Source organism: Nyctereutes procyonoides, unplaced genomic scaffold (genome assembly GCF_905146905.1).
Source record: "Nyctereutes procyonoides isolate TBG_1078 unplaced genomic scaffold, NYPRO_anot_genome, whole genome shotgun sequence".
Classification (NCBI taxonomy): Eukaryota; Metazoa; Chordata; class Mammalia; order Carnivora; family Canidae; genus Nyctereutes; species Nyctereutes procyonoides.
Window position 1 is genome coordinate 16,514,492 of NW_026575082.1, and position 71,067 is coordinate 16,585,558.

Sequence of the window (71,067 nt, forward strand, 5' to 3'; positions counted from 1 at the left end):
CTCTGCCGGTGTCTCTGCCTCTCTCTGTGTGTCTCTCATGAATAAATAAATAAAATCATTAAAAAAAATAATACCATTAGAAACACTTCCTATTTTCAAGGACAATATTCAAATTTCCTAGCTTAAGGTGGTGGCCTCCTGTTTGAAATGCCCTAACCTAACACAAGTTGATGGGGCTCAGTGGGCTGGGACCATCATACCACTAAACTATGCCTTGTTTCTGGAAATACTTGTTTCTGCGAAGTCCACCCGATGAAGGCCAGCTACTGAACAATCAGTATCACATCAAAAGAAATGACTTTCGGGCATCCCTGGTGGCGCAGTGGTTTAGAGTTGCAGGGTGTGATCCTGGAGGCCCCGGATCGAGTCCTACGTCGAGCTCCTTGCGTGTAGCCTGCTTCTCCCTCTGCCTGTGTCTCTGCCTTTCTCTCTCTCTCTCTCTCTCTCTGTGTCTCTCATGAATAAATAAATAAAATCTTAAAAAAAAATGACTTTTTGCTAACAAATACTGGGACGGTTTATTGCATATAGCCAGAGAGGACACAGGTGTCAGGGTTCGCGGGTTCCACCTCTAAGGCCTGTTATGAGGCGGGAGAAAGCTTCTTGCAGGCAGGCACGCGCTCTCGGGTCCCCAGAGGCGGGGAACCCTGGGGGGGGGGGGGACAGGAGACGCTAGCAGGCAGCCCCGCCCCAGGCCCCGCCCCTTCCCGCGGGGCCCCGCCCCCTCCCGCGGGGCCCCGCCCACTGATGCTTCGAGAGTTGCGGCCGCGCGGCGAGCGGAGTCCGGGGGCGGGGCTCACCCTTGCCCTCGGGGGCTCTCGGGCTCCACCAATCAGCGCGCGCCCTGTTGGCCGTCCGCGGCTCCCGCGCCCCTCCCCCTCCCGCCGGCCTCCGCTTCTCAGAATCCAAGATGGCGGGATCCAGGCGGAGGGGTCCCCGGGCCGGGGTTCGGCCTCTTCTCTGCGCCCTGCTGCTGTCGCTTAGTCGCTTCGCCGGGGGCGACGGCACAGGAGGCGGCTTTGCGGCCGCGGCCGCCGCGGGCTCCGCCGCCGCGCAGCCACACCGCCGTTTCGAGTACAAATACAGCTTCAAGGGGCCGCACCTGGTGCAGAGCGACGGGACTGTGCCCTTCTGGGCCCACGCGGGGAGTAAGCCGGGCAGGAGGGCGGGGGGCCGGGGCCGGGTCCCGGGGTCCCCTCCGCTCTGCCCTCCCCCGCTGCGCGCCCGCAGGTCGGCGCGGGCCGCCCCCTCCCCGCCCCCCCCGTCCCCCTGCCCTCCGGTCTCCGATGTCCGTTCTTTCCGTTGGGTCTGGAGGCGTTCAGTTACTTTCCTCCACTTCCAGGCGCTCCCACTCTGGCCTGAGCCGCGTTTCGCCCCAACGCCGCGTCCCCCGGCAGAGACCGGCGGCCCCATCCGCCGCCGCCGTCCCGGGATCCCGCCATCCCCACCCGGGACCTCGCCCGCTGCTCCCGGACCCTCCTCCCGGGGTTGCTGGCCACGGTCAGTGCCGCCCCGAGGGCTCCGGAGATGGCATGTGCTGGTTCCAGGGTAGATTTTATTTATTCATTCATGAGAGACGCAGAGGGAGAAGCAGGCTCCACGCAGGGAGCCCGACGCGGGACTCGATCCCGGGACCCAGGATTGCGCCCTGGGCCCAAGGCTGCGCCAAACCACTGAGCGCCCCCCCCCCTCCCCCCCCGGCCGCCCCTGCTTTCTGGGTAGTTTTAAGACTTGCTGTGTCCGAGGACGCTGTGACGCTCCGGGAACCACACCTGGCATTTGCCTCGCTCAGGGATTTGCTGTGGTCTTCGGTCTTTTCGGTTGTATGGACCCTTGGTGTGATCAGAGCCGCACTTGTCCCTTTACGTAGTAGAGGGGAGATATATATATATATGTTTTTTTTTTGGTATTTCTGCACTTGATACATGGGAATAACATGACATACGCAGCCTTTTAAAAGTCATACTTAGTTGTTTTTTTTTTTTTCTTCAAGTTGAAAGTAATCTCTCTCTGTGTGTTTGTCACTGTGAGTAGATAAGAGCAGCTTTGCTGGATCTTTACACATGTGAAAGAAAACGTCTCTGTACTTTCTAGTGCTGATGTGTCACTGCTGACTAAGGAATCAGCCCTAACACTTGGTGCGCTGTAACCTCTGTTCAGTGGCCATCGGGTGCACCCTTTGAAACAAAAGGGGTGTAAAAGCCTTTATGTGGGGTGAGAAATTCTGGCATTTTGAGTTTCATCTTTATGTGTAATAAAACAGGCGTCTATAGGAGGTTTGCATACATCCGTTTTTTACAACTCCTGGTGCTTGAAACAGAACGTTCCATTTCTAGAAAGTAATCACTGAATAGGAAACACACTTATGAGGGAGGCTCATTTCCCTGAAATTAATGTATAATTTGAAGGTATAAAATTTCAATTTGACTTAATGACCAAGTCATTAAGTATTTGAAGTAGAGTGCAATTATTTCTGTGAGTCAGGAGGCATTTACCATGTGCCAACCACCAAGCATGTATTATTGGGCTTTTTGTTATCAAGGTAACATGGTTCCTACCGCACTAAGCTGCTGCAGATGTACCGAACACAAATTTGGGGCGGGGGGTTGTTTTTTGGTTTGGAATGATGATGACGTTCTCAGTAGTGGTGGTTGGTTTGCTCACTTTTTCACTTCTGCATCTCTGCCCTCCCACGCTTGCTGGGTCTTTCACTCTTACACCACATGCATCAGCCAATTAAGACTGTTAATCAACCACTCAAATTAGCTGCCTTAACTTCTCTAAAGGTAGTTGGTCTAACTAAGCCTGTCTGTTGCAAAAATGTCAAGTCGTGGGAATCCCTAGGTGGCTCAGCCTGCCTTCGCCTCAGGGTGTGATCCTGAGGTCCGGGGATCGCGTCCTGCATCCGGCTCCCTGCATGGAGCCTGCTTCTCCCTCTGCCTGTGTCTCTGCCTCTGTCTGTGTGTCTTTCATGAATAAATAAATAAAATCTTAAAAAAAAAAAGTCAAATAGTTTCCCTGAGTAAATCAAAGTTGGATAACTAGACCAGATTTGAAATAAAGGGATGAGTGTTTTAGCCATGACTTTTTTGCATATTGACTCTGGGAACCCCTGCTATGAATACCCCTTGCTTTCATCATCACGGTAGCTTTTCAGTCTGTTTTCTTAATTCCATTGATCATTTTTTTCCCTTTCCATTTTTCCCTGAGATCCATTATTTAAGGCAGTTTTTAAAATAGAGAAATTTAAGATTTAGTTTAAACATGGATCATTGCATCCATACCCAAATGAAGACCAAATCAATGGTGTTTCTTTTCTTAACTGTCATGTCCTTTTGTACTGTTAGTACACATCCTGGGTTCATAAGGGCACAGAAATGATCAGGGCAATTTGTAACCCTTTGTAGCTCTCAGAGCTTTCACCTTTAGTCTCTGACTTGATCATTTGCAGGCAAGGCAGGTGTTAGCGGTCTTAGAGATGAAAAAACTGCTGCTCAGAAAGGTTAAGGTTCTTGGAAAGCTACATAGCTAGTGTCAGTAAAACAGAATTCACATCCAGGTCTTCTGATTCTGTGTCCGGTACTCTTTCCGTGGTACTTTTGCCCCTACCTTTACGTGCTTGAATGTGAGGGTGAGAGACGGTGATTGACCTTACTAAAGTATCTCAACTTGTCTTTTGTCAGATCATTCTAACTGTAAGGACATAATACAGTTATTCCCCAGAATGGGTGTCAGAACTAGTTAATATCCAAGAGGGTGTGTTAGAATTGTTCAAACTTTGGCCCGGTAGATGCCTTAATACCTAGTCCTATAACTGGACTAGCTAACATTGAAATACTTCTATGCACTTACATGCCTGTGAGGTTATTAGAGAAATGGAGTAAACTTGCCTACAGTCAAGTAGCTAGGAAGTGGTGGAGCTGGGATTTGAACCTAGCTTAGAGATGCAAACCACCATTTTGGAAACCACAGTTCTCTTTGAGAATCTGCTGATGCTAAAGAACTGACCCTCTCTCTAGAAGAATGTATATGTGCACAAAATTTTGCATCTAACTTTTGGGGTGTTTATGGAAGTGATCAAGCCCAGCCCCTTCATTTTACAGGTGAACATATGGTGAACCCAAGACAGTAAGAGAATTATTTGCTCAAAGTCTCACAGCTGAACTGAGACTAGGAATAAGTCTCTTGATTCTTAGTGGTATGTTCTTTTCACACTGTTTGAGCTTTCTAACATCTATAAACCTGTAGAATAGCTTGCAGTTTTTAAAAAATAATACACAAGTTTTTGAGGTACTTGAGAAAGAATATTATGGGAATCAAATAGTTGGTTTGCTTTTTAAGCCATAATTTCCTCCCTCCTGCCCCTTGAATTTTTAGTGTATGATTGCAGCTTTATTTTTTTTTTCAGTTATTTCACTGTTCAAAAGATGGGTGTAGGAGGGCAGTTAGAAAGCTCTAAAATTTTAAAGTTGAAACTGTCAACATGTCATTTTTCCTAACAAAATTATTGTACAGGTTACCAAGTTAAAATTAGATGGCTATAGGTATATGGAACAGCTTGGTGATGGTTTATTGAGTTTTACCTAATTATAACTTAAAGTTCTTTTTCCCTGATTTTTGTTCTAGATGCTATTCCAAGTTCAGATCAGATTCGAATAGCACCATCTTTAAAAAGCCAGAGAGGATCAGTGTGGACAAAAACAAAAGCAGCCTTTGAGAACTGGGAAGTTGAGGTGACGTTTCGGGTGACTGGAAGAGGTCGAATTGGAGCTGATGGCCTGGTATGATAATTTCTTTAACTTAGAAAATGTATGTCAATGCATATGCCACTAGCCTCTAAATGTCCCTTGTTGTCTATTTACAGGCAATTTGGTATACAGAAGATCAAGGCTTGGAGGGTCCTGTGTTTGGATCAGCTGATATGTGGAATGGCGTTGGAATATTTTTTGATTCTTTTGACAATGACGGAAAGGTATATTTGTTGTTGGGACTGTGACCTACTTGACTATATCTGCTAACAGAGTTAGGGTATGAGAAATACAGCTTATTAACACTTTTGACAGGTTAGTAGTTAGAGAAATCACCGAACTATATATTAAGTATGAGGATTAGTCTTTCTATAACCGAGACTTAAGAAATTAAAAGCTCTTTGCTCATGATTTGTCATACACCCAAACCTGAGGTCTCAATGAATCTCCAGCTCTGAGAACTTACCAATGACCTCCCTCCCCAGTGCCCTATATGTGCTTAGTAATTTTGGTGCATGAGCCTGAGTCATTTAGAGGTAGGCAGTGAAACCAGCAGTGTTTAGAATTATAGTTTGTTTTCATAAAAACACCCCTGTGTGTTACTGCTACTAGCTCACATGTTAATACCTTTTTGTATGTTAATCACTCCTTTTGATCCACCAATTTCTCTGATGAAATCTTTAGGAGAGCCTAAAACAGTTCAGAACAAAATGTACTTGCAAACAATTAACTTGTGCTCCTTAGCAGCCTTAGGATTGATGATCTTTGTTTCAGTTAGTAGTTTCTCTGCTGATTGTCAGAGGTCATTATTAAGAGTTTAAAGGAGAACTCGAATAACTCCTCGATGTTGAGGTGCATTAGTCTTCCTGTTACTAAGCTTCCTTGGTCCCACCCTTGTCCCACACAGTGAGCCCTCAAATATGTGTTGTAGTTGATTTTTCACGTAGATCACATCATCAGTCTTGATTGAGGTGTTGAGAGACTGTTTTTGAATGATTTTAAGAGTTTACTAAATTTTTTCTAAATAAATAGAAATCTTTTCATTATTTTAAAATTTTTGAGTCGTGGAATTTTAGAGATATAAAAGGCTTTACAGCACTTCTAGAATGATCTAGAATTGTTTGATCTAAGGACTTTAAAACAAATCATTTTTTTATTTTTAGAAAAATAATCCTGCTATAGTAATTATAGGCAACAATGGACAAATCCATTATGATCATCAAAAGTAAGTGTGTGCTTTTTGTATTATTTGATTTTAGCTTCTTTTTGGAAACGTTGTAAAAATACTGTTGCAAATCTGAGTATTTTCCAGATGAGATATTATTCTTTTTCCTGGGATGTATTTTATAACTTGGTAGAAAGGTCTTATTTTAATATGGTCCTGTTTTAAAGTTCACTTGATAGACCATCTCATATTCAAACATAAAAACGTGTTGTTTTATTTAACCTAAAGTTATGTAATATTTTGAAAGACTTATAAAATGTTCCTGGTTCTCAGTGATGCCATTGTCGTGTTTCTTTCATCTTTATCTTTCAAAAATAAAGTTGAAACTCTTGACCAAATAGCCAAGAAATTTACACCACCTTATTCATCCTTCATGTCGCTTTATTTAAAGATTTTCAATAGGCTACAAGATTTCTAAGTGTTTGGTATATTTATAATGTGAATGAATTGTGTATGTATAGTTTTTATTTTTACGGGTTTGTTTTGGGAGGAATTACCTTTGAGCCAATCAGTGAATTGTAAGAAAAATTACTCATCTGCACTTCTGTTTACTGTTTCCTGCCTTCATAATTTTTAATCATCCTGGTTCATCATGACCATTTGTGGAGCTTTTTAAACTAGAGGTGCCAAGGCTGCCTCCTTGTGAGTCTTCTTCAGTTGTTGTGAGGTGGAATCTAGGCACCTGCATTTTTAAAAGCTCTATACATATTTCATTTCTGCCCTGACATAAAGGACTGTTGCCCTCGTCTCAGGTCGAAGGGTAGAACTTTCCTCTTGCTGTCAGCACTTGGTAACATTGACTTCTGACATTATCCATAGTTCTGACAGGAATCATGGGGAAAACTTGGTGCATTAACTTTGTGTCTTTTGAATAAGTAACCTGAAATATCCCAAGACTTTGTCATCGCTTGGTTTTATTTTATCTTTCTGGACACTGATCATCTTAAATAGTGAGTTTCTAAACATTAAGAAGCATTCTTACGTTTTCTGTTTGTTTTCCCTTTCCTCATACTATAGTGATGGTGCTAATCAAGCTTTAGCAAGTTGCCAGAGGGACTTTCGTAATAAACCCTATCCTGTCCGGGCAAAGATTACATATTACCAGAAGGCACTGACAGTAAGTAACATGCACTTAGAGATGTTCAGGTGAATAGTATTCTAGTGGGACTTCTTGTTTTGAGTCTTTGATAGAAATTAAAGGCATGTAAATTTGGATATTGTTTATGTACTCAGCGTTACCAAGAGAGAACAGAAGTGACTTTAAAGAACTGGCGTACGTGGTCCTGTGTTGTAAAACCTTGCCAGTAGGTTTGCGTTTAGTCAGTACCCATTTAAGCACCCTACTTGCTATGTGCCACACATTATATACATACCCAAACCATCAGGATACAAATCTGAGTAAGACAAAGATCATTTTCTCCAAAGAACTTGAAGTCTAGTGGAGGGGAGACACTTCTGTAACATTACTGTGCTAGGTGGTATACATGCTGTGGCACACATACCACTAAGGAGTCAAGGGGTTAGAATCCTGTAACTGTGGGTGGGAGTGGGGAAGGTCAGGAGCAGTTTCTCAGAGCTGAGCTGCACCTGGAAGGGGAAGTGGAAATTTCTTAGATGGGATGCATATTACAGGAAGAGAAGAGAGGCATGGAGACTTTTTAAAATTTGAGAAAAGCATGTAATTTGAAACGGCTAGAGGGTAGAGGAGACTGTGGGTAGTGGGGTTAAGAGGTTGGGGGTGGCAAGTCACACAGGTCTTGGGTAGTTTATCCTGTAAGGAACCATTTACAGTCTTAAGCAGGAAAGTGAAATGATCTCTTTTGCAGTTTGGGAAGATGACTTGGGCAGCAGTGTTCTTATAATGGTATCTGTGAAAGGAGCCTCCTACACTTAATGGGCCCCACCCAATATTCTGTACTTTAGATGCAGTTTCTCACTTACTCTTTCCAACAGCCCTAGGGGGCAGTCATCCCCATCTTATTCTCAGGGAAATGGAATATGGGACACTTTAAGTTACTTAGTGTCATACTACAAAAGTAACGCAGTCATGATTTGAACCGGGTACTGAGTACCGTCTTCCCTGCAAGAATCCACTTGCAGTCTGAGCTAGGGAAGAGGAGAGGCAATTAGGATGGAGAGACTGTGCTTGAGGGTGGGAGGGTATGTGCAGTGGGGGAGTCAAAAGAGAGTTCCTGGATTTCTGGTCAATTGTACAACTGAGCCAGGAAGCAGTACATTTGTTTGTGTTTGAATTTGAGTGAGAAGTGGGAAGGCAGAGGGTTGGTAATGAGTTTACCTGTAGACACATTGAGTTTAGGGTATTTTTAAAGTGGGTATATCCAGCTAGCAGTTCTATGATTACTAATAATATGAACTTTGCTTATTAAATGTCATCAATACCTGGTTGTATAATACTTATAAATTAAAAATACATGTTTAAATTTTTCTTTCCTCAAAATCATGAGTTAGCCTTGTACTGGCAGACAGTTCTTCGGAAAACTTTATATTGGCTCAGCCTTAAATTCCAAACTAATTTAGAAGTATCAGAATAGAGGAGATGTCCAGTCCATTACAGTTGCCTTGCACTTAGGTTCCACTGTAATTATTACACATCCTATACTGTTTCATGAGTCATCGGGAAGTCACGCTCACCTTCACATGGCAGGACCCAGACACCAGCCACGCGGAGTGCAGACATGCATGTTAGTTCACATGTTTTAGGGGGGCTGCCTACACGACCCAACGCAGTGAACCATACCAACAATATCCAGAACAGTCGTCCTACAAAATGTCCTCCCAAAGGAGTTCCATAGTTGGAAGAGACGTGGCATGGCTATGCAGATTAGCACATTAAAGATTCTAGGAAGTCATGGACATACTTTTGCACATAATACCTGTGACTGTCCATAGAGTTAGTGTTCTGAGGAATACATTTGAGAGAGACTTGGCGGGATACACGACTGATATCATAGTTCTGGCCCTAATATGTTTGCTCAGCCTCCTCTCTTCCTGTAGTACTCTCCCCTTTTCTCTCTGTGTGGCAGAGCGATGCTTATTCTTGAACACACTAGGTCAGATCCCTGTTCCATCAGATTTCCCAAAAATCAGCTCATAATTATCTATCACTCCGAAACTCTGTTTCTTTTTCTTTAATAACATATTTGGCCTAAATAATATATGTTGTCTTGAATTATTAGTTAACTATGATTTGTTTCTTCTCATCAATATGTTCATAAACTTGTCAGTGCAGACATCATATCTGTGTTCCTGACAGTCCCTAATATTGTGCTCATTTTAGTAACAAGAAATGTTTATTGAGTTAGTACCTAAACATTTGTCTTGTCCCAATTGTTTGAACTTCAGAGGGAAAAAACAAAGGGGAGCAAGAAATACTGTAGGTAGAAGAACATAGTCAGAACAAGAGATTTTTAAATACTGCTAGTGTAGTATTTAACAACGGGTTGAAACTATAAGATGAATAAGAGATATTAGGTGAATACTGATGATCTCATGAGAAGTGTTACTGGTACTAATCAGTGGGTGTGTGCTAACTGTACAATCACATACCTAACATTCCTTCAAACTCAGAGCACAGTGAATATATTTTTCCCTCTTTTTTTTTTTTTTTTTTAAGAATTAATGCTAGACAGTAAAGACTCCTATGGATTTTCGGTTTGTTCAGGTTCAAGGAAAAAGTACTGGAATAGTTGAGAATTTTTAGTATTAGAATTAGGATGTGATTAACTTAACACCTTTGTTTTTTATCTCAAAGACAATGTCTTACTCATAGTTGATTCTGATTTGGAACACGGTAGAGGGCAGCCCCCGTGGTGCAGCGGTTTAGCGCCGCCTGCAGCCCAGGGCGTGATCCTGGAGACCCTGAATCGAGTCCTGCATCGGGCTCTCTGCACAGAGCCTGCTTCTCCCTCTGCCTGTGTCTCTGCCTCTCATTCTTTCTCTGTGTCTCTATGAATGAATAAGTAAAATCTTTAAAAAAACAAATGAAACACGGTAGAGCAGAACCATTCATAAATGTTGTAAACTGAAATAGGAGCATTACTGATTGGAGGGAACAGACTATTAATGTTAGCCAACTAATGGAAGGTGGTTTTAAAAAATTGGTAGTGAGGCATCTGGATGGCTCAGTCAGTTAAGCATCTGGTTCTTGATACTGATCAGGTCTTGATCTTAGAGTCGTGAGTTCAAGTCCCACTTGTGCTCCCCTCTGTGTGGGAGCCTACTTTAAAAAAAAAAAAAAAGAATTTGGGACACCTGGGTGGCTCAGCGGTTGAGCTTCTGCCTTTGGCTCAGGTGGTGAGCCTGGAGTCCCGGGATCGAGTCCCACATTGGGCTCCCTGCATGGACCCTGCTTCTCCCTCTGCCTGTGTCTCTGCCTCTTTGTCTCTGTGTCTCTCATGAATAGATAAATAAAATCTAAAAAAAAAAAAAAAAAAGCAAAAAAATTCGTAGGAGTTCACGTTTCTATCCTATGTTACCTGGAGATTTACCCTACATACTGATTGACAGGTATCTTGATCTCTTGCAAAAAATGTGGACAGAGTACTACTATATCACTTTACGTATGTGACTAAATCCTGTCACTCACTGACAAGTGATAGTTGCATCTGGAAGTAATAATGAGTAATAATAGCAAGTGCCTTGCTCTGGTGCCACATCCCTCCTCCTCTTCCACTCTGTCTCAGCCACTCTTACATTGGGTTGCTGGAAGTGAAAGGCTGGGCCACTGCTTGCCTGGATCAGAATAGCTGTGTGCTGGCTTCCTGTGCTACCTTGGGATTCCAGGATTCTTTTAAAGACATTTTGGGTTATTACTTCAAAAATACATTCTGCAGAATAGAAAGTTAGATGCCCTTTCAGTTTTTTTATTTTTTGCCTTTTTGTCAATATGATTTCTGTCACTTCTGCTCGCTCACTCTCTGCTAACACCCCCTCCCCAGTTGAATGAACGTCACTCCTTTCTATGGCAATCTAATTCTCAGCTACCTGTAGTCAAAACTGTAAATTCATGCTATTCATTTGAGCTATAGCACTGGGGTTTCAGAAGGAGTCTGATCCCTCTCCTCGATAAATCATTCAAAGGATATCATTGTGGTTCCCTGAGTCTTCTATTTTGGAAGATTTTCATGGAACATTATCAAAGATTTCTCTTTAAGCCTTTGACACATTGTAGGGTAAAAAACTTTAAAACGAACTATCTTGTATAATGATGTTAATAAATAAGTGAGGTTATTTCATGGACAGGGGATTATGCTTTATAATAGAGAAAACTGATAGCTTTTTGACAGTTGGTTAGTAGACCAAATATAAAGATGAATTAGTCATAAGTTGACTACTTGAAGTTCATTTTACAGTGTCTGTTGTAAAAGCTATAGCTGTGGTATGTCTTTTTAGGTAATGATCAATAATGGCTTCACACCAGATAAAAACGACTATGAATTTTGTGCCAAATTGGAAAATATGGTTATCCCTCCTCAAGGGCATTTTGGAATATCTGCTACAACTGGAGGTCTTGCCGGTAAATCTTGCTATCTTTTAATATTAAAAGTTTGTGAATTGAGTTTCATTGGTAGACTTGTTTACTTTTAACTTTTTAAGACTAGCTGTAACCTTTACATAGTTTGCAGAGCCAATCTTTTAGTATCTTGGATCTGCTAATTTTCTACTGACTTCTGTAGATATGTATACCTTTGGCTGGCGCTGCATACAGCTGTTGGTTGATATTTAAGTCAAGGCTAAAATAGGTTATTTGCCAAGTGATTTAGGATCCTGAAAGTTGTCACAGCACATTTAAATTAATTTGGTAGCCTGAGGAAATATTATTGGGGACTAAAATTTAAACAAGATATAGTTACCATATTTCCCCCATATCTGGTGATAATCTTCTCATTTGACATTAATACCATCTTGTGTTTAAAAATATATATCATCTTGGGATCCCTGGGTGGCTCAGCAGTTTAGCGCCTGCCTTCGGCCCAGGGCGTGATCCTGGAGTCCTGGGATCAAGTCCTACGTCGGGCTCCTAAATGGAGCCTGCTTCTCTCTCCGCCTGGGCCTCTGCCTCTCTCTGTGTGTCTCTCATGAATAAATAAATAAAATCTTTAAAAAATATATTTGTGTGTATAATATATATATATATATATATATATATATATCATCTTGTGTTTATGTGATACGTTGTATAATTTTTTTATTATTTTCAAATATATGATTGTTCCTTATAATATCATAGGGAAGGAGGGACAGGTTAGATTGTATTCACCCTATTTTTAGTTAAGTTTGCCAAATCTTAAAGTACGTTATAAATATTACAAGGCCAGTAATGGCCAGACCAAGGCAAGTCTTGGTTTGGATTTCTGACTCCTGGATTCAGTGCCCTATTATATACGTCTTCATCTGAAGTTATGTAACTTACACACTTAAAGTGTTAAAATTTTCTCTTTCATTTGCTGCATATCTCCATCTCCATAACAGTGGTAGAAAGCATAGAAATTGCCACTTGGAATTAATTGCTCTTGCTTTGCTGACATGACTAGCCAGGATTGATATTTTAGGTCAGCATTATGAGGTTTGATCTGCTAAGTCTGTTTTCAGCTTAAATGGCCTGAAATTAATTTGATTTTTAAAGTAATGATTTTAGATAAAGTAAAATTATTAATATCTGCTGTGTGAGGGAAATAAATATGAATGATGTATAGAGTGGTCATATTATCTACAGTGGAATGCTTTGAGAATAAAAGAAGATGCTATTAGTAATGCCAGCATGACATGGAAAAATCCACACGTCCCAGTAAGCCAGGACGAAGCAGTGTCAAGTTTAGACTAAGTAAAGCAGGCAGTGGTAAGTACTCTAAGAAAGGTTGAAAGAAAGGTGCAGAAATACATGAAGGACAGTATTTTGTCTCGTTTGGCTGGGACACAGCCTGGGAAGGAGTTTTGTGGGGAAATGTGAGAGGCTCTTGGTGTCAGGTTTAAGAGTTTTGGCTTACTTTGACCCCCTGTTTGTTCATTCTCTTATCGCTTATTTATTAAACATCTTATATAGTAAACAGTGTTAAGTATTCTGGTTTAGGATAAAAGAAAGTGAATTTTAGTTTATTTCTGATACAGATCTTTCTGGTGAATTCTTATCTTTAAGCTCATGGAAGCACTATTTGCCTTGAGAGCTAATTTTTGTTATTTTTTATATTAATTATTTTTAAAACAATAGATTTTTCTAACTTCATAACCATAAAAATTATCTCTTACGGAGTTTTTTCTGTTTTTTTTTTTTTTTTTTTTTTTTTTAACTTTGTAGATGACCACGATGTCCTTTCTTTTCTGACTTTCCAGTTGACTGAGCCTGGGAAAGAACCGGTACATATACACTTCTTTTTTTTTCCAGAAGTTTATTTTCAGTTTATTAGCATCTCCTTGTAGCCGAGAACTTGGGCAGCCCAACTTAGGTTTGGGTCTTGTTTCTACCTGTTACTGCTGTATGACCTTGTAAACATTACTTAACCTCTGTACTGCTCCATTTCTTCACTGGTAAGACTGAGACATTGGTACTAGCCACCTCATGGTGTCAGAAGCATTACCTAAGACAATGCACTCCTAGCAGGCATTGGATAAATGGTAGTGGCTAGTATTGTTATTTTGTTATAATTATTTGTAGCAAGAGTAAATTGTTATAATTTAAATAAGAAATAACATTTTTATGTTAACCTTTCTACTAGTGTAGAGTGGCTAAAATGAAGGGGAAGAAAGTATATTGAGGTTTATTTTTTCTTATCTTTGAAATTTTTTAATGATATATTCCTAAATTCCAAAAAAAAGCCTACTGCAGATAAAGAAATTTCAGAAAAAGAAAAAGAAAAGTACCAGGAGGAGTTTGAGCACTTTCAGCAAGAATTGGATAAAAAAAAGGAGGAATTCCAGAAGGGCCATCCTGACCTTCAGTGGCATCCTGGTGAGTTGGAGGAAGCTTTGCTCAGAGCTACACAGGGCTTATGGCACATGCCTTTGTCCCTTCCTTGAGCTCTTGTCTGGCATATCCAAGTAGTTTCCAGAAGCAATATGTGAATGAATCTTCTGCCTTCACAAGGCTTGGAGGTTGATGTTTCTACCAATAAGAGTGTGGCTTTAGGAAAGTATGGGGTGGGAGATCCCAGGTAATATGGATGAACAGTGATCCGCTGAAGCGCAGGCTCTCTTTCAACAGGGATTCTGTGTTTTTATTTACTGCTCTGCCCCCTAACCTAAAAAAAAACACTCAAAACCCAGAAAACTCCAATGCTCACCAGTAGACCAGTAGTTGAGACTCAGTAAATATTTGTGGAATAAAATCATCTAGGGTTTATGTCTTTCCTTTGAATGGCAGACATTACCTTATTAATGTAGAGATAATACTGGAAAAATATCAAAATTCTTGTGAAAGTAATACGAAATGATCTTCTGGCTCTCCTCCTCTTACTGTTTGACACAACTCCAGACTTTAAAATTTACAAATTTTAAAATAATTGGTTTAAGCCAGTGTTGAACTCAAGTGTGCTATGTGTCAAAAATAAAATGAAAAGTCCAAATTGAGTGGCTTATATTATCTGCTTTTATTTAACGTTCCCATCAGCACACATGATCCAAGCTGTATTTAATAAAGCCTATAGCTAGTTTTTGTCCTCTCGGTAGTATATGATCTCCTAAATATTCAATAATATGAAACAGACTTAATGAAGATAAAAATGAAAAATTTAGGGATGCCTGGCTGGCTCAGCAGTTGAGTGTCTGCTTTCACCTCAGGGCGTGATCCCAGGGTCCTGGGACCAAGTCCTACATTGGGCTCCCTGCGAGGAGCCGGCTTCTCCCTCTGCCTGCGTCTCTACCTCTCTCTCTGTGCCTCATGAATGGATAAATTAAATCTTAAAAAAAAAAAAAAAAAAAGGGATCCCTGGGTGGCGCAGCGGTTTGGCGCCTGCCTTTGGTCCAGGGCGCGATCCTGGAGACCCGGGATCGAATCCCACATCAGGCTCCCGGTGCATGGAGCCTGCTTCTCCCTCTGCCTGTGTCTCTGCCTCTCTCTCTCTCTCTCTCTGTGACTATCATAAATAAATAAAAAATAAATTAATTAAAAAAAAAAAGAAAGAAATTTAATTCTTTTCTTGGATTTGTTTTAAATATCACATGATTTGTGAGTATATCCTGAAGCTTATTTATAGAAAGTGTTTGAAATCTTGTTTTTAGCATAGTCAGCTTTAAAAGGAAAATCATATGGTCACAACTTCATTTTTAAATTTATTACATAAATAAAATGCACAGATTTTAAGAGTATAGTTTGATGAATTTTGACAAATGTGTTTCATCATCATTCAAGTCAATACATAGAATATTTTGATCACCCCAAGATGTTTCCTCATGCCTCTTTCAAGTCGGCCTCCCTCCACAGAGGCAACTACTATTCCTGATTTCTAGTAATGCAGATTAGTTTTGTCCTTTTATATAAATAGAATCATATTTGAAAGAAAATTATTTTTAGGTGAAAAAATTCAGAACTAATCTATAATAAGTGTTCAGCCACCAGAGACAGCAAAAAACAAATAGTAATTTTGTCATGATTGAATCAATTATCTGCATGTTTACTATTGGGGAGGTCTTACTACTAGAGTGGATCATATTGGTGATACTCTAATTTTAGCATATGTTGATACTTCAGTCACTTATGAATTTTCAGAAACTACACATGTTGGTGGTTTTGATCATTTTGATTTGCAATTTCCATTTCAGCAGATGAAGTATTTGAGAGTGTAGGAGACCGTGAACTGAGACAAATCTTTGAAGGACAAAATCGTATCCATCTTGAAATCAAGCAGCTGAACCGACAGTTAGATATGATTCTTGATGAGCAGAGAAGATATGTCTCTTCCTTGACAGAAGAGATCTCTAAAAGAGGAGCAGGGATCCCAGGGCATCAGGGACAGGTAAGCTTTACAAATTTGCATGTGTGCCCTAGGTAGCCTCTGATGGAGGGGAAGGAGGAGGGAAGGAAAGAAAGACTACTCTGTCGTCTGTTCCTACAAAACTTGGTTCTTCCATTTTTCCTCCAGGTCACTCAACAAGACCTGGATACCATTGTGAACACTCAGCATGAGATCCTGAGACAAGTAAATGAAGTGAAGTAAGTCTACAGAAGTAAAATCTGTTAGGTGATACATTTATCCAGAATTCCTGATGTCTGTCTGTCTATCTCTCTCTCTCTCTTTTTCTATGCAAGCCCGTTATTATTGTAAGGATTCTGGATAAGGATAAGAATCACTTTTCTAGATTCATTTTATAAATTGGGGAGTGGCAAGTGCAGGAACCTTTGGTATTCAAAAACTGCCAACAGGCCTAAAGTTTTGTTTTGTTTTGTTTTAATTTTTTTTAAATTTTTATTTATGATAGAGAGAGAGAGAGAGAATGGCAGAGACACAGGCAGAGGGAGAAGCAGGCTCCAGGCACCAGGAGCCCGACGTGGGATTCGATCCCAGGTCTCCAGGATCGCGCCCTGGGCCAAAGGCAGGCGCCAAACCGCTGCGCCACCCAGGGATCCCTGGCCTAAAGTTTTGAATTGTGCCAAGCCAGAAGAGAAAAAATGTTTTAGCATCTCTTAAAAAAGTACATTTGTCACGCAGCTACTTGACATCCAGGAGTATTCATACATTTCTAAAATAAAAAGAATATATGTAATAGCTAACAATTCTGTGAAAAATCCTAGAAGAGTAAGGGTAGCATTATAGGACTGTAATTACAAGCATGCCTGATGCAGGAACTTCTTTCTGATGAAACAAAACCATTTTCAAGGAAACATGCTGCGTGACTACCTCTCTTTCATTCGGTCTTGTACTCTGAGACTGAACAAGGAGTTGGAGCAGAGAGGAGGTATTGTGTCCTTGGAACTTTGATAAGTTTCTAAAAAGTATTCACTTAAGCAGATAATTAACAGCTTTCAATGCCTAGAGTAGAGAAACAGCCAAAATGTTACATTTTATAAGCCAGCACTTCAGAGCACTGCACCAACCAATACAGTCCTTGACAAACAAGAATGTCAAAGTGAGTTCTTTAACATTGGAAAATTAAACAGTACTAGGTTAAACAGGAGGTAATAATATCTACATAGAGAGATTAAAGGCAACTCCACTTATAACTGCAAATTTGTACTTCTTTCACTTGTCTGGCATTTTAAAAAATCTTTAAGTTGTAAACTCATGATTAAAATATTTATAATCCTAAATAGTTTAATTCTTTCAGAAATAGACTGGATAATGTAACATTTAAAAATTTTTTTATTTTGATCTAATTTCGGCTTCAGACTTGCAAAAATAGTAGTTTCCATGTATCCCTCACTCATCTTCCCCTAATGTGCAGATCTTACATAAACATAGCACAGTTGTCAGAGCCCAAAAATTAACACCAGTACAGTACTATTTTTTTAAATTCTTTTAAAAGATTTTATTCATGAGAGAGAGAGGCAGAGACGTAGGCAGAAGGAAAAGCAGGCTCTCTGTGGGGAGCCTGATGGTGGATTCGGTTCTAGGACCCTGAGATCATGACCTGAGCCAAAGGCAGCTGCTCAACCACTGAGCCGCCCAGGTGTCCCCCCACTGGTAACAGTATTATTAACTAAACTAATGATCTTATTCAAATTTCGCCCATTTTTCATGCATACCTTTTCTTCCATTCCAGGATCCTATCCAACAACACACATCTCATTTAGCTCTATCTCTTTGGACTTCTACAGTCTGAAATAGTTCATCCTCCCTTGTCTTTCATGACCGTGACAGCTTCTGCATTGAGCAGTTATTTGGTCCATTGTCTCACAATTTGGGTCTGTCTGGTGTTTACTTGTGATTGGATGGAGGTTCTGCATTTTTGACAACAATACAACACTGTATCATGTTCATGACATTGGCCGTGATCACTTGGTTGTGGTGGTTTCTTTGTGCTTTCCCTATTTTAAAGTTACTATCTTTCCCTCGGTGATTAATTATATTTTGGGAAAGATACTTTGAGACCATGTAAATATATAAATATCCTGTTTCAGTTTAAACTTTTGCTTGCTAATTGTAGCATCCATTGATGTCTTGCCTGAAACAAGAATGAGATGTTTCCCAAATGCTGATTTTTTTTTCTATTTTCATCATTCCTTCCCATGTTTTATTGGAATTCTGTAAGGACCAGCTCTCTTCTGCTCCATTTATTTATTTAATCAATTATTTATATCATACGGACTCATGGGTATGTATTCTATGGTCACAGTCCTACCCTATCATTATTTATTGCTCAAATTATTCAGCTCTGGTAATTAAGAACTCCTCCAGATTGGCTTCTGTGTTCTTTGAACAAGTTCCCATCTTTTTTTTTTTTTTAAAGAGTTTATTTATTTATTCATGAGAGACAGAGGAGTGGGGGTGGGCAGAGGGAGAAGCAAGCTCCTTGCAGGGAGCCTGATGCGGACTCGATCCCAGATCTTCAGGATCACGCTCTGGGCCGAAGGCAGTGCTAAACCGCTGAGCCACCCGGGCTGCCCAAGTTCCCATCTTTTTTAAAAGCATTTCTTTACCTTCTGGTGCTACACTGTGTCTTAGTCTCATTTTGTATTTTCTCTGCCCCAGCTCTAGAATCAACCACTTCTCCAGTGAGCCTTGGTTCCTTTTATTGAAGAAAGGTATTTAGAAACCCAAGATCTGGACAGTTGGGTGTGCTCATTACCTCTGCAGTGCTGCTGCTTCTAGGCCCTCTCAGTAGACAGAGAGAGCTAGGGAATATATGAATGTATACTAACCCACAAATATACACATCTTTATTTTTGTACCCATCACTCTACATTTGCATTTAAAAACCCTGAGAGTGGGCAGCCCGGGTGGCGTAGCAGTTTGGCGTCGCCTACAGCCTAGGGTATGATCCTGGAGACCCGGGATCGAGTCTCACATCAGGCTCCCTGCATGGAGCCTGCTTCTCCCTCTGTCTGTGTCTCTGCCTCTCTCTCTCTTTCTATGAATAAATAAATAAAATTAAAAAAAAAAAAAAACCTGAGATATCCAGGCACCTTGGATTCTGATTGGACTCAACTAGGCTGAATGTCATAGAATCTATTTTCACCTTCTTTCCTTATTTAAAAATTCTTCCTCCAGGAGGGAGAAATTTGGTCTTTATTATCTATAATATATTTACTTATTTTAGTGTACACAAAATGTACCCATAAAGTGGTATTAAATTGGTAACTTGTATCCCTGTGAGAAATATATTCACTGATGGATTTATGTAAAGGTCCTTCTGTGTCTAACCGTCCAGTTTGTAATGCAGACACTATTTTCCAATTACTTAGTACGGTTCTCTCCCCACCCTTTTCAGTATGGTTGTGATATGCATTTATAATGGAGTTAGGTTCTTTGTTAGTGTTTGTATTCTTCCTATATCCTGGTTGATTTTAATTGTGTGTTTTTGGGGTATATGAAGGATATGCGAAAATGGTAGTTCTGAGAGACTCTTAAGACGAAATTTGTATGTTCAGTACCCCTCTTCATCACTACCACCTCACTCCCATTTCCCCCCCTTCCTAGCCTTTTCCCACCACCCCCTGTTGGTAACTTATCCCATTAATTTCTAGTTTGTTCTTCCTGTATTTCTCCTGCACATGTGTATTTTCTTAGATTCTCTTCTTTCTTACATGAATGGTAGTATATTCTAGACACTCTTTTGTGCTTTGCCTACTTCACTTAACAGTGGTACTAGAACGTCTTAAGATTCAATTAGTGGTTAGTAAATCCTAGTCATCTGGCTGTTTTATCCATGAAAACACTTACTTAGAGTCGTTAGCACTCCTCATAAACTCCCACCCGTTGAGAACAAATGTCATGCATACCATAAGTTAAGGTAAAAACTGAACTCAGATTTCTGAATTTGTCCTCTAGAGCTTTTTTCCTTCTGGATAGGCTTCAGAAACTGTAAAGAGAGAGGAAATATTTGCCTTTTATGGAGAGAGTGGTGTATGTCTATGGGTTTTCATATACCAAGAATCATAAAATTTTTTTAACAGTATGTAATACAGTACCCTTCAGTTTACAGAAAAAGAAAACAAGGCTCTGACTGTTAAAGGGTCACAATATAAGAGTCAGAATTAGTTTTATTATCTCTTCACTTTGAAATGCTATTTCTAGCATACCAGAACACCTTACCAATTTTTATTTTCATTTTAGACATTTTCAAACATACAAAGAAGTTGAGCATAAAAGCCATCCGTCAGGGATCCCTGGGTGGCGCAGCGGTTTGGCGCCTGCCTTTGGCCCAGGGCGCGATCCTGGAGACCCAGGATCGAATCCCACGTCGGGCTCCCGGTGCATGGAGCCTGCTTCTCCCTCTGCCTGTGTCTCTGCCTCTCTCTCTCTCTCTATGACTATCATAAATAAATAAAAAAAATTAAAAAAAAAAAAAAAAGCCATCCGTCATACCCCATCCCCCAGTTGGAACAGTTGTTAATGACTGGATGTTGTCAGCCTGCGCAGTTCATCCTGAAGTACCCCATCAACCCCTCCAAATTTTAGTGGCAGTCATGGCCATACCCTGAATCCCTCATCTCCTGAGAGAGCGAAGGGTGGCACTCTCACTCTAAAGCCCCATCTCCGTTTGTTTTTGTTTTGTTTTGTTTTCTTTTCTTTTCTTTTAAATTTGTTTCTTTGAGAGAGGCAGAACATAAGCAGGAGGAGGGGCTGAGGGAAAGGGTGAAGCAGGCTCCCTGTTGAACAGGGAGCCCTCTTCTGGGCTTGATACCAGAATCCTGGGATCATGACCTGAGCTGAAGGCAGACATGTAATCAACTGAGCCACCCAGGTGCCCCATAAACTGTAGTTTTATAAATTATTTTCCAATCCTGAATACAATTGAATATTCCTAAATATTAATTTTTTAAAAATCTAACTTATTGGGCTTAAAAGTATATCTAAACTTTTATAGTATATGACTAAAAAAAAATCATTTTTCTAGCAATTCCCTTGTCTAAAGGGATTTTCTGTTTTAGGAATTCCATGAGTGATACTGTCAGACTGGTCAGCGGCATACAGCATCCTGGATCTGCAGGGGGAGTTTATGAGTCAACTCAACACTTCAATGACATCAAAGAGCATCTTCACATTGTGAAGCGGGACATCGATAACTTAGTGCAGCGAAATATGGTAAGCTCTTGCCTTCTACTTTTATAATTACCAGTCTTCCTTAGTTAGAAAAGGAAGAGTACATATTCTACTGAAAATATTTTAATGTTTTACTTAATACTAATGTTTATTTTTAGTATTCAAGGTAGAATTATTCCATATGATTCAAATGTCTTTATGTTCCATGCTTCCTTACTCTGTTGAATAGAATTTTTTAAAAAGTACTTTGCTTTTCCTATCATTGGAGCTGTCACAGTCTCAGACTTCTGTTTTCTAGATTCTTTGTGTAAATTTTCTTTTAAAAAAAAAATGGTTCTTGTTATCAGTAATGCTATCTTTAAACAGCTTAAAAATGGTGAACATCTCTTGACCCTTTGCTGAGACAGACTGATGCTGGATACCTCCTACTTCTCTGGTCTGGGCAATGAGGAAGCCCAGATCTGAGACTGGCTGACTGGTAGCGTCATTCTTTAAGACTCTTCTCTTTTCCAGCAACTTTTCCTTTCTGACTTGAATCACTTTTTTTTTTTTTTTAAGATTTTATTTATTTATTCATGAGAGACAGAGAGAGAGAGAGAGAGGCAGAGACACAGGCAGAGGGAGAAGCAGGCTCCATGCAGGGAGCCCGACGTGGGACTCGATCCCAGGTCTCCAGGATCAGGCCCTGGGCTGAAGGCGGCGCTAAACCACTGAGCCACTAAAAACCAGTGGCTGGTTTTTAAAAAAAAAAAAAAAAAAAAAAAAAAAAAACCACTAAAACTTTTTTTGTTCGTTTGGTTTTGTTTTATTAGGCCTTTTTTTTTTTTTTAAATGTAAGCCCCGTCTATATTTTTAGAGATTGGCCATAAATATTAAAAATAGGTAATGTGTTTTCAAAGTTTAATATGCATAAGAAATAGTATTAGACAATAGACCTGTGGTACTTACAAGTTTTTTCTGTTTTAAGTTTTTCCTTAACTTACTACTGGCTTTCAAAACCTTTATGAAATTTACAAATGTTTGTAGTATTTGCCTCTTCCCCTTCCAGTACAATCTTCTTGAAATGATCAACATTAAAAATTTGATGGGGAACAACTCAGCACAAAAAGGGACTGGAGAAATGAACAGAGTGTTCTTGGGAAAAGCTTGTACGATATATGAGCAGATGCTCAGGCTACTTAAATAATAAGAGAAATGAAAAATAAATAAAACTTTCCTGTGATACCACACCTGTTTGACAAAAAGCCAAAGTCTGACAACATGTTCTGTTGCGAAGACTTGAGGAAAACAGAGTAGCACATTGCTTGAGGGGATACGAAATGGCATAGCCCTTAGGAGATTTGCCTATTTAACCCAGCATTTTCACAGCTATTCTGGCAATAAAACAGGTATGTAGGGGCACCTGGGTGGCTCAGTTGGTTAAGCATCCAGCTCTTGATTTCAGCTCAGGTCATGATCTCAGGGGTGTGAAGTGGAGCCCTATTTTGGGCGCTGTGCTCAGCAGGGAGTCTGCCTGGGGATTCTCTCCCTCTGCTCCTCCCCTGACTGTTGCATGCTCTCTCACTCTTTATCTCAAATAAATCTTAAAAAAAAAAAAAAAAAAAAAGAAAATCCCTAGTATGCTCAAATCTGTTCTTACAGGAGTATTTCGAATAGCTCTAAAAGACTGGGGACATGGGATCCCTGGGTGGCGCAGCGGTTTAGCGCCTGCCTTTGGCCCAGGGCGCGATCCTGGAGACCTGGGATCGAATCCCACATCGGGCTCCCAGTGCATGGAGCCTGCTTCTCCCTCTACCTATGTCTCTGCCTCTCTCTCTCTCTCTGTGACTATCATAAATAAATAAAAATTTAAAAAAAATAAGTAAAAAATAAAAGACTGGGGACAGATTGAAGAAGTGAAAAGTAACAAGATGGCAATTATGAACGAGATTGTACTGATAATTATACTCAATGTAAATTTCCTGTAAATTTGGATCTAGACTAAAGTTCAGATGGTTTCTCACATCTACAGAGTAAGATAGAATTCAAAGAAGTCTAACTTTTACACTTGTACTTTTTATTTCATCCCTGTAAGGAACAACTGAGTAACTGGGTGGGTGGGTGGGTGGGTGGGGTTATAGTTCCTCTGTCCACCGTTTCTTTGCTTTTGTAATATAAGCAGAAACTGTGATGAAATCTTCCCCCTTTTTACAGATAGTAGCATACTGTAAATAGTTGTCTTCCTGCTTTCTTTCACTTACCAGTGTGCCTGTAGTGATGCACAGATGTTCCTTATTCCTCTCACAGCTGTCTGAACCCCATTATGTGACGATCACAGTTTATAATTTCTACTGAGAAGTCAGTCTTATTTTCTTTGTATGTATTTTTTCTCTGCTTTTAAGATTTTTTTTTTCTGATACTGAGCTTCAGCAGTTCGATTATGATATGCTTTGCTTTTGTTTTCTTTGTGCTTCGGGTTTAATATCTTGATTCTATGAGTTTATAGTTGCTGTTAAATTTGGAAAATCTTTAGCCATATTTCTTTCCATTGTCTTGCTAGACTTTTTCTAGTCATGGGTCACCTCTGTTGCTGTGCCTTCAGGTGTATCAATGTTTTGCTCTGCAGTGTCTAATGTGTTGTTCAGCTCCTTCAAAGTATTTTTCTGTGTGTTAATCTCTGGAAAGTCCATGTAGGTCCCTTTTTGATATCTGCCATTTCCTCATCATGTCTATATTTTTCTCTACAGTCGAAGCCCAGATATCAATTTATAGTATGTTTTAATGTCTTTCTTGGGTAATTCCATCATCTGTGTCATTTCTGGGTCTATTTTTACCAATTAATTTTTCTCCTAAGACTGGGCCAAATTTTCTTCTTTGTGTACCTGGTAATTTTTCATTGGTGGCTGAACATTTCTGCCTTTACATTATTGGTTGTTGGGTTTTATTGTATTCCTTTAACTAGCATTCAGCTCTGTTGTGCTCTACAATTAAGTTTTGGGAATTAGTTGGCTTCCTTCAGGGTGTGCTTTTTAAGTTTTGTTAGAATGGGTCTATTAAGGTTTCTCAGTCCCAGCACCATTGATATTTTTGTACCAGATACTTGTGTTTTGTGGGAAGCTATTTTGTGTATTGTTGGCCTCTACCCATTGGAACAAAGAGCCCTTCCCGTGAGCTCTGGGAATTGTTTGGTTTTAGGTGGTTCTTTCCTAGCCTTGTGGACTTTCATACCATACACGTGCAGATTAGATTCAGCCAAAGATTTGAAGGGCTCTTCTGCAAACTTCCAAAGCTTTCTCTGCCATTATCCCTTTTCATGTTGTGTCACACCGCCACCTGGACTTCCCTCAGCTGTAGTCTCTGACTTCTCAGTTCAGCAGGACCACTCAGTTTTCTCTGGGGGCCCTCCCTGGACTGCAGAATCTGCCTCCAGGCATTAAGCTGCATCTGCCATGGGTCCCAGCTTGCCTGACTCCTTTTTCTTGGCTGTCACAGTTGTAGAGGCCTTCACTGCCTGTGACCAATGTTTGATAACAGTTGTTTCATATATCTTGTTTTCTAGTCCTAGGTGGAAGAGCTGTTCCTAATCAGCCCTTCGGAGGTGGAAGCAGAAATTGCTTCTCCTATCCCATGATTTTCGTTAAATATTTATATTAATCCTTCAATAAGCATTTTTTCTTCCTAATTTTCTTTTTTCTTTTTTTTTTTTTTTTTTTAAAGATTAATTGATTTATAGCTGGGCACCCGGATGGCTCGGTCAGTTGAGTGTGGGAACTCTTGGTTTTGACTCAGGTCATGATTTCATGGGTGGTGGGACCCTGAGCTCAGTGCAAAAAGTCTGTGTGGATTCTCTTCCTCTACCCTTTCCCCAGCTCTTGCATGCACACACACACACACCTTCTTTCTCTCTCTCTCTCTCTCTCTCTCTCTCTCTCTCTCTAAGATAAATCTCTTTTTTTAAGATTTATTTCTTTTAGGGATGTCTGAGCAGCTCAGTGGTTGAGCATCTGCCTTTGGCTCAGGGCGTGACCCCAGGTTCGGGGATCGAGTCCCACATCAGGCTCCCTCTGCCTATGTATCTGCTTCTCTCTCTGTCTCTCATGAATAAATAAATAAAATCTTAAAAAAAAAAAAAGATTTCTTTCTTTTAGACAGCATGTGTGAGCAGGAGGAGGGGCAGAGAAAGAAGGAAAAGAATCCCAAGCCGACTCCTCACTGAGTGCAGCCTGCCCCATAGCTCCATCCCACAACCCTGAGATCACGACCTGAGCTGAAACCAAGAATCTGATGCTCACCGACTGAGGCACCCAGGCGCCCCTTTTAATTTCCGTTTTAATTTCTTTTCTGATTCATGGGTTTAAAGTGGTCTTTCTTTGGCCTCCGCGCCACCAAATGATGATCCCATAATTTCTTGCTATCTAGTTCACTGCCTTTGCCTTCAGACGGGTGTTATTTTAGACTGGATTTGTTTCTAGATCTGCTAGTCATCTTCTGCAAGGTGGTTGATCCATATTACCCAGTCTACCTTCCCAGAAGTCCTAATACCTTATATGTTATGTGGAGCTTTCTGTCGTTAAAAGTTTTTTTTATTTTAAATACCTGTTGTCGTTTAGGAAAGAAAGTTTATATGTTAAATAACTTTCCTGAGGTCACTAGCTAGTAAGTGATAGAAGGGAAGAACTTAGATCTTTAATATGTAATCTTCTCTCCTTTATATTTTTGGATACTGCCTTTCTTACCTATATTTTATATATGTCTTAGATATTCGTATTTTTCAAATATGACTTAAGAGTTTTCTTAATGACCATTACCTCTCATCCAGAGTGTTGTTGTCTATTCCCTTAGTTCTGTTTGAGGTTACTTTCTACCAACTATAGCCTGTGTTGCAGTGTCCAGGTTGATGCTGTGAGTGGTACATATATGCACTGAAGAGCGTTGTCCCACAGATATAAACATACTGAGAACAATTAATCCTAGAAACTGTTCTGTCCGGATACCTCGAGTAAATCTTTGTTCCTGGCATGTAATTACTCCCTTAAAGTAGAAGGAATACCCATGGACATAGGGAAAGAAACATTTTTCAGAATACTAATTAGTACTGTTGACTGCTAGGAGTTTGGGGAGGATGAGGGCTAAGAAAAAGCCATTATATTTGTCAGGCAGCTTATGGAGGGCGGGGGTGACCATGTCATTGCCTGAACTAGAAATAATTACTCTAGTACAGCAAGTATAAACTGGGTGTGTCCAGGGAATTCATGGTCTGTGACCATCAAGAACACAAAAAATCATCATCACTGTGCTGAAGATTCAAGCCAGATGGCAGTGCGTTAGTGACTGGATCGTGAAGGCAGAGGCCTTCCAATGTTGACTACTCTTCCCGAAAGTTAGGTGGTAGGGGTTCCCGGCTGGCTCTGTCAGAGCACGCAACTCTTGATCTCGGGGTCATGAGTTTCAGCCCCACATAGGGCATAGAGATTACTTAAAATTAATAAATTGAATAAGCTTTATTTTTTAAAATATTAAGTGGTAAAAGTTAAGGGAGCAGAAATGTTTATGGGACAAAGAAATGAAAATCTTGAGTTTATGTAGTTAACCATGAATTTTATAAAGCTTTTGCATTTATTTCTGTTTCTAAAATACCAATTTGACTAATTATAATAGTTCTTTGCCTTACAGCCATTGAATGAAAGACCAAAATGCCCAGAACTACCACCATTTCCATCATGCTTATCTACGATGCACTTCGTTATATTTGTAATGGTACAAACGGTGTTATTCATTGGTTATATTATGTATAGGTAAGTCTCTAAAATTTGACTCAACGTTTTTCTGTATTTGTTTAATTTTAAATACTCAAAGTTATCTGTGCACCTAACAGAACTTTCAGTACTTGTAAAATTTGGTTTAACACAAAGAAAGTATTATTTGTAGTCTATCTCAGTCACGTGGAGTGCATGTATAGAATATATGCTTATCTTAATGCATTTTATACTTCAAAAGGCAATGTGCATTTCAATTTTAAGGAATCCTATTTCTTTCTGAAGTAAAATATATAGAACTCTCAGTTTTTTTCTTTCTCCTCTTCCTTAGGACTCAGCAAGAAGCAGCTGCCAAAAAATTCTTTTGACCACCATTTTCATATGTGTACATCATGTATGTATGTACAAAATGTCTTTTTGAGGGAATTTAAGTATTTAAATTGCTTCATAGTCTAAATTATTAAATTTTGTATAAAATGACTGTTTAAGCATTGATTTGCATTAAGAATAAACATTAAAGACAACCACATGTAAATTTGTGCATAGTACATAAATCTATTTAAATTTCAGTGAATTTCTGGCCAGTAGAGTATAGCCACTGAAAAGAATATTGATAAGATGGTACATAATAGAAAATAGGGCACCCCCCCCCGATGTGAAACTTACCCCTGTCTCCAGAGTTGGAAATTTCTTTATTTTACATAAATACACACTTTCCCTCCTTCCCCCTAGACTATGTGGTCTAAGAGCTCCCCACCATTTTATTTTATAACCAGAGTCTTTTTAGAGGTCAGGATTAGGATTTCCTACTCCAAGACCCAGTCCTGCAGTTCTTGAATCTAATATAATCTCCTTTGAAATCAAAGAATATTTTGTCTGAGAGCTTTAGGATCTAGAAGATAAGCTTCAGAATGTTGAAGTATCTTTCTGATTATCAATAACACATTCCACTTTTAAAGGAAATTTGGGGAGGACAATTAATAGCTGCTCTTTGCCTGAAAAACCATTTACGTGAAAACGTTTCTCTGTTAATGGTCTCTGTTTGTCTTCCCCCTGCTGATGTGCTCAGTTCAGGACTGCTCACACTCGGGAATGTCTCCATGCCAGCAGTATCAGGTCAATAGTAGGAAAATGATTGGATTTATTTAGGAATTTATTTATAAATTTATTTATTTAGGAATATGGATTTATGTTTGTAATCTAGGGAACTTATTTCTCCCATTTTGTATGGTATATAAATTCAGCTCAGATTGCATGTCCTGAGGATATTTTAAGTTCACGAAAAAATCTGCTATGTTTTGGTTTATGTCACTTTGTACGATCTGGTGTCGACTTGGTGTCCTTTAAATCCAGGAGGCTGCGGTAGAAGCAGTGTTAAGACTCCTGAAGGCAAAATTTAAAAAATAGAATTAATACTTCTGACTTCTTTTTCTTAATGCCCGAAGTAAGGATATCGTGAAACACTTGTTAGGAAGCTTAACCTTGAAATGTCAGACTGGGAAGGGCAGTTGTAGTCTTTGTACATAACTGTTCTAGGCATTACAGAAACAGTCTGTAAAGGACATTTTAAAATGTAAACTTAATGTTTTCACAGCTGATGTAGACCTGGTTTTTTGGTGGCTTGAAAATACTTTTTACCTCTTTTAGCTAAATCGTTAATCTTTCATTTGTCATAGAATACAAAATAAAAAATAATGCTGTTTTATAAAACAGTACCATTTCATTCTTCCAGACTTCATAAATTTGTTCTCAAATGTCATTTACAGATTGGGCTAACTGCCTAAAATCTATACAAAGACTATGAGGAAGCCTGCATTATAGCAGTACCTACTTCGTACTATGTACGCAAACAGTCCTAGCACTACTTTTTCTATTAGCATTTATCCTGGAACGCTGAATGAGAACATTCTAATGGCGACTCACTCTACTTTCAGTCGCTTTAACAGAGAAAATGCTTTTCTGATATTTCTCCTTTGTAGTATTCACCTTTTGAAATTCATGTTCCAGAGACATCATCACAGAATTTGCTCTTAAATCTGTGAAAGAAAAAAAAAAAAAAGAAAAAAGAAAACCTTCAGAAGAATATTGATGTTGTGGGCTGTGAAAGTTGGGAAATCCGGCAAAGTATCCAGAGTTAGAACATCCATGGTCACATGTGCCTGAACGCACCAAGGGAGCACCAGGCGTCTGTGTGCCTGGTGCATTTATCAGGCTGCGGTGCAGGAGGAAGTGTGCTGACCATTACTAATTCAAGTGCAGACAGCTATTAGGAGAGCGCATGAATCTTTCTTTTTTACTTAGTAATTTACTAGAAAATCAGTAAAGCAGTTCACACACAGGCTGTTCATCATATTATTTGAAATTCGGTCTATTTTCCTCAAAGTCATGGACTTTATGTGGCTCATTTCTGAAGAAAAATGTTTGCTCTGTGGGAAAATCAGTCACTGCCAGGATTCTTTCATTTCTGTACTATTTTGTATAATTAAATTTGTTAACTTCTCTCTCACCAGCAAGTATTTTACAGGTGCCTTGGATTAAAACAAAATTGATCTTAAAATTTTAGTGTAAGTCATTGTGCTTGTGATACCACTTTTAAAAAGAAATCCAATTACATAACGGCTAATACTTTTATTTCATGTACCTGTTTGTCTTCTAATTGTTTGAATGTTTTATTCAGCTTGAAACTTTACTAAGAAGCCACAAACGATAAACAATGTTTTGTTATGTATTAAAGGAACATCAGTGTTTCTCAAAGTGTAGTCCATGGACCGTGTGGGTCATGGCGTGCTTGTGAAGCATACAGATTGCAGGGCTCCATTCTAAACCACCTGAATCAAAATTCAGGGGCGGGCTTCAGAGTATCACTTTGCAACAAGCACCGCAGGTAACTCTGAGCACATTAGTGTCTGAGAACCACTAAGATGGGGAGTGGGGAAAAAAATAAGTACTTTGTTTTGTTGGTTTAAAGCTGAGCTGAGAGCATAATATGCCATTTTCATTGCTGATAACATTAGCAAATGTGCAGATTCTTTTATACTTACAATGTTCTTTTTACTAAAATTCTTGATTTATTAACAACCACAAACTAAACCCAGATTGTCGCCTGTAGCTCTTGGTACTTTGGTTGTTGGCTTTTAAACTTACAGAATCATCAGATCATGGTCAAGCCATGTAAACTCCCATCTCACAGTCTGCCTGCTAAAGCTTTTTGCGTTCCTGATTGCGATTTTTGTGACATTTTATCTAGGACAATTGTACTAGGGAAAACAAATTACTTGAATAAGGGATCGCCTGACCCGATGTGTTGCAGAGATACAATCTTTGTAAAGAACTTAAATAACACTTGTGAATATTAAAATGTGATTATCCTTTTCCTTTTCCTTGTCCGTGTGCTTATTAAGCAGGGAGATAGTGAACAAACGATTATGTGGGGGATTTTTTTATTTATAAGAGCTAATGTAAAATCACCACTTGCAACTTTTTAGATCTGTATGTTGCCTGTTTAATATATTTCTTTTAAACTTTAAAAGGGTTTTCTATCCACTGTTAATTTCAATTGGATAACATTTTGTCAAGTGTTTTTTTTCTGATTGTTACTTGATGCTAGCTGGAATTCAAGAAATGACATTGACCTTATTCAAATAAAGAAATATTTTAGTAAATTTACTTCTTCCTTTATTGATCTTGGTTAATAAGTAGTCATTTATTTTCAGGTAGGCCTGGGTTGTGATCCTGACTCCTTTATCATCTGCCATTTGCTTAACACTATGCCCTAGGTGACCCACCACATGCAGCTTCAACATCAACACATGGAATCAGAACAAGAGAAGTAGAAATGAGAATGGGTATAGCTTTTCCTTGCTGGTAATGACAAACACCAACCAATTAAAACTGTCTTTGATGTTTTCACCTTTAAAAAAACCAAATACTGATAAAAGTGTAGTTAAGCTGGAACTCTTAATCATTACTATTGGCAGCTTTAAAAAGTACTTAAATCTTCTTGGCCAGCACTAGTGATTTAACCAAGTACATCCACTTTTGAGAGCCCATGCAGTATTGAAAGGAGGACTTTGGTGTCAGACAAAAATGGGTTTAAATCTTGGCTCTGCCATATACTAAACATCATCTTAAGTTTCCTTACAATATTTATCTCACAGGATTGGTAGCGCTGTAAAAGAGTCTTTTAAGGTGGTTTCAGAAAATGGTAGATCAAGGTAATGGACTCTCTTCTGCTGTAACAAATACTGCATAGAATAAATAAAACCTTTAAGTAAATTAGATGGGTTTGAAAGGCATCAGAGGAAATGACATAATGCCTGATGAGCGAGCCTGCTGGGGGAGGGTGGGGTGGGCGGAAACTAGACTATGCACAGGTAAACCCTCACACTGGTCAGAGGTTATGCAGTTCACTTGGACATTGGAGATGTGCCTTGCCCGCCCTGCCATAATAGAGATTTGGTACATTCAGCTGTGATGAGAAGCCTTTGGAGGGGGTACGCCTGGTTGTCCCATGTCATAAAGCTTGGGATATTTATTTTCCTTTCCTGGAGCACTAAAAGATTCTACACATAGCAGATAGTTTATTGGATGTCTCAAATGGAAAGGCTGTTGTAATAAATTGAGGAATAAAGAGATTTTAAAGACACTCCATTTTCAATGGAATCACCTATTGAGGAGACCATGAGAGATTTGACTTCATGAAAACGGTGGTGGTGGGGGGTGGGGGTAATCAGCTGCCACACCCGCGTGCCTGTAATGCCTGATTACCCCCTCCCCCGCATCCATACGGAAAAGTGTAACTTGAAGGGTTTCACTTTCGGACCAGCACGATTAACATAGGTCAGATCTTCAGCAGATTGTCCTCTTCCTGGGAAATAAAGGTGGTTTTCAATCTCATGAAACACTGCAGTGTTCCCTAAAGGAGGGTCGTGCTGAACTGAGCAAACAACCCCAGGCGGTGGCTTTCACCCTGTCAGCTGAAGGGAGGAAGCCTAGTGGGTTAGAAATGGAGACGGAGCGACAATGGACTGAGCGCATGAAGTTCCAAGCGGTGTGCCAGGAAGAGTGAAAGCGGAGCCGGTGTGAATGTGCGTTCCGGGTTGGAGCACTCCGTTCGGCTCCGATCCCATCCCGAACCTTGGTCTCTCTTCACAGTGAGACCAGTATAGCAACATCTTTAAGTAGGGAATTATTAACCAGGACACAGCCCCGGCCATCTGAGGGCCCCGTTTCCCGAGAGGGCTCGTGCTTCCAGACAGAATCCTAAGCACGGGTTACAAAGAGCCTACATCCCTTTCTGCGCCCACCCGCTCTTGGAGGGCTTTAACTAGAAAGCTACTAACAGATGAAAGTCTCAGCCATACTCAATTCCTCCCTCGACCTGAAGAAAGCCGTTGAGAATCGGCTGCGTGTTGGAAAACGTTGTCCAAAGCTTGATGGGAGCACCCCGGTGAGCCCAGCAGAGCGCTCGGGCAGGGCCCCGGGGGGAAGGGGGCACGAGAAGATGACCCTGTTACACGCGGATGGTTTGGCCCACGTTGTGCTGACCCTCTGGGTTCGAGCACCGAGGGTGGTGCATCCTTCCCAAGCAGAGATGTGCCATTTCGGCGCAGGAGGGGCCAGGGTGATCTTCCAGATGCAGAGCGAAGGCTTGCCCTTCAGACTCGCCTCAGCTGAGTAGTATTTGCGTACATATGGGCCCCAGTAACCACGGAAGCAGTGCAGAATTCAAGCACACCAAAAGGCAAATCCTTGCCTAGGACTTAAGAGCCCAATGAGATAAAATGATGGATCAAAGGATTATTTTTGCCTAATGAAGCATTTTGGGTTTTGAGTCTCACTGGACTCTGTTTTCAACAGGATGTTGTGCTCAGGGCTGGAATTTGGACATTCCGTTACAGGCCTGTAATCAGTCAGCTCTGATTAATTGAACCCAGACTCTTGATGAAGCCCTGCTGCGCTTATGATTTCAAATTTAGAATGGGTAGGGAGAGGAGTAGATAATGTGAGGGATTTTGTTTTTGGGTTTTTGGTTTTTTGGGTTTTTTTTGTTTTTGTTTTTGCCTCTGAAATTAGCTTAGTGTACTAATTCAGAAAGCAGTGGGTTGCATCTGATTGTATGCCTTAGTAATCTGAACCATCTGCCTCCCTATATTAAGGGAGTTCATCTCTTTAATCCAGCTTACGGCCCGCAAACCACTCTTCTCTGTCATCATGCCCTTGAGTAGAAGAGGCCACACAAAGTCCTTTGCTCTTAAATGCTTTGCTGTCGTTGAGGATATTTAGAAATTGATCTTTCTTTCTTTCTTTCTTTCTTTCTTTCTTTCTTTCTTTCTTTCTTTCTTCACATTTTGTCTGAGCTTTGGTTTTATTTTTCTGGGGCCAGAAACCATGGCTTTCTTTGTGAAATCGATGATAAGTAACCAGGTAAAGAATTTGGGATTCGGTGGTGGGTCTGAAGAAAAGAAAGAAGAAGGAGGCACATCTGATCCTGCAGCAGCTCAAGGGATGACTAGAGAGGAGTATGAGGAGTATCAGAAGCAAATGATTGAGGAGAAGTGAGTACACACGATTCCCTTTCCCTCTCCGAGCCAAAAGATATGCATTGTGGCCCTAGCTTCTTGGGCTCCCCGACCTCTTCCGCTTTGCTCTTTAGATGCTGCCCCTGTGCTGTGTGCCCCTGACCTTCGGAGCGTGTGTTCTGCTCCAGGAACCATCTCTCGCCTCAGCAGTTACTATGTCCTGCCTGTGGGGATGGTGGCAAGCCATAATAAACGAATCTATATGTCCTTCTCAAAGCAGCTTAACACTTTTTCCGGTCTAGGTTCATTTTAATTAAGCTCGGTTGAAGTGCTCAGATGAACTAGAGTGAGCCTGTCTCTGCGGTCTTCCCCAAACTCACCCTCCTAGCACGTAGAAAGCTTGCACACCTGCACACCGAAGGCTTTGTACCTGGAAGAGAGCCTTGAAGCGCACACGGTGCAATCTTTCTTCTCTTATGTGTGCGAAAGCCCTAGAAAGCACAACACGAGGATTGTGTCCTAAGATTCGGCTTCTCGAAAACTGTGAATAAGTTTGTGGACTGTTTATTATGGAAATTGTAAAGGTACAGAAAAGTAGAACACCCATATAAACCTATGAATAAGGTCACAGTTAACATTGTGTTGTACTGGCTTACAGGTGATTAGTTGGATAGATAGATAGATGATAGATAGTAGATAGAAGCAGTTTTAAAGTAAATTGCTGACATCATGATACTTCACCCCTAAATACTTCAGCCATGTACCTCCAAAAATTAAGGACATCCTCCTGGCTACATGAGGACATTCTCCTGGCTATATAAAATAAAAATAAAAATAAAACAGTAGTAACATTTTAATTGAACATTATGAAATGTGAGTATCACCAACAATTTTTCACTGCTGCAGACTGCTCTTTAAGTATAATCTGTGTGTAATTTTTTGCATTTTAAGGTAGAATAAGAGTCTTTTAGTAACAATGAAGAATTGAAGCCTCACTCCTGAGCTTAAATGTTCATCTTTTTTTTTTTTTTAATTGTTTAGTAAAAGTATTTCTCTGGGCACCTGGATGGCTTAGTTGGTAGAGCACTTGATTCTTGATCTCGGGGTTGTGAGTTCAAGCCCCTCATTGGGCATGGAGCCTACTTAAAAAAAAAAAAAGATTTCTCATTTAATAAGAGTATTTCTTTTTGCCATCATGGCTCTTTTGCTAATTATCAATTACATAAGAGTTGCTTAAATCCTTTTGCTAAGATGATTATAGGTGAGAGGTTAATGACCTGGAGGAAACGAAGAAAGTACAAAAGCCTACATTTAATGGAAAGTCTGTCTATTGTATTTTTTTCTGAAAGAAACTGTAGCTCATAAGCTACCTAGCATGTATTATACTTGGCTCTGCAGTCAGTTAAAGTCAATTAAAAAAAAAAAAACGCAACTGCAAACACTATGTCGGTGTTAAGATAAAGCTTAGGCAAAAGAAACAGCAATTGCTTGCATATATATAGGCTACTTTTGCCTATGGCATGTAAACAAAGAAACAAAAAGCAAGCATGATGAAGAAACAGAAGCAGAACAATAGCACCAAACATTCTCAGCTCAAGGGAGCCAATAAAAAGAAACTGGCCAGAAATTTAGACTATACATCTGATTGTGTAAAATATCATCCAACTGGTCCAAGCAATAAATCTGGTCACAGATATGGCATCTGTTTGATTAACTAATGTCCTAGTTTTCCCTAAATTCATATCTGGATAGATCAAAGGGCAGAATGCCGAATCGTGTGGTCAATCAGCGGATTGGGTTATTTGCCAACTACTTGGCTGTGTGTGTGGTGTGGTGTGTGTGTGTGAATGTTATCAATTGTTGTAGTCATCCAATTTAAGAAATAATAGCAGGGCAATGGGGCCAGCCCGCTTCTCTCTGGCAAGAGGCATGACTTCTAGTTTGTTGCTTGAGTTTTCGATAGCTTCATCACCTAGAATGCAACAATAGTCCACTTACCCCTCCATTTCTCTCAGTAATAGTAAAGTGTCCCTTTACCTGGTTATTGTACAGTAATTGCTGTGGTATTTCTTACCTGAACTTTGATAGGTATCACAGAACTGAACATAAAAGCTAAAATTTTAAAGTATTTAGAGAAAAATAGTATCTTTGCAACTTGAAGGTAGGCCAAGATTTCTTAAACATTTCTTAAACTCTGAAAACAATAACCATAAAAATGTTAAAATAATGCAGACTTTATCAAAATTGAAAAATCTTGTATGTCAAAAAACACCATTAAGAAAATATTTCTTAAAAAAAGAAAAGAAAATATTTATAGGGGCGCCTGGGTGGCTCAGTCAGTTACGTGTCTGCCTTTGGCTCAGTCATGATCTCCGGGTCCTAGGATCATGCCCCGCATCTCTCTTTCTGCCCCGGGGTCGGAGGGGAAGCCTGCTTCTCTCTCTCTCTCTCTCTCTCCCTCTCTCTGCCCCTCCCATCACTCATTCTCTCTAATAAATAAATAAAATCTTAAAAAAAAGAAAATATTTATAGGCAAGTCACAGACTTGAGAGAAAATATTTGCAAAAACATATCTGACAAAAGATTGGGATCTAGAATATATAAAGAATTTCTACAACTCAACAATAAAAGCAAAAAAAAAATGGGCAAAAGAGTTGAACAAATACTTCACAAAGGTGCACAAATGGCCAATTAGTACATTTAAAAAAAAACCCATCTGATATCTTCAGTCATCATGGAAATGAGAATTAAAATCACACAAAGGTACCACTACACTCACCAGAATGGCTAAAATTAAAAAGACAACAATACCAAATGTTGGCCAAAATATGGAACAACATAGAATGTGTATTCTGTTTGATGAGATGTGAGATGGTATAGCCACTTGGGAAAAAGTCAGATAGCTTCTTATAAAACTAAACTCACTCAACCAAAGTACCCTGCAACTCAGTGATGCCATGCCTAGATATTTACCTAAGAAAAACTAACATATATGACCACAAAAAGACTTGTACAAAAATGTTCACAGCAACTTCATTTACACTAGCCCCCAAGGGGCAATAGTCTAAGTCCATCCGGGGGAGAATGAATAAACCAGCATGATATATTCACACAGGACGATGCACTCAGTAACAAAAAGGAACAAACCACCGATAAATAACACCACCTGGGTCAATCCCAAAAGTTTCTTATGCTGAGTCAAAGAAGCCTCATACAAAAGAGTGTGTAGTATATGGTTCCATTTGTAGAAAGTTCTAGGACAGGCACAAGCAATCTATGGTGGGTAAAGGACAGTGACTGGGGAAGCAGCTGTTAACTGGGCATGGAGAAGAGAGAAATTTCTCAGGTGATAGCAATGCTTTTCATATCTTAGTAGAGTTTTGGGTTATGCACAGAAACGGAATCAATAGGAGAAACGGACATGCATACGTGCATAGGTGTCCAGAGGATTGATTCTAAGGATTGGCTCACGCGATTATGGAGGCTGGGAAGTCCCGCCATCTGTTGTCTGCAGGCTGGAGAGCCAGGAAGGTTGCTGGTGTCGATCTCAACTGGAAGACCGATGGGTATGAGTCCTAGGTAAGGCCAGGGGAAGACTGAGATCCCAGCCCAAGCAGACAGGCAACAGGAGAGAGAGGGAATATGCTCCCTTCCTCTGCCTTTTCGTGTTAGACCCTCAATGGTTGGATGCTGCCCATGCACACCGATGAGGGCAACTGGCTTCATTCAGCCCATCAGTTCGAGAGCTAATCTCACGGAGAAACACCCTCCCAGACACACCCAGAAATCATGTTTAATCTGACCACCCTGTGTCCCCATCAAGCCAAAAACAAAATTAACAGGCACAGCACAAGTAAACTCTGTGCACTTAATTGTACACAGATCTTACCCAAAAGAAAAAAAGAGAAAAGAACTGCAAACCAATACAAGGCTGTAGTTAAAGGGATATGTGTTGAAGTGTTTGGGGGAGAGAGTACTGGCGTCTACAACTTCGAAATGCATCAAAAAATAAGACGGATAATGAATGGGTAGAGAGAGAAGTATGTGATCAAACATGTACAGCAAGATGCTAATTTTAGAATCCAGGTGGTGAGTGTATGGGTTTCACTGTAAAATTCTTCCAACTTTTCTGTATGTTTAAAATTTTTCTTAGCAAAATATTGGGGAGAATGGATCTGCTTCTGCCCAAGCCCCAGGTCACTGATCCCTTAGGCAAGTCACTTACTCTGTCTCCCTCTCCAAAGCCAGAAGATGGAAGCCAGTGTGGGTGCGTGTTCTGGGCCTGACCTGCGGAGGGACGGCCCGCGCCCAGGGCCCCGTGGTCAGTAGGCCAACCCGACTGCTCAGATCAGCCCTTCCTTCAGACCACGTGGTGGTGAAGATGATTTCAAAACGTGAAGTTAAGAAATAGAAACCAGGGTGGTCACCTGAAAAGGAAAGCAGAATTTATTTTAGTGCAAATAATGCTTCATGCAAAGATGCTTCACCAAACCCCTGGGCAAGGAACCCCACCAGGCCAGACGCCTGGGTGGCTCAGTCGGCCAAGCGTCGGGCTCTTGATTTCAGCTCAGAGCCTGATCCCAGGGTCCTGAGATCCAGCCCCAAGTCAGGCTCGGCACCCAGCTTGGAGTTTGCTTGAGATTCTCTCTCCCTCTGCCCCTCCCCCACTTGCACTCCTTCTCCATAAATAAATAAATAATTTAAGTATTTAAAAAGAGAGAGAGAGAGAGAGAGAGAGAGATCCCACCAGGCCCCACACGGACCTAACCTAGGAACCAGGGTAAGTCCAGCCGTGAGCTCCTTCCTGGCTCTTGCCTTGCCCCTGTCCCCCGTTCGGCTGCTCTGCTCCTGCCTCTCAGCTGTCCTGGCTGTGCCACCCCGACGGCGTGGCCCTGGGGGGAAATGGCAGTGAACTGCTCCCACCAAGGTCTGTCTTTCCCAGTCCTGATCCCAAACTCCCAGAGAAAGGGCTTCCTTTGCCCAGCTTGGGCCAGTCCGATCCAACCAGAGGGCAGGACCACAGGTAGAGACTTGAAAGGTACCCCTATGGGCAGCTGGGAGGGGTGGCGGTCACCGTGGGCCCCCCAGACAGCCCCAAATCTGTCAGCTCCCGCCCAGGACATCGTGAGCAAGGGGTCGGTTGCAAACCAGCCTGATCCTAAGTCCTATTAGGTCGGAGCAGTGTGGAGACCTACCCTACCTCGTTCGGGGATCCCCCTTCCAAACAGGGAATGGAACACTGCACAAAAATGGGGTCCAGAGGGGGTGACAGTGAAGGGAAACCACTTTCTATACATTCCTCAAGACTATATGCCTCTAAAGGCCCCCCCAGCCCTGGAAGCTGTGACCCCATTTCACTGACCAAGAATCATTCAGGAAGCTTGTTAAAAACATAGCTTCCGCTCATCTGCCCCCAGGGATTCTGATGAGTCAGTCTGAGCTCACACCCAGGAAGCTGCGCTCTTAACCAGCACCCAGGTGGCTGTGGTGTTTGAGGTCCCAAGTCCTACTGAGAGCAACCCTGAGGGGTCAGCTATACACTAGGAATAACCACTCTGCCCCCCTCCGGGCTGCATCCTAAAGAGAGTCCGGGAGACGTTTGGGGACCAGGAAGGTTTAGCCCAGCGGAGGCTCCTCTGTGCAGGGGTTGGGCTGTCCTTAGCTCAATATGTCCTTTGATCCTTTATTCTATTCTTTTACTTTTAGGATGGAAAGAGATGCTGCATTTACACAAAAAAAGGCGGAGAGGGCATGCCTCAGAGTTCATCTCAGAGAAAAATACAGACTCCCAAAGGTGAGACGCTCTTAACGCAGTAGACATCCTATTTAATTTCTTAAATAATAGAAAATGGAGAATGTTTGATGATCAGCAAAGGGTCACATTCATGGATACACACACACCACATGCACACACATACAGACATACACATACACACATGCACACTGCACACAGAGAGACATACACAAGCACACATGCACACATGATGCACACACATGCATACACATGCACACACAAAGACGTGCACAAGCACACACACCCCATGCACACATGCATGCACACACATACAGACATACATCCACGCACATGCACAAGCACACACACCACATGCACACACGCATACATGCACATACATACACACATGCACACAGAGACATACACTAGCACACATATACACACTACATGCACACGCATACAGACACATGCACACGCAGAGACATATGCATACATAAGCACACATACACATACCACATGTACACACATGCGTACACATACATACACACATGGACACACGTGCACAGAGACATGCACAAGCACACATACGCACACCCCATGTACACACGCATGCACATACATACACACATGCATACACATGCACACACAAAGATGTGCACAAGCACACACAACCCATGCACACATGCATGCACACACATAGACACACACATCCACACACATGCACATAAGCAAACATGCACACACATACATGCACATATATACACACATGCACACAAGACATACACACATCCACACACATGCACACATGCACACATGCATACATGCACATATATACACACATGCACACACAGACATACACAAGCACACATATATACACTACATGCACACACAAACACATGCACACACAGAAATGTACGCATACACAAGCACACATACGCACACCACATGTACACACAGGCATACACATACATACACACATACATACACACATGCAGAGACATGCACAAGCACACATACACACAGAGACATGCAGAAGCACACATACACACACCCCATGCACACACACATGCACACACAGACACATGCACACACAAAAACAGACACAAGCACACATGCACCACATGCACACACATACACATACCACACACATGTACACACATATATATTTGTTTTCATCTTAACTGAGGCATTTGATGTAGTGAAAAGAGCATTGAACTAGTTCATAAAAACTAGATTCCAGTCGTTCAACCTCTATGAACTTCCATTTTCTCTCAACAAAATGAAGTTAACACTTGTAAGTGGCATTTTACTGTAAATTTCTGTAAAGCCTGTACAACTTCTATACGTAACTACACAAGGAGAAAGTAATCACAGCTGGCACCTCGTGTCCCGTGCCAGGCACTGTTCTAAGAGCTTGGACCTAGCAATTCATGTAATCCTTCCCTACAGTCCCCTGGGCCGGGTGGGGGGAGGTGGGGGGGGTGGGGGAGGAAGCAGAGGCCAGGAAGGGCAGAGCGCAGGGTTTTACTTCCACCATGCTCTGCCTGTGGCTCAGGAGCAGTCTGTTCCTTCTCAGTGGAGACCATAGAGTGGTGACTGGCACGATCCATCCGGCCATCTGGCTGCTGGCAGAGAGCACGAAACACCTGTAGGCTCTGGTCAAGCAGTGGGTTGGCTGATGGGAAGAGGAGGGGTTGACATGTGACGTCAGGATTCAGAAGCTCCACTCCTGTGTGTCCCCTGCGGGTCCCCCAAGAGCTGACTTGGGAGCCTCGAGCCCTAAACAAAGGGAGAGAGCCCTGCTGTCCCTGCAAGGTCAGTGCTAAGGTCACCAAGTGGTTAACTAGCCCCAGCCTGTCAGGGGAGACTCACCCCAAAGGTGCCCCAGGAGCTGGGTTCTGCTCTCAGAGAGGGGAGGAAAACCCACAGTGAAATTTAACCATTTTCATTGTGACCAATGGGTTTTGAAAAGAGGGGCTTTGCTTTTTGCCTCCTTTATCTGGGGTTTAATGCACTTTCCCCACTGTGCTTGCGTTTTTGGAAGCGGGGGCGCCTGGGGACACGGTCCCCTCCCGTTGTCTGGTGGATTCCCCGAAGCTCCCTGGGATGGTACTGGCTGTCTTTAGGAAAACTGGGTTTCAATTCTGCTGCAGCCTCAGATGGCTCTTTAACCCATCTGAGTCTTGGTTTCCTCTTCTGTAAAATGGAGACAGTGACACCTGTGCCACCAAGTCTTTGTGCGAAGTAACATGACATCCAGAACCCAGTACAGTGCCTGACTGATGGCAGGAGCTCAAGAGATGTCAGCTCTTATCTTTCCTGTGGTCTCCTCCGTGCCCAGAAGTCTCCTTCCTTCACTCTAGCCCCGGGGGTCTCGGAGACCTTGACCAAGCACCCTGTGGGTATAAACAAGGCAACAACTCAGGTCAAGAGTCCGAACTTCTGATGGTTTTCTCCCTCATGAGGGCGCCCCGGTCTTGCTCCTTTCTGGAGCCTCCGGGATGAGCCCCTCAAAGCTCTGCTGCAGGGCTTTGATAATCTTCAGAGAAAAAAGAATCCCCACATCTCTGAGTCAGGCTATCCTTTGGGACAAGAGCCTTTCCAACAGAAGCTATCAAGGAGAGGAAAGAGGGGCGCCTGGGGTGCTCAGCAGGTTGGGCCTCTGCCTTCGGCTCAGGTTGTGATCTCAGGGTCCTGGGATTGAGCCCCACATGGAGCTCCCTGCTCGGCGGGGAGTCTGCTTGTCCTTCTCCTTCTGCCTCTGCCACGCACCCCCTCTTGCGCTCCCTCTGGCACATGCTCTGCTCTATCTTAAATAAATAAAATCATAAAAAAGAGAGAGAGGAAAGAATTGCAGCCATGAGATGTGCACATTCATTCAGATCCTCCCTGGAGAGGACCAGGCCCAGAGGAAGGACAGTGACTACGTCTGCACAGGCTACTGCTCCTTAAAGCCAGTCTGGGGTGGGGATGGAGGGAGCGTGGAAAAGTCGACAGATTGTTAAGAGTGGAGCCCAGGATCTCTCACTGCCTGACTTACCTGTGCTCAGAAACCCCTCTCCCCAGCGCTGCTTCAAATGTCTAATGCATGTGAGGCCTCACCTGATTTTCTCTTGGACCCTGAAAAAGAACTTGGGAGTCCAGCTAAGAACCTCATGCCACTGCCTCTTTTTGGACATGAGGAAACCACAGCCTGACAGGTTAGGGAGCTTTGCAGAAACCCACAGCTGGTGACCGATAGAACCAGGGTGGGATTGCTGGCCTCTCAACCAGGAAAAAGTGAGACTTCCCCAGAAAGGATTTGAACACGGCTCCCCCTCTGACCCCGAGGTGTCTGTGGTTTCTCAGTGTTTGAGGGGTCCCAAAAATTTTCGTGTGGTGTTGAGCTCTTTGTGGCTTCAGGCTGCAGGAAGGCTTTGGGGACAACCTGCACTGCACCGTGTTCCAGTGTCACGGTGCGGAACCCGCCCTGAAGCCCCCGCAGGCTCGGGGCTTTTCCTGCTCCCGGCAGCCCGGCAGCCCGACGGCTGGACCCCAGACCCGGGGGCTGCTGCTGAGTTCCAGACACAAGCTAGACCAGTAATTGAGATGATGGCCGGAAAGCGCTCTTGATCCCTAGGTGCACGCGGTTTGCTTTCAGGCGGAGGCCTCCCCACGGTTCTTTCCCGTAACTGGCTGCGTTTGGTAAAAATGGATTGAGTCCACGCGGTGCTTCGAGGATCTGCCCGTGGTGTGAAAAATAGTGAAACTACTAACAGTACCGTGGCCCGCTTTTCATACAGCACGTGCAAAGTCTAACCTAGTTGTGCTTCCACAAAATGGCAATTCATAGAAAGTATATCATGAAAAACGAATGGGTTCCCATTCCACGGTGTCCACGTGTCACCAGATGTGGCTAACGGCCCAGCCTCAGGGCAGCACCTTGCCAACCCTGGGGCACCCCCCTCCGCTGCACCGCCCCCCAGGGCTGTTGCAGGGGACGTGTGAGCCTCCCACCCACCTTGTCTAGGCTTAGGAGCCCCCAGGCCTAGAAGGGAGCGCCGGGCGGGGGGGGGGGTTGGGGGGCGGGGGACAGATGCAGTTCCCAGGCGGAGATCACCCCGGCCCCGCGACTTCTTGTCCGTGCAGAGTGGCCACTCCTGGCCTGGCTCCGCTGTGCAGCAGCGCCGGGCTGCCACCGGGCAGGGGCAGGCTCGGGTCCCTCGCGCCCCCTGGTGTCCCTAACAGGGTGCACTGCGGCCCCAGGGAAGTGCAGCCCGCAGAGTCTGCCCGCCAGGCTTCTCAGTTGGGGCATGGGGACTGTGGGTCATAGCAGGGACAGTTATGGTGGGGACAGAAATAATATCTGCACGAGATCGAGTGTGTGTGTGTGTGTGAGTGTGTGTGTGTGTGTGTGTGTGTGTGTGTGTGAAGTCTATTCGTTGGCTCCCGAGGACAGGTTGTGCCTTGGGTTTTTTTTTGTGTTTTTTTTTTTTAAGTGAGGGTCTCAACTCTTCTTTTTTTTTAATTTTTATTTATTTATGATAGTCACACACACACACAGAGAGAGAGAGAGAGAGAGAGAGAGGCAGAGAAGCAGGCTCCATGCACCGGGAGCCGGACGTGGGATTCGATCCCGGGTCTCCAGGATCGCGCCCTGGGCTAAAGTCAGGTGCTAAACCGCTGCGCCACCCAGGGATCCCCAGGTTGTGCCTTGTATTGTAAAGCAGTTGCGGTGGCGAGGCTGGGAGGGCCTGGTGGGCACAGGCCGGGAGGGGAGCGTGGGAGCCTCCCCTGGGGGCGGGGGTGGGGTGGGGGTGGCTTGCTCTCTCCACAGCAAGAGGGATGGAGGGGGATGGTTTGAAATGCGGGTAATTGAGGTGAAGGCATTGGAGAATCCGGCCCCAGAGGGGATGACTGGGGAAAGGATCACAGTGGGGACAGTCACTCCCTGGGCCTTGGAAGGCAGGCTTTTTCTCGTGCTGTACCAAGCAGCTCACCTGGAGCGGCCGCGCTGCCGGCTGCACGGAACTGCGTGTAACTGCGTGTAACTTGGGCTGCAGAAGGACGCCTCGCAGTGAGTCCTTAGAAGGCCCTCCGAAATCCACACGGGCCCCCCACCCCCCCAATGGTAGTTTTCATCTCCTGCATGCTCCCCTAAGGAGCAAGGAGGCCAGGGGGGGGTGGTCAGGCCATGCCCAGGGCCATCACTGTGATTGGGAAAGCTCGAGGCCATGGCCGTATGTCCAGAGGATCCAGGGAAAGGCATGAGGGGCCAGGCCAGTCCTACACCCCTGGAGTAGAAGGGAGGGGGACGGGGGCTCAGGCCAGCCGGGAACTGCCAGGCTGGAGATGGGGCAACACATCCCAAATCATTACCTACATCCTCTTCGTGGGGCTCGGCGTCTCGATTACCTCACTTCATTGATAACTTATTTGATTACTGTCGTTGAAGATGGTCATCCTGGTGTGCAAGTGTGTGTGTGTGTGTGTGGTGTGTGTGATTCAACCATAAAAAAGGGAAATCTTGCCATTTGCAACAATGTAGATAGACCTTAGGGGCATCATCCCAAGTGGAATAAGTCAGACAGAGAAAGACAATACTGCATGATTTCACTTGTATGTGGAATCTTAAAAAGAAGAAGAAGTCAGACGCAGGGAAGAGACTGGTGGTTGCCAGAGGTGGGGGTGGGGGTGGGGGTAGGAGGGTGAAATGAGTGAAGGGGACAAAATTCCAGATATAAGATAAATAAGTCCTAGGGCTATAATGTGAAGGTTGGTGACTATTAAAAACAGTCATCAAAAGACACTGGTAGGAAAAATCATCTTGTCATGACCCATAAGCAATCACCAGGGGCAGGCGGGGTCGTCTGAGGAGCACACCCAGTGTCCAGGCTCTCCTCCTAGGGCAGGGGTGGGTTCCTGGGCTGCCCCAGGACTGTAGCTCCTCCACCCCAGCTATGTATATATATATATGGTATTTCTATTTTTATTAAACTTATTCTTTATATATTGAAAAAGCACATCAGTAGGTAATCATAAAACTCATTGAAAACCCATGAAACTCAAGTCAAGGAACTTGCCCAAGGTCACAAAGCTTACTGTGCCAGAGGGGCCTCCAGCCTCCCGAGTGTCCACCGGGTACTTTCTGAGCCTCACTGTCCCCTACACACCCTCCCTGAACCGTGTCTCCATCCAGGATGGTAGACTTGAGAAGGAACACGACCCTCTAACCCGAAAACAGCGCTGGGCAGAAAGCAAGGGTCACCGGGACCTTCCTGGGCTCCTAATAACCTCCTTTCCCTTGAGGTTTGGAGTCTTGAGGTTTGCAGACTTCTAAGCCCTCTGTTGTCTTATAAAGTCCACATTGGGTAAGCAGCCGTACTAATAGTATTAGCAGCCCACAGGGAGCTGGACACATTCACCGTGTCCTCCAGCTAACGAGGGATGACCCCCTGGGTGCCTCATTCACAATTCTCCAGGGTCACCGGCACAGCAGCCACACAACCAGCAGGAGGCGGTTCTGGGCCTTTCCCCTAACCAAGGCCCAACGGAGAGCAGATTTGAGGAAAATGTCTTCCCGGGAGCTGTCAGGTCTAATGAGGATAACTATGTCGCATTTTGGAATGAGAACTGTATTTTCTAAAGAAATTATTTGGCTGCTGTTCCCCGTGAAAGGGTTTCACTGATTGCTGAGCGGGGGAAGGAAATCTGGACTCGGGGAAGGACAATTTGCGGCCCAGCCCCCTAGGGAACAGCAAAAGCCTCCTCTCCCAGATTGTCCTTCCCTGTTCGCGACAACCCCGTGTATTGTACCCTGTGTCTTTGGGTGACCCCTTTTAATTGCAGTGATCACATAAGGAAGGAGTCCAATAAGTGCAGCAGTCGAACGCAACCATCCAGAGCATATAGGGACAGCACACGTGTCCACGCAGCGTGCATTTCCTCCGGCTTTGAAGCCACGGGGGTACTCGGGGGACATCAGGCACCTCAAGGATTGGGTCTCGCTCTGCCGTGATCAGCCCCTGTGCTGGGTCTTCACCTTCCCCTCCCTGCCATCCCACCTTTGTAAAGGTCAAATCTCTCCCAGGGAAAACAAGCAAATAGCACTTGGGGAGTAACCGTGCCTTTCCAGGTGCCTCCCCCCAGGGACGGGCTCCCACTGCTCCGCTGAAGGCTTCCTCCTTCCCATGCTGGGTAGTCTGGCTCCACACAGAGGACGGTCACCTCCTCCCCGAGTCCCCTCTCTCCTCATCCTCCCCAAACTGCCTCTCCTGTGTCTTGGTCATGGCCTACCCTCCCTCTGCCTGCTGCCCCCCGATTTTGGAATAGGAATATCGCAGGTCTGTCCTTTGTCCTCCCGAATTGCACATTCTCCCCGGGGATCCTGCTGTCGCTTTCGGCTGCCACCAGTGTGTGGATGACTCTCAGACCTACACCTGCAGCCCGCTCGCAGTCTTCTCCCTCGGGGTCCCTGCCGCGGCTGCCTCTGCTTGGACACCTCCGAGCTCTTCCCCAGAACAGATCTGGCTCGTTTTCCCCCAAACCCACTCCTCCTGTGGGCCCCATCTCAGTGTTGCCCGTGCCCCGCCCCCCCCATCCCCAGCCAGCCCTGGTCCCCAGGGCCTACATCCGGAAGTCAGCTTTGACTCTTCCCTCCTCCTCCAGACTCACATCCAGTAAATTATCAAGTCACCCTAATGTCACCTCCTACATAATTCTCAACTCATCCCCAAGGGCAGGGCTCATCATATCTCACTTCTGACCACAACAGCTTATCGGTGGCTTTTCCACTTTGAGTCTTGCTCCCCACAAAATTACAGAGTGAGGTTTCCAAAATGCAAATCTGGTCCTGTTTATCTCCTGTTAAAAAAAAAAAAAAAAAAGGTTATCACAACTTCTGAGAACAGAGTCCCAATCCCTTGCCCTGTTGGCCATGACGTGGCTCCTGTCTTTCTGGTCCCAGCTCTTGCTACTCCCTGCTTGGACTGTACCTTCCTTCTGCTGTTTCCTACACTCTGCTCTCCGTGGCCCCTTTTCTTCCCGTGAGGCTTTCGTCTAGGGCCACTTCTTACAGAGCCTCCTGTGCCCCCTTCTCCCCGCCGCCCTTCATGCTCCCGTAATACAGGAGTGCGTGTCTCTTATGTTATCTTACCACCGTGAATATTCTCACCCGCTGGACTCTGCTCTTTAACAAAGGGGTTGAGTTGTCCACCTTTGTCTTGCATGCCTGGCAGGATGTCTGACATGTAGAAAGTGTGCACAGGTGTTTGTACACACACGCGCACAAAACGTTTGCTGAATGTTGGATGTCGCTGGGAAAAAGGAGAAAAAAAAAATGCATCCAGAGAGCAAAGTATCAAAAACAGCAGAAAGAATTTACCTGCTGTGAAAATTTTAGGAAAATAAATTTTCATGAGAAGAACAGGTCTGGATTAGACATTTTAACTTTGTATACCCGAAAGTTAACGTTTTAAATAAGGCCCCGAGATTCTTTCTAGAAACAAATGTGCCCCTCTCCCTCGCCAATTCAAAATGTATATGTAAGTCAAGCCAAATTAATAAGAGAAAACAGTTCCACAATGAACCCTAATCCTATTAAGGGAATTGTCAATCTAGGTTAGTCATTGAAAAATAATGTTGTGCCCCCTGCTGAGCTATATGATTTAGTTACACCTGGTGTTTGTCTGCTGTATTAAGGGCATCATTCACTTTGAATAAAGATGAAGAGAGAAGGAGATCTACCAGTGGAGCTGTCTTGAAATGTGTCACATTGAAAGCTCCCTTAGAACAGAATTTAAAATTTGCCTCTTAACAAAGAGGATATGATGCTGTGGACCTTTCTCTGCCCGCCCCCTTCAGATTCCGAGCTCTTGGGCTGCCCAGCAGGGCCCCAGACACTGAAACCTCCTGCTCCTGAGCAGCTGTTTCTGGTGGCAGGGCGTCAGGCCATCGGGGCGGGGGGGGGGGGTGTCGGTGGCCACGAGGGACCTTCCCTTCCTTCCTTCTCCTCATCCTGTCCCAAAGCAGTTTGCTCCTTCTACTCATGCCCCTGAACGAGCCACAGACTGACTGTCCGGACGGGACATGGGGAAGGGGAGAGAGAGCCCTAGGACGCTGGTGCCATGGGAATGCAAGTGAAGTACTTAGCCACGCTGGCAATCCCACTGAATCCTCACAACCGCCCCATAAGGTAGGTGGATAGTATTTCCCCTTCGAAGAAACTGCCATGAGAACACTGGCTGGGAAAGGAGAGGAAGCGGGGCTTCCCAAGGTCATGCCTGCCTGTGAATGGCTAAGCAAGACAAGACCCCAAGCCCATCTGACCCCACTGGCCATATTTTCCTACTAGCCCTGGTGGCGGTGCTGGCCCCTCAGCCCTAAACAAGCTGAATGACATTTATGCAAGTCTCAGGACCTTGACTTCCCCCTCTGTAACATGAGAGGCTTGGATAGTGACCCCCGTGAGCCTCTTGAGCCCCTCGGCCATGTCTTTGTGAAGGGAAGAAGTGGGAGATGTACACAGCTGGAATCTAGAAATCCTCATTCCTGATGGGCCCTACACATTGCACACTCTCAGCCCAAGAAGTCCGATCCACATCCTCTGTCCAAGTAGCTGATGAGGGAAGAGCAATGAGGTATATAGCAAGCAGACGTTGCAGGTGGCCGGCCCCAGACAAGGGTCTCCACAGTGCTCAGCACTAGAATCACCTGGAAAGCTTTTAAAAAATTTATATTGCCTAGGCCCCTGCCACATATCCCTGGAGCCAATCCTCTGGGGTGGGCACTAGCCATTTTTCTAGACTTCACAAGGGAGGCGGGGGCCCAGAGAGGGTGGAGAACCACAGTCCCAGAGGGATAGGACATAAAGTTGGCTCTGTCCTTCAGTGGCAAGTGTTCAGAATGAGGATGAGTGGGTCTGCTGGAGCCTGGGCCCCAGGGCCTCACGCCTCCCTCCTGCTCTGGCCCCAATACATCCCTTCACTCCTTGCAAAGCAGGCCATGCTCACTTTGACTTGCCGTGGAGGATTTTGTTGACGGGCTGTGTTCTTTCCACTCTACCCCAATGTCTCACAAGTTCCCCCCTCATACCTGGGATGAAGACCACCGACTGTGGACCACCACTGTGATCCTCACAAATATGGAAGCATCCAATGTCAGGTCAAGTGGTCAAAGTCAAAGACAGCCATTAATCTCGCTGTCTGGTATCCTGTAGACCAAAAATACTTAAACAACCCAAAAACCCCAAACAAAATCTGCCTAGAATCAAGCCGGTATTTGCTATACACCAAGGTCAACTGGGACTCTAACACGTGGTGAACGCTCAGCTCTTGGGCAACATAACCGTCTGAGATACGGTAGCTTTTCCACGTATCTCAAGGTGGATGCAAGATGAAGGCCAGTTTATCAAAATCTAGGGCTCAGACAGTGTGAATCCAGGGTTGTGCTTACCCTTCAGAGAAAGGTCAGAAATCAGTCACAGGGAATAACGAGAGCAGGATGTGGGGCTATTTAAATAATGGGGCATTCAGCGCCGGCAATTAAGATTATAAATCTGGTTAAAAACCAAGAGATTAAAACTGATTCTGGTCAGCCGGCATAAAAATAATTAGCTCTTAACTGCATTAAACAATATCCCAAATTGATAAGATTTCTAGAAACGAGAAGGCCTCTCAGAGCCTCTAAGAACAGAGAGCAGCTTGTCGGGCCCCTAACCGGACGCCGGCTCGCCTCCCTCCCTGACTCTCGCTTCCACTCGTTCACACCAAGCTTCTGGGGTGGCGGCGGTGGGGGCTAAGCCCCTGCCTCCTGCCTCCCTGCCTCCCTGGAGCTGATTCGTGTTGTCTGCAACTGCGTTTGTATCTGGGCAAGTGCTGAGGCATCACTGCCTTTCCTGGATGTGTGATGTGTCCAAACATCCCCGGTCCCCCGGCCTGACTTGTCAGTGGGCAGTGGAAAATCTGTGCGGGACATTTGCTGCGTGGATGGCAGACAAGGTCTCCTGGGCAGGGAGGTCGGTGAGGCCAGGGGACAAGGCCATGCAGAGGCCACTGCATACGCTCCACGGATTCTTTTTCATGGCTTGCTCTGTCCTGGATTTTTGCCTTCAGGGCCGATGCTCTCCCACCCACCCTCTATGCCTTTTTTTTTTTTTTTTAAGATTTATTTTTGGTTCACGCCCTGAGCCAGAGGCAGACGCTCAACCACGGAGCCACCCAGGTGCCCCAAGAGCTCTGTTTTAACAGCCGCTGACTTATTTGTCTCGCCCCTCCTGTTGGACGCTGGGAGGCCCAGCGTTGGCGTGAGAATCTGATTGCCTGAGCAGGAAGGTTACCTCCACCGCTTACAGGCTGTGTGACCCTGGACACCTGATACAGCCTCTCTGAGCTTTATTTCCTTATCTATAAGCTGGGATTCTCTTACTTGCCTTACAGTCGTAGAGGATTAATTAGATGACGCCTGAATTATTTGGAGTAGATTAAGCAGTCAACCCCCAGAGGCTTCTCATAAGTAGAATAACCCTCAGTGGTGGGCTGGAGATGTGCAATGGACAATTGTGACTCCTGCACACGGTGGTCAGCCTTATCAGAGGCCTTGCTCTCCTTGTACCCTTACCCCTGGCCTCGAAATGGCCCCCGCTTTCACCTAAAAGTCACATTTCTGGCAGGATTCATTTCCCTTTGAGGCACCAGGTCCTCAATTCTGGGACAAAGCTACCAGGCTTTCCTCAGCTTTTGTCAGACCCATGTGCATGTTTGTGGGACCCAGAGGACGACTTCTGACAGAGGTTCCAGGCTCACTGCCAGCCCCCTCATTTCCCCCATCCCTGGACCTCTCCCTCCCTGGCAACCTTATGTATACAGACCCCCTGCCGTCCTCCTGAGGCTCAGCAGGACTCAGGCCAGCAGATCACTGAACTCTCAGGGGCACCGGCCTGGTGAAGGGGTCTGAGCAGTCTCCAGGATACAGTTAGGTGGGGAATTCGGGGTCCCAGGCAGCCAGAGTGTGGTCTAAAAGGGCTTGTGGGCTCTGCGCAGGCCTGTCCCTTTGGCCCTGTGACCTTTCCACCCTGTGTGAAGGAGTGTGGCCCAAGGGACAGAAGAGCCCTCTAAAGCATGGGGCCTCGGCAGGTGGCTCCAGTTGTCCAGTCTAAAGGCAGCATTCAGTGTTGTCACTGGCTATGGTCAGAGTCCTACAGTCTCCGCCCTTCTAGAAGGATGACAGGGATAGTGGAGTAATGGTTCCCTAGCACCAGAATCTATTTCCCTGGGCTGCAGCCCATGCTGTGGATACCTGACAACTAAGGGAGGACACCCAGACAGGGCCAGTGGGTGGCTAGACGACAAAAGGGGGACCAAACCTGGGCCTCAGCCTCATTAGCACTGAGTCCTAACCACATGAGCTGGCCCCAGGCCTAGGACAGGCCAAGGGTGAGGGTCCTGCTTGTAAAAAGGGGTCCGGGCTTTTTGCAGGCTTCTGCAGCTGACACTCCGCAGAGGTGGCATGCAGCGATCAGAGCCCCAGGTTCGAGTCTGAGCTTTGTCATTTGCCCGCTGCATGACCTTTGGCAAGTCACCTTACACCTCTGATGCCCTGTGGAAGGGCGCTTAGAGGATTACCTAGCAGATGGAAGGGGGTGTGCTTCAAGATGGTCTTGTAAGCTCCTAAGCCTGTGGGACAAGCGTGCCTATGGCTATTCGTATTTTTGAGAAAAAAAGTCAGATCACTGTCACACCCCTACTGAAAGAGTCCCTATGATTAAGAAGGCACAGAGGGGGGCATCTGGGTGGCTCAGTGGTTGAGCATCTGCCTTCAGCCCAGGACGTGACCCCCATAGTCCTGGGATCGAGTCCCCCATCGGGCTCCCTGCGTGGAGCCTGCTTCTCCCTCTGCCTGTATCTCTGCCTCTCTCTCTCTTTCTCTCTCTCTCTCTCTCTCTGTCTCTTATGAATAAATAAATAAGATCTTTAAAAAAAAGAGAAAAGAGCCCTTCGAAAAGCAGATCTGCACATGTAAGGATGGTTAAGGCTATTGCCCTTGACGGCAGGCTCATCGAATCATTCAGTGAACATCTACTGTCTGGGTCTGCGTGCCAGACACTGCTGGCTTCTGAGGCTTGGAGATGAGTAAGCAACGGTCCTGTCTTCAGGGATAGTGGAGTAATGGTTCTTAAACTTTAGCACGACCCAGAATCACCAGGAGGCCTTGCTAAGCTGAAGATTGCTAAGAAATCTTCAACTTCGGAGTCAGCAGCTCTGGGTGACCCCGAGGACGTGCATTTCTAACAAAGTGCCAGGAGGTGCCAATGCTGCGGGGCTGGGGACCCCCCTCAGAGACACACTTTGGTAGAAGTGCCGATCCAGAGCCCCTCTGTGAGCTGTAAGGCAAAGTGGAAGCCCACAGCTCTCCCTTCCCAGGCAAACGGAAAGAGGGGGAAATAAACCTGAAGGTCCTCCTTGAAGGAGGAACCCAATCTGAAGCTCCCCCAGACGCAGCCCGCCCCGGACCCGCCGCCCTCATGAGTGGCCCACCTCTGAGCACCTGCTGGCTGGCTCACCACTCTCTGGCCCCTCTAGCTGCCTGTCCCTCCAGGCTACTCCTTCTGGGTTTGACGCTGGTGACATCCACAAAGATCTTATTACCAACTAGAGGGAGGGGAAAGGGTATCAGAATTCCCAGGAATGTCTTTTCAAATCATTATGTATTCCGGGGTGCCTAAGAGAGGGGAGATGTCCTGCACTTACAGGACTGCCAGGTGGAAGTCCTGCCTTTCCTCTCTTCCCTGCAAAAGTGCCCAGAGGATGATCAGCAAGGAAGGCAACCTCTAGGGCAGGTAAATAAAAAATAAATAGAAATGGAGGCTTGGCTGGGAGCCCCTGCGGATTAACTAACTAATTAATCCCCACAACAGTTTGACGAGGAACTAATTAATCCACTAAGCACTTTGAAGGGCCAAGGCCTAGCCAAGTGCAGGGACTGGCTTCTGTCCCTGGGGAGGCTGCGGTGGAGACTGGCCCTTCCCGGAGGGCGTGTGTGAGGACCGTACCCCCCAAAGGGGAGCATCTCTGCCCTGCAAGTCAGCCTCTCACAGGTCTCTGCGGAGGGCTGGCTGTCACCCTGTGGGGTGACAAAGGAAGGAGCTGTGGGGGAGCCACGGGGCCCTAGAGCTGGAGCCGGCCCGGGAGATCCACTTCACAGATGCAGACTAGAGGGTGTGTACGCCTTGCCCTGGCTCGTTCTTTGGACACAGAGACACCGATGTTCCCCTAGAGTCACTTCCTCCCATCACCCGGGCAAGAGGAATTCATATTTTCCTGTAGGTGTCCACTTGAACTCCACCTGGGAACTCAGCAGGGGTCAGCATCTTTCTAAAGTCCAATCAGTGAGGGTTTGATGAGGACTAAGTAAATGTCGTACCTTTAATGTGAATTTTCATGCACTTGGTCACAGGACATCGAGGAGGGTGAGCCCCAAGGTCGGCTGACATCTTTCCTACCTTTTGCTTTTCTGATGCTCTGTAATCTTCCAGGCCCTTGGAGCCCCATTTGCCTCGTTACAACCTGATCTCAGAAATCATTGGGTACAGCCATCTGGGAATATAAACTACCCTTAGCTTTCCCAGATAATTTTTTTTTTTTTTTAAGAAAAGGAGGAGCAGAAGGGACAGGGAGACAGATTTTTTTTTAATATTTATCTATTCATGAGAGACACACACACAGAGGCAGAGACATAGGCAGAGGGAGAAGCAGGCTCCCTGCAGGAAGCCCGATGTAGGACTCGATCCCAGGACCCCAGGATCATGCCCTGAGCCAAAGGCCAGATGCTCAACCGCTGAGCCCCCCAGGAGATAGAGAATTTTAAGCAGGCCCCACGTCCAGCTCGGAGCCCCATGTGGGGCTTGATCTCAGATCATCAGATCATGACCTGAGCCAAAATCAAGAGTCAGATGCTTAACTGACTGAGCCACCAAGGTGCCCGTCCCAGAGAAACTTCTTTAGATTCTTCTCTCTTATTAAGAAACAAAGGCCCTGCAGCCAAATGGGGCAAAGGAATCTCTAAGACCAGGCAGCAGGTACTACGAAATTCTGGAACAGACACTCTCAGGATCATAAAATGGAATCTGTGAGAGGCAAACTGTGATGTTAGCAGCAGCAGCACAGGAGGTTGCTGAGGAGCAGCCATGCCACCCACGAGTCGCTTAAGAAACAAAGAGCTTTGTGCCAGAACCACTTCCAGGTGCGAAGGGTGTATGTAAGGTTGAATTTGACGTGATTCTGTGCCCCCAAGGAGCCCCGGTCTAGTAGAGAGGAGGGAAGGGGCAAGGAGCCCCGGTCTAGTAGAAAGGAGGGAAGGGGCAAAGGTTAAGCAGAAGTTGCCATGGCCACTGAGAGCCCAACCACACCCTCCAGGGAGGGATCAGCCAGGGCCACTGAGGCACATCCTGGGGCTGATAGACTGCAAAGCTTGCAAAAGCTGCCCTGAGGCGGAGCCTACAGTGTGTTTCTCAAGCTTTGCGGGGGCAGCCGCAGGACAAGGGACGGCTTCTTGAAACCCACATTGCTGGGCTCCACCCAGGAGTTTCTGATTCCCTTGGTCTGGGGTGGGGCCCAAGGATTTGCCTTTTCTAAAGTATCCCTAGATGTGCTAATGCTGCTGGGCCCAGGGACCACACTTTGAGAACCACTGTTGTAAAAAGTTCTGATCAGCCCAAGGTGCAGCGGAAGGGGAGCATGTCAACCAGGACCTCCAGCCTCCGCAATGGCTCCGCAGAGGGATGGCCGAGCTCGCCGTCCCCATCATTCACCCCAACGGAGGACTTTGCTGCTGCTTTGACTATCTCCTTGGAGGCTGGTTGTCTGAGAGTGGCTTATCTCTTCCGTGTTTGTGTTTTGCACAGAGTGAAATGGACGAGAACCAAATCCAGATGGCCGGAGACGATGTGGATTTGCCCGAAGATCTCCGGAAAATGGTAGATGAAGATCAAGAAGAGGAAGAAGACAAGGATTCCATTCTTGGGCATTTACAGAACCTGCAAAACATGGACTTGGATACCATAAAGGAAAAAGCCCAGGCCACCTTCACGGAAATGAAGCAGACCGCTGAGCAGAAGTGCGCTGTGATGTGAGGGCCAGGACGCGCAGAGGAGGGAACCGAGTCCAGGTGGAGGTGACCACTCTGCACGGAGCGTTTCCAGCAGCGTGTCCTTAAACATGGCAAACACACAAACACCACGACGGTGAAGCTCTCCACAAACTCGTAGACAACGACTTGATGTTCTAAATGTCCCCGTAGAGTGCTCAGCCAGCACCTTGCAGTAGGACACACACTTTCCTTGTAGTTATAAATGTGGCTCAGTGCGAGATTTCATCTGGGAGTGACGCGGAACACATCTGCTTGAAGATCTTCAGGACAGCCCCGAAGAGACAAGAGCAGATGGCATTTCCCCTCCGACTTGTTTTCTTCCAGGGCAAGGTCTCATCCTCTTCATCCGTTAGCATAACTCCAGGTCCTTTGGAGAAAAGATGTGGGAGGTCAGGGAGCCCCCTGGGAACCCCGGCTGCAGGCTCAAGGGCAAGCAAAGAGCACACCGCCTCTCACTCCCAGGGACCTTGACACTGTTGCTGCTCCTCATCGCGGATGGATGAGGACCTGGATGGTTCCAGGCCCAGGGGACAGTGGCGGGATGGGACAAGCAATGAAGAAGAGAAATGAAGACAGAGAATGGACTTCACTAGCTCTTTGCATCATGCTAGAGGCTATATGAAGAATGGACTTGAGGGGCGACACTAGAGGCAGGGGGCGACTAGGAAGGCTATGGCTGGTTCCACGTTCGGCATCATCACCGGTTGTCTGTTGGTGACTGCAGTGGGAACAGAGCAGATGGACAAATAAAGAGCACTGAGAAGTTAAGTGAATCTCACTGCGTGTGTGTGTGTGTGTGTGTGTGTCTTCTCTCCCCCCTTTCTCTCTCATCATCTTCTCCCCATCCTGCCTCTGCGACCTCTCCTTGGTTTCCCTCCTCCCCATCCCTCTGCTGCAGACTAGCTTCCAGTAAATCATGCTGTCCTTATTCTGCACCACAGTCTTCCAGGGGACACACGGATTTCCTCAACACTTGCTCTCTTTCAAAGAGAATTGCTCAAAAGACCTAGAATATTTCCCTCGGAAACATCTAGAGCTATCTAAAGCCAACCAAACCAAAGCAAAATACTAGCCTTTCAGTGAATCTGTTCATTGAAGAAATAATGCTCAAAGATAGCTTCTTCTTTTTAAAGATTTATTTATTTACTTGAGAGAAGGTGCACGCATGCACATGTGCTCACTTGCAAGAATGGGGGTGGGAAGGGCGGAGGGAGAAGGAGAGAGAGAGTCTCAAGCAGACTCCCCGCTGAGCGTGGAGCCCACCATGGGGCTCGATTTCAAGACCCCGAGATCATGACCTGAGCCAAAATCAAAGAGTTGGGTGCTTTGCCGACTGAAGCACGCAGGTGCCCCCAAAGACAGCTTTTACCAAGAAGAAACCGCTCAGAGGAAAGAACTAAGATCAAAAGCCTAGGGGTGAACCTGTCCTAGTACCAGAGTTCCTGAATGTGCTGTAGAAGGAAAGGTTTCATGTTGTGAAAATATGCAAATAAAACAACTCATTAGGAGTCTAGGACCTATGGTTTTTGGAAAAGTTTAGCACTCGTGGAAGTCCCTGGGAAAATACTGGAGCAATGCTGGCAGCTAATGAGTCTTCAAGTCCACTACAGAGTCCATCCTGGCTGCTATAATAAGACACTACGGACTGGGTGACTATAAACCAAAAAAATGCTTATTTCTCATTGTGTGGGAGGCTGGAAGGCTGAGGTCAGGGTGCCAAGGCAGCCGGGTGAGGGCCCTTTATCCTCACACCATGGAAGGGGCAAGGGAGCTCTGTGGGGCCTCTTTTATAAGAGCGCTCATCCCATTCATGGGGGCTCTGCTCTCATGACCTAATCACACCTCCCAAAGACCCCACCTCAGCGGTTAGAATCCAGCATATGAACTTTGAGGAGACACACATTCAGGCCACAGTATCCATGAGCAAATCCTGACAGAAGTTAAACAGAATAACCCTAGGTTTATTGAAAAGTCATCCCCCAAAGAAGACAAATTAAATGGACTCTCCAGGGTGCCCGGGTGGCTCAGCTATTTAGGCGTCTGCCTTCGGCTCAGTCTGTGATCTTGGGGTCCCAGAATTGAGCCCTGAGTCGGGCTCCCCGTTCAGCAGGGAGTCTGCTTCTCCCTCTCCTTTTGCCCTGCCCCTCCTTTCGTTTGCTCTCACTCTCTCTCTCTCTCTCAAATAAAAAAAAATTGAAATCTTTAAGAAAAACAAATGGGCTTTCCAATTTTGCCTAGAACTACTCAGGTCTCCATTAGCTAGACGCCCATACAGAAGAAGGAAACAGGGATTCTTCTTTGGAAAGAGTATTGGCAGAGCAAACTCCGTTATTCAGAGGCCAGGTAATCCAGTTTGTGAGTTGCAGAAGCACTTCTGTTCCACTCCTGGCGCTAGAAATCCGGCCAAATCGCCTCCTACGAGACAGGGAGAGGAGTGAGATTAAAAATGAACAAACTGGGCTTGCAGTTTCTGATAAGGATTAGCTCCCAGGATTAACCCTCCTGCAGATAACAACTTTAAAAACAACTTTAAACTCTTGACAAATACAAAGGAAACAACAGCCCGAAGGCACCAGAGAGCAGCCAAAAGCAGGTTCATGCTGGAGGGAAATTGAATTTACACTTGGAAGAAGGAAGAAGCACCAGTGAATTTTCCTTTGTTTACCAGTTTCATCTGAGGGCAGACCCCAGTCAAGCCAAGACCATTAAAACTCAGAAAACCTGCAGCCCTATTGGCTCAAAGAGCCAGCAGAGTTTTGGAAGACCGGAGTAGCCATAAAGTGAAAGAGCAGTTTCCAGAAGAGACAGAGCCAGAGGAGGATGGTCCTAATTCTGTGTACAAAGTCTGTTCAAGATCCTGGCTAATCCCTGACCTGTGTGCACATCACGCAGACCCAAGCAGCCCAGTTAAGGTCAGCAACTGAACTCTGTTGCTGCCCATCCAGGGGAGACAGTCGAGGGTTGATACCTAGCCAAGTTTGCAGACTGCTAAACAAACACACCAAAATACTCCCCGTAAAAACATAACACAGCAACGCAAGGAGAAGGGAGGAAAAAATAAATATAAGAGCCCAAATCAATGAAAATGGAAAGTAAACAAACATTTTTTTTAAAAGCCCCAAAGTTAGTTCTTTAAGAGGATCGACAAAATGGACAGGTGCTAGATCAGTCCAGAAAAGCAAAGACCAAGAACACAAAATAGCAACATCAAAAACAAAAGACAGCGCTCACTGCAGATCCTACAGCTGTTAACATTCTAGGAAGGGGACGTTTCGGAGAACTTTAGGCCAATACAGTTGACAACTTAGTTGTCTCAATTTGAACTTGATAAATTCTTTTTTTTTTAAGATTGCATTTATTTATTCATGAGAGTAATAACCCCAGGTTTATTGAAAAGAAATAATTCTCGGGATCCCTGGGTGGCGCAGCGGTTTGGCGCCTGCCTTTGGCCCAGGGCGCGATCCTGGAGACCTGGGATCGAATCCCACGTCGGGCTCCCGGTGCATGGAGCCTGCTCCCTCTGCCTGTGTCTCTGCCTCTCTCTCTCTCTCTCTCTCTCTCTCTGTGTGTGTGTGTGTGTGTGACTATCATAAATAAAAAAAAAAAAGAAAGAATTCTCAAAATCTTATCCACAAAGAAAAAATATCAATTTATATTTTATATATCCCCATTCCAGTCTTTTGTTAGATATAAATATATCTATAACTTACATAAAGATATTTTTAAGACTCTTACAACCCAATAATAAAAAATGTTTAAAACAATACAAAAAGAAAGGGAAAGGATGTGAGCTGACACTTTTTTTTGTTTTGTTTTGTTTTGTTTTGTTTTTTTGAGCTGACACTTAATGAAGGAAGACACACAAACAGCCAAGCATATGAGAGGGCGCTCAGTGTGATTGTCAGGGAAGTGAACATTAAAAGCGATTAGAATAGGATCCTACCACAGACCCACTAGATGGTCCAACGTTTGTAAAAACTGACAAGGGCCGGGGAGGATGTGGAGCAATTGGAGCTCTCCTATGCAACTGGATGAGTGTGAAATAGTACAACCAGTTTTAGAAAGTGCTCTGGCAGTTTCATATGCGAGTAACAGACGAAACCACACTATCCCTGACCTAGCATTCATTGCATGCTTAGGATTTGAAAGTACATGTTCTCAAATTGTCCAAGAATGTTCACAGCAGCTGTATTCATAATACCCAGGAAGTGGAAGTAGTCCAGGTGTCCATCAACAGGTGAATAAACAAAGATGGAATATTCATACAATGAAATACTAAGCAGTAAAAACAAATGATACACCAAACAACATGGATGAATCATTGAGTGAAAGAAGTTTTACACAAAAGAGTACGTGTTGTATGATTCCATTCATAAGAAATTCTTGAACAGGTAAACCAGTGTCTGGTGAAAAATACCACAAGAGTATCTGCCTCAATGGTGGTGAGCCCTGGCTGGGAAAGGGTGGGGGGGTATGTATGAATTTTCTGAGATGATAGTAATGCACCATGTCTTTTCTTTTCTTTTTTAAGATTTTATTTATTTATTTGAGAGAGAGAGAGAAAGAGAGACAGCATGAGAGAGAGAGAGAGAGAGAGAGAGAGAGAGAGAATGAGAGCACAAGCAGGGGAAAAGAGGCAGAGGGAGAGGGAGAGGAAGCAGGTTGGATGCAGGGAGCTCGATGCAGGGCTCGATCCCAGGATCCTAGGATCATGACCTGAGCTGAAGGCAGATGCTTAATGGACCGAACCACCCAGGCACCCCAGTAATGCACCGGGTCTTGATAGGGATTTGCTATAAAACAGCATATTAAGGTACACAGTTTTGTCAAACTCATTAAATGGTGTGTTAAGATGCATGTATGTGTCTATTTACCGAAAAAGAGAATCCTTAAAAAATATTGAACTCTAGCTAAGGATGTGCATGCATTTGTGCACTTGGAGGTGAAATGCCCCAAAATTTGCTACTTAATTTAAGAAGTATAAAAAAGGGGACACCTGGACGGCTCAGTAGTTGAGCATCTGTCTTTGGCTCACAGTGTGATCCCAGGGTCCTGGGATCCAGTTCCGCATCGGGCTCCCTAGAGGAAGCCTGCTTCTCCCTCTGCCTGTGTCTCTATTTATCTCTCTGTGTCTCTCATGAATAAATAAATAATAACATCTTAAAAAAAAGAAGTACTAAAAAATACAAGAGACTGACGGATAGAGAAATAGATGAATAAATAGATATATTAGAACAATATGGCAAAATACTAATTTTAAAGTCTAGGGGATGGATACATGGTGCTTATAATTCTTTCAACTTTATTGTATATTTTTAAGTGTCCCTTTTAATTTTTTAATTTTTATTTATTTTTTAAAGATTTTATTTATTTATTCATGAGAGACAGAGGGAGAAGTAGGCTGACGTGGGATCCCGGGTCTCCAGGATCACACCCTGGGCTGAAGGCGGCACTAAACTGCTGAGCCACCCGGGCTGCCCTAAATTTTTTTTATTTTTAAGTGTTCTTAACGCATGTTTTATATTTTATCATTAAATATTGGGGGCAGAATGAACAAACTCTTCCAGTTGTTAGTAGCTCTAGTGAAAGAGGTACTATAGGAAGAAAGGATGAAACCAATGGATGAAATTAAGTTTGGAGTTCTCCATGCATTTTATTTATTTATTTTAATGAAATTTTTAAAAGATTTTATGTATCTTATTTTATTCAAAGTTGTTTTTTTTTTGTTTTGTTTTGTTTTAAAGATTTTACTTATTTATTTGACAGAGAGCGAGCAAGAGAGCACAAGAAGAGACAGAGGGAGAAGCAGACTCCCGCTGAGCAGGGAGCCCAGAATGAGGATCAATCCCAGGACCCTGAGATCATGACCTGAGCCAAAATCAAGAGTCAGATACTTAATAGACTGAGCCACCCAGGTGCCCCAATAATGTAATTCTTAAAATTTTAATTCCAGTGTAGTTAACATTTAGCGTTATATTACTTTCAGGTGTGCAATGTAGTGATTCAACAGTTACGTATATTACTCAGTGCTCATCAAGATAGAATCCTCTTATCCCCTTCCCCTATTTCTCGCATGCATTTTAGGCTCTCGTTTTCTTCTCTGCTCAGTAGTTTAAATAACGGACAGGTACTTGGTTCATATTCTTGTGTTCATGTGTAGAATTTTCATGTAAGAATTCAAAGCACTAAGCAACGTTGAACAAGAAGAATTCAAAGCATTAAACAGTATATAAATATCACTCCCACAAAAACTAAACATTTCGACAAAAACGTCACATTTCGTAATGCAATGAAGAAAATAAAATGAAATAAATATGCTCACCGTCTAACCACAGGAATTCTGGAGGACCAATTTGTGTCTCGTTCTCATAGGCATTTTAAAAAGTGGTGTTCCCAGGCGTTCAAGTCAAAAATAGTGTTTTGTGTGGATTTCCAGGCCCAACACCATGCTAAACCCAGAATGCTCTGCTGCTCATGGGCTTGGGGCCACTGGGGTCTTTCTGTCTCCCTCTTCCTTTTCCTCATCTCCGTGGCCAGTCCATGTTTTGATCACAAGCTCTATCAACAGATGTTACATCCAGATATTAGAGACATAAAACATATCCCCATACGGTCACAGCATCCATCCCTAGAAAACCTGGGAAAAATTCCTTCCCCAAGATTATAATGTCACTCCTTCAAATAACAATTGGGGGAAAAAAAAGAATGCAAACAGACTTTGAGGGGTTTGCTGCAGTAGAGCAAGGACTCTCTACATTTGGGTTTTTATTCTTTCTTTTTTAATTAATTAATTTATTTTTTCTTTATTTTTCTTTCTTTTTTTTTAAAAGAAAGTCTTACTGTTATTTCTTGGTTGTGGTAAAATACACAAATAAAATTTACCACTTTCATTATTTTTTAAAGATTTGTTTATTCTTTTTTTTATTTTAAGATTTTTATGTATTTATTCATGAGAGACACAACAGAGAGAGGCAGACACAGGCAAAGGGTGAAGCAGGCTCCCTATGGGGAGCCCGATGTGGGACTCGATCCTAGGGCCCCGGGATCATGACCTGAACCAAAGGCAGACGCTCAACCACTGAGCCACCCAGGTGCCCCTATTTATTCATTTTAGAGAGAGAGAAAAAGAGGGAGAGCATGTGAGTGGGGAGAGAGGGAGAGGGAAAGAGAATCCTCAAGCAGACTCCCGGCTGAGCTCAGAGCCCTACGCAGGGCTCAATCTCACGACCCTGCGATCATGACCTGAGTCGAAATCAAGAGTCTGACCCCCAACTGACTGTGCCATCTAGGCACCCGCCACATTCCCCATTTATGTGACATGAAGTGCACTCATGCTGAACAATGATCACCACCTTCCAGCTCCAGAACTTTTCCACCTTCCCCAGCTGAAACTCTGAACCCGTTAGACATGATCTCCCCATTGTACCCCACCCCTCTGGCAGCCACCTTTCTACTTTTAGTCAAACCTCATATGAATAGATGACACGATCCTTCTCCTTTCGTGACTGGCTACATTCACTCAGCGCCACGCCCTCACTTGTCACCTATGCTGTAGCAAATGTCAGAATTGCTCTCCTTTTTCGAGGCAAAATCATATTCCATTGTATGTATAGACTATATTTTGTTTATGCATTCCTCCATCCATGGACACTTGGGTTGATTCTGCTTTTCTGGCTACCTTATAGCTGCTGCCTCACGCTTTTTTCCAATGAAATTGGGAGCAGTGCCACCTGGAAGTGGAATGTCTAGATCATCCTTCGATTTTCATCTATGTTAGAAATAGCAGTTTGTAGAGCTACAAAAATGATGCTTTCAGGATGCAATAAAATTTGATGTACAAATGAAATTCAGATTCAGAATCTTGGATTTTCTTTTGTGGAAAAAAATTTATTAGGGAAAGTTTTCAAACCCCACCAAAAGTAGCACAGCGAGGATAACAATTGCACACGTACCCAAATTCAGCTTCTTTACCTTACTCTGAAGCACTGTTCTCCTGGGAAAACTGTTGTCAGCTCTCCCCATAAAACAGACATCGTTCTTAGATGGTGTCTAATTCCTAGAGCTATAGAGAGATAGCATAAACGCACAAAGTGATGCCTGCTTGTTTTCTCAAGCCATCTCAGAAAACTTTAAGGATTTCCAAGTTGTGTTTCTTTAAAGCTTATTCCTCGGACTTACAATGCACACACCCCGCGGTAAGTGCCGTAAGCTCCCGACATCTGAATGAAGACACTTCTCGGGAGCATCTTGAAAACCCTATTGAAAACATCTGGTGGTTAAAAGGAGCTAATTAGATTGGTCAGGATATATAAGATCAGCATTTTTAGGGCTTAAGGGGTCAAAGGAGAAAGTACAATAAAAATGGACACACCAATGTCTATGAAATTGCAGTCAGTTGTAAAAGTAAGCCAATAGTAAGCCAATAGTCCCGCAGTAGAGTTGCAGGAGCCACTTTGTAAAAAGAATGGCATTCCCTAGGATGGTGCACCCCGCTAAGAGAGAAGCCGGCTGGGGTGGGTTCTGAGCATGGTGGCTGCTGCATCACCCGGCTCCTCACATCAAAGACCAGAGAGGAAACCCCAGACAGCCCTGATGCTAACAAGACTGGAGTGGCCTGAACTGACTTTTGAAAGCGATCAAATGGTTTCTGTCGACTATGTAGGAGGGAGAGCAAAGCAGTTTGACGTTTTCCAACACCTGGGAAATAACTGATATTTAGAGGAACTGCAGATGACTGATTATAAGGCTGTGCAAAAAATATGTACTTGTGCTAATTAATAGCTGTGTGGAATTAGACAAGTTTCTTAACCTGTTTCCTCAACTGGAAAGTACAGTTCCTTGCTGTTATTCATTAAATCAACCGCCACCATGTGTAGCACATGTCCTGGAGGCTAGGGATCCAATAGACAAGGTGCCTGGTCTCATGCAGCTTAGATTCTAATGAGAGGAGACAGGTAACAAACCATTAAGCAAACAATAAATAAGATAGCTTTGGAGACTGGAAAGTGCTATGAGAAAAATAAAATGACAAGAAGGATTATGTGGACATTTATGGGAGACCATTTCGGGCAGTGAGACTAGTCGGTGCAAGGGTCCTGAGGCAGGAAGGGGCTTGGAGGATTTCAAGGAGGGAGAAAGACCAGTGTGGCTGTGGCCAATTTGTGAGCAAGTTGGAGCAGAGAGGAGAGTGTCTAAGTGTTCAATCAGGTCATGAAAGGAATGGGGAAGGGTTAAATCTTGACCTCACAGATGCTGTAAAAATGAAATAAGAATTGACTCCCTGGGGGATCCCTGGGTGGCTCAGCAGTTTAGCGCCTGCCTTCGGCCCAGGGCATGATCCTGGAGTCCCAAGATCAAGTCCCACATCAGGCTCCCCACATGGAGCCTGCCTCTCCCTCTGCCTACATCTTTGCCTCTGTGTGTGTGTGTGTGTGTGTGTGTGTGTGTCTCTCTCATGAATGAATAAATAAAATCTTTAAAAAAAAAAAAAGAATTGACTCCCTGATAACTGTCCTTTCAAAACAAGAGAGGAGGAGACTCCTGGAGATGGCCAGACTCTGAGTGGGGGGTGGGTCTGGGCTGCTGCAGAATGGGCATCCTCGGATTTGCCTTCTTAGCACTCTAAAGAGGATTGATGGGCTTCAAGACCATCATCTCCTTGAGATGAATGTCTCTTGTGCTTCCCCTAGACACTCTGAATTCAATTAGTTTAATTAGAAAACAAGTAAAGAGGAATTATCTTAATATAGCTTTGTGTCTAACAACTAAAAAAAAAGAAAGAAAAAGGCCATTTCTTTGGCAGAAATCCAAGTTTCCCTCTTTTTACATATTCTCAGATAATGATGCAAAGTTCCTTTTTGTTGGCAAAAAAGGTGGACATGACTCAGTAGGTCATATTTTAGCTTCTGATTTCTTCACTCTTTAATGAAATAAGAATATTGGTATGCTGGTGATTATTTTTAAACTGCTAACAGGATTAAGGGGAGAAAAGAGGAAGAATGCCCTGATTTTCAGCATTTGCTGGTATCTGTGGCGAAAATATTCCCACTATGACTCGTTTCAAGCCACTAATGTGACATCGGTGAACTCAGAGCTGGGGAGGGATGTTAACCATCGGCTCTCACAAGCCACTAAAGAGCTAATTCCAGCACATCAGTTGTTTGCCCAAATGCCCTGCGAATCTATTGCCAAGGGAATTCTTTTCTCTTACGTGGAGGCTACTTGGATTGACATCAGCTGCAGAAGCCAGCTCAGGACCAAGGCCAAGGTACCTGGGTTGGTACATGCTTTGGGGAGTAGCATGAGGAGTAACTTCATTGTGTTTGTCCCCAGTATCCACAAACACACTTACTCCAACTACAAGCTTAAGTCTCCCCTTCCAAGGGTAAGACCCCTAGAGCCCAGCATGGCAGTGGTGAAGCCCAGTGTCCCTACAGACTCAGTCCGTTAAGCATCTGTCTTTGGCTCAGGTCTTGATCTCAGGGTCTTGGGATCCAGCCCCACTGTGGGCTTCCCCTTCAGCAGGGGGTTTGCTTCTCCCTCTCCCACTGCCCCTCCCCCTGCTCATGCTCTCTTTCTCTCTCTCAAGTAAGTAAGTAAATAAATAAATAAAATCTTAAAAATATGAAATATCAGAAAAGTAAATCGGAGGCTAGTTTTAAGTGATTCCTAAAAATATTTACTGTAAAATATACTGTAATTGGGAAACACCAGGAATGCCAAAAGAGGACAGACATCTTGCTAATTAATGGATGATCTGCAGAAAGCTGTGGTCTCTGTTCTTACACAAAAGGAAGCCTCCCAAACAGTGTGAAACTCAACAGCTCCCAACTGCCCTTGGTTTCATCTTGTGATTAGGTCAAATGTCTGTTTCTATCTGTCCAATTATTATTCACCCCACCTGAGAGACTCTCAACTCAACCAGAAATGCCTATATGATGCCCATCTCTTTGCTGGTCGCTGTGTTTTAGCCACAATTAAGTGATGGGGTGAATAATAATTCACCGCGGTATCCTTTAATCAACATCTACTCCAACTTAGTCTGAAAATACTAGAAAATATTCAGATTGCCATATTGAGTAGTAAACTGATGTATAGAAAGTGTGTTTATCACTTGTGCTAATTTGATGGAAGTGGCCAACAATATTCATTATTGGTTGTCTACTTGTAAGAATGGGTTTTCTGATAAGCATCTCTAAGAACATTTTCCTGACCTTCCTTCTGCTGTGCTTGAAGTACGAAAATATTTCATTGATTAGGAAGATTTGGTAGCGAGAGACAAACAAGCACTGTGTGTTTCATCTCTGACTCCATGGGTCAGAATTAAAGACAGTTTAGCGATGTTTTTATTTACAATGGTCAAGCAGCTTGTATATTGTGCCCATGACATGACATGCAATTTAGTATCAGGGACACTTCATAGCATCAAAGGCAGACAAAGTAAAAGACACAAGGCTGATGCTTAAAAATAAAACTGGGTGGCTCAGTCAGTTAAGCCTCCAGCTCTTTATGTTGGCTTGGGTCATGATCTCGGGGTCCTGGGATCTAGCCCTGCACCAGGCTCTGAGCTCAGCATGGAGTCTGCTTGTCCCTCTCCCTCTGCTCTTTTTCCTGCTCTTGTTCACTCGCTCTCAAATAAAGAAATCAATATTTAAATATATATATATTTATATATATAAGTATATATAAATATACAAATAAATATATATAGGATAGATAGATAGATGATAGATAGTTCACGAACAACTGTGAACAAACTGGAGCTCTGGGAACAGAGAGAAGATTCCCTGAACTTTATGGGACAGGCTTGGGAAGTTGAATGGTATACTTTATTAAATTTTTAAAGCATCTCTGTCATCATTATAATTGACCAAATAAATTGTAAACTGCCCAGCACAATTTTTTCACATCACCCAGACTCTGAACCATAGTATTCCTATATCCTTTGATTCCCAGATGTTCTTATCTGCTAGTTCTCTCACAGCCAAGAGAAAATTCACGATGTGTAGCACGTAAACACACCGTATTTATTGGGAGGTAGTACACATGGTAGTTAGACAGACATGTTCCTAAAAAAACACCTATTTCCTGATTCCACCTAAAACCACCTGTACAACCTTGGCAAGTGATTTAACCTGTGTTTCAGATTCCTTGTCTATAAAATGAATATTGACTATGTCGGAGGGTTACGGTGAAGACTAATTAGGTAATCCACATAAAGTGTTCAGAAGTGTGCCCACTGGCATAGTGGAAGCATTCAGGAAATATATTTAACCCTTGAAACTGAAATTGTTGAACTTCACTGTGTACGTGTGTTTTATGTTTATATGGGTTTTGGCTACAACTAAAGTTGCCTTCCCTTGAAGAACACATATGAGCTAGGAGGAGCGTGATCTGAAACAGGTGGAGTTATTCCAGGATAAAAATCTGTTAAAGGGAAGCGTCTACATGCAGATGACAGAGTTGGTTTTACACACTTTATGACGTGGTAACACATAGGCCCTTAAAGAAACACTTTTTGCCAAAACCTAAAACATCGCCTCAAGGTGAAATGACTAGAAGCCATGGTCAAACGCAAAAGTTTAGTTTGTGAACAGGCCACCCGCTCACCCAGGGTGCAAGGCACTCACTCTGCAAGTGCCCCCATTTCTTGCAAGAGTGTTCTGGAGGAAGCAGTCCCCCTAGAACGCTTCCAGAAATGGGACTTCCCGAATCCATCCAAGACAACAGAGCCACTTTACATTACAGCTTTCCATAACTGCTGGTGACATTTAGATTTCATTTCTTCATACCAGCCTGTCTCTATTCCCTTTCTCCTCAAAATCTTCCCTCCACCCCACCCCACTTCAATTACTCTTTGATATCGTCCTTCCCACATCACGTGGAACCTCCCACCCTGCAGACCGTCCCAAGCCGTGACCACCCTGCTCTCCGCCCTTCTGGAAATGTGTCTCTAAGCCATGCCAAACTTAAGGGGGCTTTAGCTATGTCTAGGTTCAGCCTGCATGTGGGGGCTGGGAGGAGGGATTTTTCTTTGATCCACCTAATGAATTAATGAATTAAACAGAGGTGGAGTTCAGAAGGCAGGCTCCTTACTGTTGCTGAAGTTGGGCTGATTATGAGCTGGCGTCACTGCTAGAAAAATGCGGCTTCATGCTAGAATTAGGGACATGGCCGAGTCCATTCATCTTCCCTAATCGAGTTCTTGGGAAATACACATGTAGATTAGCCCCTAACAATGACCCCCGGCTGATTGCTTGGAGTACCCTCCACCGTGCCCACAATGGCATTGACTAGCTCTTTATGTCCCGCACAAAGGAAGCCCCAACCTCCCCTTGTCCCTCTTTGCCCTGTTTCCCTCCTCCCTACCCCAAGTCCCTCATCAGTGGCTGTTGAAGTCTTTTCTGCTTTTCTCTCAAGACTCTGAAATAAACAGTAAATAAAAGCTAACCTCACCTGGACCTATTAGGGAGAGCTGGGCAGTCCCAGAGGGAATTAACTTTAGAAAACAAGGCTCTAAGCCCCTTAGCGTGTGGGCAGAAGCTTAAGAAAACACTGCCAATCTTTGTTTAGCAGTGATTATGGAGATCAATTTAATATTGGGGAAGTTTACATAAAAAGCATTCTTGGTCAAGGGGGAAACAGCAAACACCAATCAGCTATCTCTATGGCTGCCCTCTGGTCACCAAGGCATTAGCATCTCAGCCAGCAGGTCTGTGCAACTCGCATTTGGGACATGGTGGGGATCCCACCAGACAGTGGTATTGCAGGGACAGTGCCTCTGACAGCCTAGAAAGCCTCAGGGTCCCAGGCACAGGCTTTGCTTGGACTGTGGGGGGAAGCTCCCAAGGATTTGTTCCGTGTTCCCAGACACCAGCGCCCCAAAGGCCACTGTCTACAGGCTCGGACTTCATTTCTTGGGGAAGCTAAGCTGCCATTATCTCAGCCTCTTAGATGCGGCCTCCAGTCTCCAGGAAGGATTAAGGATGGACTGCAGGCTAAGATGTGCTTTTATTCTTTTCTAAAACATCAGGCTCTACAACACTTATTACCAACGAGCCGTAGACAGAAGACGCTGAACAAGGAGTCCTGTGGTCTGGGTTCTAGTCCTGACCCCTCCGCTTTACATCATACAGAGCCTCAGTTTCCTCTTCCATAAAATGGGGACAAATATTGCCCTGCTCACCTCACAGAATTGTGAGGATCCTGTGATGGGAAGAGTGTGAAAGGATAATGCAAAAACCATAAAGTGCATATCGATTATCATTATTGTAGCTTTTTCTTAAAGTAAAACATAACTTCTGGGGCACCTGGGTGACTCAGTCAGTTCAGCATCCGACTCTTGATTTTGGCCCAGGTCATGATCTCAGTGTCCTGGGATGCAGCCAGTGACCAGCTCCTAGCTCAGTCTACTTGAGTTTCCCTCTCTCCCTCTCCCTCTGCACTGCTCCCCCTCCACCATGCTCAGGCTTTCTCTCTCTCAAATAAAAACAAACAAATCTTTAAAATAAAATGTAACTTCTCAACTTGAATCAGCGGCTCAAATTCTATCTACTGCAAAGCCTCCTGCTAGCTATTTTAATTTATCCCTTTATAGGTCTACTAAACAATAGAATGATTTGTGTAATGACCACTCCCATTTGCCTGTCACAGAAAATCGATCATTCTGCGATCCTTAATGTAGCCACATGTCCTTTGGAATGTGCCCAACACCAATTTAAAGATGAGGATTGGGGGCACCTGGCTGGCTCAGTCCCAAAAGCATGCAGCACTTGATCTCATGAGGTTGTGAGTTCCAGCCCCACGTTGGGTATAGAGATTATTTAAATAAATAAACTTTAAAAAAAATTAAATAAAGGCCAGGCTTGGAAGATAAGGGTTTTTGTCTTGTTTCTTCCTTTGTCTTATCTCCCAGGCTGGACGTTAAACTCCTCAAGGCCAGCGCCCAGCCTTTCTTTTCTTTTGTGGTGCTAGCATGGTCCACATGAGTGCAGGACCCTCAGAAGGGAGGCAGTAAATCCTTGTCTGAATGCAAGCAGAAATAAACTGATGGGGTGGGGTGGGGTGGGGTGGGAGAGATGTCCCAGTGCTGAGAGCTGAGATCAGAGCTTCTGCAGGGGACATTTTAAAAAATCTCTATTTTGTATCTGTGTGAGATGGTGGATGTACACTTAGTGTGGTAATTATTTCACCACACATATGAGCCAAATCATTATACTATACGTCTTAAGCTTACCCAGCGCTGTATGTCAATTATATCACAATAAGATTGGGGGGGAGGGGAAGAAGCCTGTAGGTCCTCAGACTCTTAGGGGGGCATTTTGGTTCCCGGTTCCCGCTAATAGTTTAGTGAGGGTGGACCGGGGGCCTCGGGTCTCTGGCTTCAGGTTTGAGAGCCCATCACAGCGCTGGCAGTGGTGAAAAAACACTTGCCTGCACTAACCATCATTCCACCTGGCCTGTGACTCCCCCTGCAACACGGAAGCCTCGTGGGGCTCCCAAAGTGGAAAGAAATGCAAGCAGATTAGGCTTATAGCACCACCCCCCCCAACACACACATCCTGGAAAAGTGCGAGGCCTTCACCCGAGACCGAGACCGAGGTCCTTGCACAGTCAGCCTGAGGCTGGGACATCTCCTGGGCCTGGAGACTCTGGTGGGGAGTCGGTTCCTGCGCAACGTGAGCTCAGGGACCCCAGGAGGGTGTGCCCCACGCCCCCACCCCAGAGCCCGAAGTCCGACTGGGGCCTCCCAGTCTCCCGCCAGCGGTCGGGTGAGGGGGCTGCGGCGCGCGAGGACGGGGGGGGGGGGGAGCAGTCAAAAATACCTA

The 71,067-nt window shown here is 44.1% G+C and overlaps 2 protein-coding genes across 4 annotated transcripts; both read left to right on the top strand.

Moving 5' to 3' along the window:
- Window positions 1–897: 897 nt before the first annotated feature.
- On the top strand, window positions 898–30,525 carry LOC129514582 (protein ERGIC-53). 3 transcript variants are annotated; one of them, XM_055333261.1, is made up of 14 exons: window positions 898–1,148; window positions 4,627–4,781; window positions 4,865–4,972; window positions 5,912–5,973; window positions 6,991–7,090; window positions 11,386–11,509; window positions 13,289–13,347; window positions 13,807–13,939; window positions 15,748–15,941; window positions 16,068–16,138; window positions 21,017–21,170; window positions 26,781–26,902; window positions 27,195–27,257; window positions 28,871–30,525. In XM_055333261.1, exons 1-13 carry the CDS (start codon window positions 911–913, stop codon window positions 27,229–27,231), a joined length of 1,557 nt encoding a protein of 518 aa, XP_055189236.1. In that variant the 5' UTR covers window positions 898–910; the 3' UTR covers window positions 27,232–27,257; window positions 28,871–30,525. The 3 variants fall into 3 exon arrangements, with proteins under 3 accessions (XP_055189236.1, XP_055189235.1, XP_055189238.1); XM_055333260.1 differs by having other exon boundaries at window positions 27,195–30,525; XM_055333263.1 differs by having other exon boundaries at window positions 15,751–15,941; window positions 27,195–30,525.
- A 2,728-nt stretch (window positions 30,526–33,253) lies between these two features.
- Window positions 33,254–55,223, top strand: LOC129514430 (complexin-4). The gene is made up of 3 exons (XM_055332989.1): window positions 33,254–33,420; window positions 39,091–39,178; window positions 54,996–55,223. The coding sequence occupies exons 1-3, from the start codon at window positions 33,254–33,256 to the stop codon at window positions 55,221–55,223; spliced, it is 483 nt and encodes a 160-aa protein (XP_055188964.1).
- The last annotated feature ends 15,844 nt before the right edge of the window (window positions 55,224–71,067 follow it).

Excerpts from the sequence above, each read along its gene's own strand:
- LOC129514582 (XM_055333260.1), top strand. The coding sequence starts at position 911 with ATGGCGGGATCCAGGCGGAGGGGTCCCCGGGCCGGGGTTCGGCCTCTT. Across the intron at positions 16,139-21,016 it reads AGACAAGTAAATGAAGTGAA|GAATTCCATGAGTGATACTG; the intron begins GTAAGTCTACAG and ends TTTCTGTTTTAG. Across the intron at positions 26,903-27,194 it reads ATTGGTTATATTATGTATAG|GACTCAGCAAGAAGCAGCTG; the intron begins GTAAGTCTCTAA and ends CCTCTTCCTTAG.
- LOC129514430 (XM_055332989.1), top strand. The coding sequence starts at position 33,254 with ATGGCTTTCTTTGTGAAATCGATGATAAGTAACCAGGTAAAGAATTTG. Across the intron at positions 33,421-39,090 it reads AAGCAAATGATTGAGGAGAA|GATGGAAAGAGATGCTGCAT; the intron begins GTGAGTACACAC and ends TTTTACTTTTAG. Across the intron at positions 39,179-54,995 it reads AAAAATACAGACTCCCAAAG|AGTGAAATGGACGAGAACCA; the intron begins GTGAGACGCTCT and ends TGTTTTGCACAG.